General features: G+C 38.4%; 1 protein-coding gene across 1 annotated transcript; it reads right to left on the bottom strand.

Annotated features, from left to right (window-relative positions):
* Positions 1–23557: 23557 nt before the first annotated feature.
* PLPPR4 (phospholipid phosphatase related 4) lies at positions 23558–53890 on the bottom strand (the record flags this gene model as incomplete). Its single annotated transcript, XM_082053636.1, has 7 exons — positions 23558–24895; positions 26965–27138; positions 28429–28486; positions 33242–33437; positions 35125–35254; positions 39602–39787; positions 53813–53890. The coding sequence occupies 7 exons, from the start codon at positions 53888–53890 to the stop codon at positions 23558–23560; spliced, it is 2160 nt and encodes a 719-aa protein (XP_081909762.1).
* Between the last annotated feature and the right edge of the window lie 18199 nt (positions 53891–72089).

Consider the following 72089-nt stretch of genomic DNA (forward strand, 5'->3'; position numbering starts at 1 on the left):
TTCTCATCAGAGTTCTGGCTTTTCAAATGAATTTGATACAAGGTGTGTACTGTGAAGAATTCTGTTTTAACTAGCTCTTAACATTAAGGTTTTTAAAATAGTTTCCTTCTGCATAAGACATTTTAACACCACCAAATGATTTTAAAAAATAATAATTTCAGGCTGTGTCATTGTGGATGGATGAATATCTGTCATTGTGTATGACAGGCACCTACTCTTAGAGAGCTGTCAGGCTTGTGCTTTTAGTGTTATTGTTTCCAAGAAAGACTGCTGTTGTTAGGAGAGTTCTTGTGGTAGAAGGTAGAAAAGAGAATGCGTTTAAGATCTCTATTTTAGCAAAGCTGAGATTTCATGTGACAGGGTACTAAGTAACTGTATGCATAAAGTACCAGTCACAATTTTTAGTGTTAATTTTTGGAAGGGAATATCGAAGTATTGAAAGCCTTGATGTTGCCGTCAACATTGCATCTGGTTTTCTATTGTGTTGTACTTTTTGTAATAATTTGTGAAAAATGCATTCAAAATCTGTGGTAGCTACTGTTGATATCTGCTGTAAAAAGTGTAGGGAAAAGGAGAATTGCTTATCTTTTTGTTTAGAGACTGCATGGTATCCGTGCTTTATTTCCTTGTTCTGGCAACACTGGGAACATTACTAGTATGTAGGATTATTCAAACATATAGTAATCCTTGTCTAGAAATTTATATTTGGATTGCAATGTTTTAAATCAGCTTGCAGCTCAATGTCAGATATCAATGGCTGTCTCCTGGGCACTACAGTTTTCTGTCAACTGGATGAATTCTCACTTGTAGTTGACATACCGTATTTTAATGACAACATGTGAGGAGCACACTCTGGTAAAGGACAGTGGACAACATACAACTGCAGTTGAGAATGCTCAAATCACATCTACACTTCATTTTTCCAAGGCAAAAGTCGATAGGAAGTGGTATCTAAGTGAGGTGGACGGGAGGTGTGCTGTGGGAGTGCTGTTCTGGTCCTGATTTTCCAGCCATGCTGCTTTAACTGAAGCTACTCAGAATTTTACCGCTGATGGGAGAAAATTATATCCATTAATTATTTTCTGGTTTATGCTCGACTACCTCTGTTTATCATTTCACAGCAGCCTGTTTATGCCTGTAAATGGGCCCTAGCCTGTCCTTTGTGGATGAGATCCGTGGAGATACATTATGAAATTTGTGTTAGACTCTGGAAGTGCTTAAAAAGCTCTGTAAATGGAACATCATATCTAAATGAGCCATCTGGTCTGCCAAAGAAGTAACTCACCTTAGTAAGTGTTCTATTTAGAACCACTGAATAAAAATATTAGTATGTGTTATTCTGAAAGTAAAGGGCAAACATGAAAAATCACCCTGAGAAAAACAGAAAAAAGTTTTAAGTGAAAAAAACACACCCACACTCCTACTATATATTGACATTGATGTCTTTGTGGTTTTTTGTAATGTGAATGGAAGTAGGTGACCAACATGAGTTAAGATTTGTTCTTTTTGGAATAGACTTTTACAAAGTTTTGAGTGATTTTAGTGTGACATTCACTGCTGAAAAGCAAGAAAAAATGTAGTATGCTGAAGAGAAAGAGGCAAAATTCTTCACTCTCACATTACGGTGTGGAAATATTCTGCTAGAAAGTGGGAACTTTTAATCATGGATGTCTCCCTGTATTGAATGACAAGCCATCTGCAAACTGTAGTTCTGGAGGTTATGGTACTGAATCTTGTGATCAACATTGCCAGTGGAAACAAGGGGTTAAGATGAAGCTGGCAGCTTTGAAGATGGAGTAGGTGGAGACATAAACAAAACAACAAAACTAAAACAAAAACTAAAACAAACAAGCAAAAAAAAAGAGCAAACCACCAAAAGAGAAATATTTTCAGCAGTTATATGAAAATGTTGTCTTTGTTTTGTTTTTGTGGTGTGTAGAAATGAGAGAGAAAGCCACAGGGAAAGCAAATGTGACTTCAGTCCATTCATTATGAAAATACGTAAAAACATTTTTGTCTTTAGCTAATTAGAGTTAGAAACCATTTTAATAACTAATACCAATTAAAAGATAACAAATGTTGAGTTTTGTAGTTATAACCACAAAAATTAATCCCAGGACAGATGTGATTTTAAAATATAAACACATGATAAAAATATTAAATGTTTCATGAAATTGTTGCTATGTATTAATAATTCAGTTCTGAAACATCTCCTAAAAATGAAAAAGAATAAAGAGTACATAAATAATATTGCTGTGGGACATCTTACCCCACATTAAATCAATATTCTGCACAGACAATAGCTAACGGTGATTATGTCAGCTAGACCAAGGTAGAAGGTACTAGACTTCTATAGCAACATTAAATCTGCATATCTTCGCATGCTCTTCTTATAAGACTTTTTTTTTTCCTTTAATACAAAGTTGTCTACAGGGCTGATGTAAATATTTTTGGCAAATAGTGCTTTAGTGGTCTTAACACTGAGTCTGGGTGAAAGACTGAAGGATTTTGTGTTCACTGTCTTACACTCATTTAATTTTTTTTTCTTATTCTTTTAAGTTTATTTAATTAGGGATATTACAAAATTTAAAGCTCAATCTCTAGTTCATCCTATATTGTGGGTGAGATAAGGCATGTCATGGGCACACTCCCTGTCCTCCTAATGGTGAATTCTAATGGTGAATTCAAATGTAATTCTATACAGTTGCAGGCTGTCGTTATTCTCTGTTTTTCCAGTGTAATTTCATTGACACATTGGCCATGAAGAGTGAAGTTATTAATTGTTGTATTTCATAAGGATGTTTATCACTGGTGACACATGCTATAGATATGTGATTGGGATAGCTGCTGTTTGAGATTTCCAGACACATGAATGTTTTCCTAGTAGAACCAACTGGGTTTCTGGGAATTCAGCTAATTTTGCAGGGAAATACCAAACAGGTTTTAGAAAAATGAACTTGCTCTGTTTCTTTAATTTGTATGAGTTTTGTATTTTAGCAAGCATAGGACTTTACAGTTTCTATTTACTTTTAATCTAGTTCATATTTTGATGAAGCTCTGTCTTTTAAACAGTAACTGGTTGTAATAATTTTTTTTGTAAATCCTTAATTTGTCAGGCACTCAAATGCTTTTAATATTGTTTTGCTGCTCCAAATGAGATACAAAAAAAAGAGGTTTTTAATGATTTGTGTTTCCCAAGTTACCTTTTAGAGGCTTTTTACAGGAAGATCTATAAACAAGGTCTTATCTGGAATTAGAAAAAGGAAGTTAGCATTAATATTTTGGTGCAATTCTAAAGCAGTCTGCATTTTCAACCATTGGGAGCCACGCAGAAATATACTGTCAACTTTGATCATTTTTATTCCCGGTGTCTTTCTTTTGGGTGCTTTCCAATTGCACTTTGGAGTGAAAGTTATCACCACAGTAATATGGTTCATCAGAGGTATCACAAAGTATCTGTGTTTGTTTATTTGCAGCTGACATGGAAGAAAACTATGGCTTTATGCCATACTTGTCTATGGAGAGGTGCAATGAGATATTTAAGGACAGCTGTTTTATGAAGCCTTAACATATTCATAGTGGCAGCTGCAGTTTGCAAGAATATAAAAGCAGCAGTGCTGTGTGTTTTGAAGAAGAAAGTTTTTATCATCTTCCCATCCATGACTAGAATGTAGATTATAATAAATTGCATAGAAAAATGTTGGGAAATTGCATAGTAGATCTTCTTGCAAGGGCTCAAGTCAGTAAAAGGTGGCTCTGGTTTAGGATATCACAGTCATTTAACATGGCTGTGTTAAATCCAGTTTGCATCAGGCCCTGTGTATTACCACAAAGACATTGCTTGAGAACCCTCTGGATATTTGAGCAGCTGAGATTTTTCTTACGTTATTGTATTGATTTTTCTGCTTGGTCTTCCATACCCTGAGATATTTTTTGCCATCAAACCATTCTAGCACTAATTCTTGCAACACTTTTGTTTTTAATTTAAAGTGCCAGTCAGTCCTGATGAGAAGATACACAAGCAAATAGGATTATTCGTCTCGAAGAAATTTATAAATGTCAAGAAAGCAAAATATGGTACATTAGCCATGTGTTGTATATGTCAACTGTAGCCAATGGTGAAGACAGAATCCTGGATTTACAGATACGTTGATTCTTATATGTCTCTTGCAATAGTGAGCTGATAATCACAAACACTGGATGTACATTATTCCCAGCTTACATTTCAGCTAAAGCTTCTATAAAAATTTGTTGATAGAATTGTAGGAAGATGCATTTTAGTTGCTCTTTTTGTATTGTGCTGCTTGGTCTAACTCAAATACTTGGTGATATAATCATTTCAGCCACCAGGTGGATGTGCAGCCATCGGTCTGTTCTGCCATCAGCCAGGCTGCTGCTATGATGCTGCCTAGAAAGAGTTATTTTTCAACCAATGCCTTTCCTCTTTCAAACTGTCCAGTGTGTTTCAGAAATCAGTTCTTTTGGCTCAGGCCATTTTGTGAACGTGCAGTAGATATTCACCATCATCAGGTGAGCTCGTTGAAAAGGGCAGAGCTACTCCACCACAGACTGTACTTTTGCTTTGGTTTCAAGCAGAAATCTGCTTTTATCAGTAAGCTTTCTTTTTCCACTACACTATACTACGGTGTTTTTTTTTTTTTAATTGCAGAGCATAAAAGCTAGGTATCATGGGATATTTTATTACTTTCTGATAAACCACCTTTCCAGTAGCATTTTCCAGGAGTGGAATCTAGATGGCTGCTGCCGTTTGGCTACATTGACATATTCATCAGCTGCACTTGCATTTAGGGTAGTAAAAGTCTGAAAGCCACTTGAATGTCACTTAGATTGAGTTCAGGTTTGATCAGCTTTAGCCATGTTTTGATATTTCAGATGCCTAAGTTAGTAATAAAACACAAGAAGTCCTGCACTTATACCAGTTTATTATTATCTTAGTCATATAGGGTATCTGTTAACTGCATTTCAGCTGTATATTATCACTCATTATGACACAGCTTATGCAGTGCTATATCGTAGTCTCTTGAATAGCCCCTGTATAGCATTGATTAAAGCTCTGAATTTTCATTTCATAAAGGAAAGCACATTTTGATTTCATTTTGTTTTAGAACAAAGAAACTTTAAAATTTTTTTTCTGCATAATGGAAATTCATATTTCAGTTTTACCATTTGATTTCAGGATTTTGAAAAGGTATTTTAAAGTATACCCTCCAGCTATTTTTAGAACATCCTGAAATAATGGACATATATATATATACACTTATACAAGAATAAAAATCTAAAATAGCAAACATATAAATTGAAGTCTAAACAACAATTGGGAATGTGTTTGGTTTTTTTTTTTTTTTGTCAGACCCTTTATTTTTCTAAAAAGTTTTGACAGGAGAAGTTAACTTGTTTCATACTGAAGTGATAAATTTTACTTGGAATCACCCAAATCAGAGTTTAACTGTTTTGAATGCTAATGATATTCCAAGTAAATTTTAAAGGCAAATGTAGTTTACTATGTTGCTGTCCTGTGCTCTATAGCATGGTAGTAGACCACCTACTTAAATAAAATGCTATTTGAGTGCTTCAGATTAACCCTCAAGATTAATTCTGTGTTATGTCTCATAAATGCAATATGAAAGTGTCACTGCTATGTTCATTTACGTGTCAACAAACCATCAAAAACTCAGGTGTGCATTTTCCTTTCTAATATTGCCTTGCCATGGAGATGACATATTACCTTTCCTTGTGACAATGGCAGTCCTTAGGGTCTGCCATCAAGGCTACTATTTCTTTGGGTTCAGCCTCTAACAGGATAGAAGTTACTTAAAAGTACTGTGATGGACCTATGAGGCCCAGCTGTCTGGTCTGGAGACAAGATTTGGGAGCAGGTTGTGGCAAGGAATCTGTGTAACAATGAATTTTGCTGGAAGCAACTTGGCAAATGACATTTAGATTGACTAGCCTTCAAGCTTGCCTCAACATCCAGACGTGGTAAATCCAGTGAAGGGGCACTTAGTGCTTTTTCTACCTCCATATGCCTGAGCTATGTCTTGTGGGGTAAAAAAACTGTATTGCTGCATAAAAAACTGGCTGGATGGCTGAGTCCAAAGTGGCGAATGGAGTTAAATCCAGTTGGCAGCTGGTCACGAGTGGTGTTCCCCAGGGCTCAGTATTGGGGCCAGTTCTGTTTAGTCTCTTTATCAATGACCTGGATGAGGGGATTGAGTGCACCCTTAGTAAGTTTGCAGAAAACAACAAGTTGGGTGGGAGTGTTGATCTGCTGGAGGGTAGGAAGGCCATACAGAGGGATCTGGACAGGCTGGATTGATGGGCCAAGGCCTGTTGTATGAGGTTCAACAAGACCAAGTGCTGGGTCCTGCCTTTGGGTCACAACAATCCCAAGCAGCGCTACAGGCCTGGGGAAGAGTGGCTGGAAAGCTGCCTGGCAGAAAAGGACCTGGGAGGTGTTGATTAACAGCTGTGATAATAATGATGTACTCCATTGTGGGTGCTTCCTTTCATGGGAATTTTTCAGTTCTTTGTGTGTTTGAATTGCACTTGGCTGAAATTCTTTGTGTAAGGTACAATCGAGTAGCCTCTGAAACTGGTGAGTTAGACCTACACTGCAGACAATGAAGAAAAAAAATGTAAAAAAAGAAAAATTACAGGCATGGTGTGTGGAAAACATATAAGAGTGGAAATGAATGCCTTTGACACCCAGTGATGACAGAAGCCTGACTATAGAAACTGATAATGACCCATTGTTTATATTTAGACAGGGAAACAAATGTATACATGTATAAATGACTATTTTACAGGTATTCATAGTCTACCTATATAAAAAGAAATGAAGTTATAAAATTTCATCAGCCTGTTTTCCTCTCTGCGCTTTCAGTTATTGCAGGTGACTGCAAGGCATTTCTTTTGAATGGTAACTTCCACCTGTGTATCAGGTTACCAACACATACAAGGCACATAAAATATACAGGGTCTTGATTGCTTTTATTAATTTCAAGATCTTGTCCCCAACAATGGATATTTATTTAGCACTGTAATACCTATAGTCCTTCAAAATCTTTTAAGAATACTGTAAGCCTACATTCTCTGTTAGCTCATTGTTTTAATTGCAATTCAAGCTTTTATTTTTATTTGATGTTACAGAACACTGGCTTTTCAGTAAATAATACTATTGACTGATTTCAAAGCTTGAGGACCTGGCTTAGATCCAACCTTATTTTCCTCTTTAAGAACTGGTCATAGAAGTAGGGCACATCAGACTGGGCTCCCAGCAGGGAAATGGAAAATGTGTCATGATTTTTTTGGGGGAATGTGAGCAACGCCTCCTGGCTCATTTCGTTCATTTCTGTAGAATCAGGCACAGGAGCAGGTGACCTGCCTCAAAGTTGTAAAATCAATCTTAATTCATTTTCAAGAGCAGACAGGGATCTGCGTTTGAAAGTAGTCATCTGATGTTTAGCTTCCTGACATCACTGCAACCAGCTGTGCTATATGAGAAATCTCAGAGGAGATATAACACTTTGTAGTCAATGTTTAACTTTTTCTGAAAGAGGGAGATATATGAATCATCCCAAACATGTCATTTCAGTCTCTCATAAGTGGGACCACAGCAACAATGTTTTTAATACTCCTTTCCCTCCCCAGCTCTATCCATATAGCCTTAAAATTCTGAACAGGCCCTAGTGCCTATAATGTAAAGACAAAGAGGCATTTTGGTAGCAATAATACAATATTTATAATGTTTAGGAGATAAGTTTTATTAACATGACTATTGAGCATTTTGGTGTTTAAATGCACCAGAAGTGACCAATTCGGAGTTGGGATTTTTGTTGGCTTTGATTCCTGGCATTCAGAGACATGTGTTGGGGATATGCAGAAAAATGGAAGAAAGGAGATATATGTTGCCTACTGTTGTTTCTCTTCCCAAGCAGATGGGTTAGCATGCAAGCCAAAATAAATAGTTATGTCTGTAAATCCAAAATAGGGTCTCTGCAAAAATAAGTGGCTAGAGAAAGGAAGTCCAGAATTTTCTGCCCAGTTCACTGTTTTTTGCCCTCCTTATTGTTTAGTGACCATTTTAAGTGAAAGAAGATATTTGTTTTAAAATTTTCATCAAAAAGGAAAATTTATTTGCAGAAAAGTTTGCAATGAGTTTCTGCTACTTTGAAATTTTGTCGTGTGCCAGTATCTTTCTGCACTGCCAGTTAAAATTGCTCTTCTTCTCTTCTCTGTATAGAAGGTTATAGTGACTTCTTCAGCAGAATTCAGAAGTCTGAATTAGGTAAATTCCCTAAGGCTTTTCAGTGTTAGCTAATGATCTGCTGTGGTTGGTTCTGAAACTTTTTTTTTTTTAACTGTGAGAGTTAAAACCATTTGTTTGAGTAATGGCCTGAAAAAGCATGGCACAAAGTTTCTAAGTGGTGAAGAAATAAACCAGCTCAGAGCGTGGGGTTCAGTGGCAGGAAGCAACTGTGACCAGTACTACATTTTTGACTTTTATACCAAGTACAGCCTACATTATACCTGTGTGAGAGTTGAGCCTCTGAACTGCAGAAGAGAAACTAAATGATTAGAGGTCTGAGAGGATCCTGTAAACATAGCAAGTGTCATAGCTCTTTCTTCTTTTTTTTTTTTTTAATTTTTATTATGCATATAGCGGTATAGTGATCCTTTTTTAGCTGAGCACTGTGGTGCAAAGATTGAATGTGCTATAGCAGTGCTTTGAAGATGCAATGTGCTCTAGACATTGCTATGTGGAATTCGTCATCTTTCATATGTGAAAGTGTGCTGCTATTAGGCAGTGTGTCCTCTGTGAGTCTGGACTGGCTTGGTACGTGTGAAGCTGTCAGTGTCATAGACAGTATAGATTTTCTTCAGTGTTTTTGTTTCTAGGGTTTATCTAGAACAAGTCTAGGGATGCAAAGGAGTTTTACACTGTGATCCTCAAGGGCAGATAGGTATTTAGGTAGGTAGTTTGGTAAGCAGTAAGCTTTCACTCTTTTGAAGCAGGATCTAAACAGATCTTCAGCTGGAGAGTAACAGCACAAATAAGGGAGCCTTTCTGCCATCACTAAGTAGGAATGGATATTGTGGCAGAGGTCTCTGATACCAACACCATAGCGAAGTCGTGGGTGAAGTGAGGAAATAAGCTTGAGATTGGTGCTAAAATTAGCAAATGTGGGATGGAGATGTTAAGTATGGAGTCATTGTACTCCTCTGTAAATAATTTAATCCTGAAGTAATGTCTTCTGTCTGAAAATAGTTAATTGGCTATTTTAGAGCAGCAGACTAACCTATTCTGAAATAGAGAAGTTTGGGTTTTTTTACTTTGTAGTAGGTGACTGTACTCCTTATGAATGTGTGTACTGGTAGGCTAAAGATATATAGAGTATCTAGACCCTTAACAAATTGTATCCTGGATAATTTTCCAGCTTTTGTCTTTCTCAGAAGGAGTTTAGAAACGTAAGATTGAAGAGCTGCTAATTTAAGTGAAAGAACAGATGAAATTTTAATTATGTAGAACTGACATAAGTTATTAGCTCTTATGCTAAGGGGGAAATCAGTGCAGTGCAGGCCAGGCTTGGGGACCTCTTGTAGCCAGTTGGTGCTAAGGAGCTATTGAGAGTCTTGCTCATTCTCCCATGTGGGGACATTCAGACAGTTGAAAAAAAAAAAAAAGCCATGCTAGGAGCCTTTTTTGGTTTTGTTTTATAACCAGAAATACTAATAGAGTAAAGCTTTTGCTATTGAAGGATTGTGATTACAATAATTGTAACAACCTTATATGGAAGTCCAGGACTGACTCCTAAATGGGAGATTGGCTTTGGAATGAAGAATTTGGAACACAGAGACAGACTAGCATTTAAGCTGCTTCTGAAGATACAGATGGGAAATCTACTCCAGCTTTGTAGATGTCAGCGTTCTCCCTCATTTTGAAATAAGCTTTACTACATGAATTAAGTCCTGTTTTCAGTTTGAAACTGTATTTAAGAAATAATTTGGTACCTACTTCTCTCTTCACTGAAGAGAGACATGATTTAACTCCTCTACAGGTCCTCAGGTAGCCTTCTTTGGTAAAATCATGATTGTTACTTTAACAGTAATATATATATATATATATATATATATATGTATATATATATATATAAAACACCTTCTACACATCAGTGTGATTGTGTCAATGTAAACAATATATCATTCTTGATATATTAGGAAGTGTTGAATTGCTTAAGAGGAATTATTTCCCCTCTCTTCTTCCCCACTACCCTGCTAGTAAATTTTAAAAAATTGCTTAAAAGAGTGTAAAAAGTGACCTCATCAGATCTAGTCAAATAAGTTACTCTGATATTTCCTATATTGCTGGAAGAATTGTTAAACCAGACTTGGTAAGAAACTCTTTGCACTAGAAAACAAGATACCACTATAAAAACTAGTACTGAACAAAAAGACAGAACTAACCAGTTATATGCAGTAATGTGGCATCCAAGAACAGGTCAGGAGTATAATTATAGAATCTTGATTACATTAGTGTTGGCATGATTATATAACAATTCCCATGGATTGCAACAATGTTACTTGCATGTACCAATATTTGGTTTGTTGGACTGCTAGCAAAGTGTTTCCTATACAAACGTTGAATCTGGGCTTTTGCCCTTGTCATAAGACAATGATGGGAATTTTAACAAAAGCCACTTCTTTTGTGCGAGATCTGTATTTTTGGCCTAGTACTGTAAGAATACAGTTTTGGGGGTCCTGAGAGCATTAGTGTTCAGCTGTGCCCATCTGTTACTGACAGAACAAAGTGAGGTGGTTGTATTCAATGGGATTTTCCCCATTTTTCGTGCTCTCCATCTACAAAAAGGCAGAGTTATGACCTACGGCCTCAGGACCAGGAAGTATTAGCCAAGCAATTAATAACAGCAGCTGTGAATGACACAAATATAAAGTTGGTAAATCATGTTCTCAAGGACAATAGCTTTTAGTTCTGAGAGCAAATTGAGCCAGTTTGCCTTTTTATTCTTGTTGTTGTCATTATATTTATGTGGAAACACAGACCATTTTACAACTGAATTTCCTTTGCAGGTTCTGCCTCATCCTGAGCACTGGAACTTGGACTTCACTCTCATTCCTCCTTCCCATGAAATAACTTCATTTTCTGCGTTTTGGCTGACCTCATTATTCAACCAGCTGGCCTCTTTCCTCCATCAGCCAGCCATTTGTTCTCCTTTGTCATTCTGGGATGCCCTACGTTACCTCTGACTGTTACCTGTCATCACGTTTCTTCCACAAGGTAAAGTCCAGGATAAGATGTGCCTTGCAGGTTTTCCAGGCAGTCAGTTGCCTTGTCTCCTCTACTTTTTTCTAGTATTCCCCCAATTGAAGGCTATTGCATCTTTCTAGTCTGTAGCCTGAAAGAAGGGAGCTAAATGGGCCAGAGTACTCTTAAAAATGCCCTTGCAAAAGCTCCTGTTGCTGAATTCACAGTACCCAGCACAGTGAAACTTAAGAACCTGTCTTCTATTGACAGTTATGTATTATTTCAGCTCACACTTATTTCTTCACAAACAGGGAACAGAAGCCACTAAAACGGGAAAGGAGGAAATTCTGGAACACAGCTTAGTTGGATCCTGTTCCCTTTTATTTCAGTGGCTTTAGATCAGGCCCTGTTGCTAATTTCTTTTCCATTCAGTTTCCCTGGTAACGTTTTATTTTTAGCATCGTTATTCTTCCGAGATCTGGCATGGAGGGTTCACTTTGAATATGAACTGTTTTATTTTAAATGTTTAATTTCAGGGCAAAAATGGAAAAAAGAAACCAAACCAACCCAACAACAAAATGTTCCACAAAGTATCTTTAAATATCTGAAAAATGTGGTCATATCATATGGTTAAAACCTTCAGTGGAAGATTTTTGGAAGATGGGTTGTTATGCATTCATGTACTTTAAATCTCCTAAAAATCATTATCCTTTTGTGCACTGGTGGTGTGTTATTCTGATTTTTCAGATCTGTTATCATAGCAGACCCAAAACTGTCAGCAGCGCAGTGATTCTAAAAATAATCTGTCTGGTAGAAAAAGAGAAATACTTCTCTCATGCATCTTCAGCACTAGTCACCTTCTCTCCCTGCAAATAGACAGGACAGAAGTAAAGCTGTGGAGATTGCCTCTGTTTCCTTTTCTAGATTCTACTTAATGACATACTTGTCATTACATAGTCATCCGAGTGCCTTGCCTGGAAATTTCTCTAGTTTCTATAAGGAATGAGACTAGCAGAATTTCTTGGTTTGGAGATTCCAGCAATCATTACATAATGGGATTATAGTTGGAGGTTGCTTGTCCTTTAGAAATCAACACAATGACTCTGACTAAAGAACAAGTGTAGCAGCTGGTAAAAATTTTGGTTTTCATATATTAATTTAATGAATTAATTATGATTCATGTTTAACCCTTTCTCTCAACTGGCCAGCCTCCTTGACAAAAAGCAGTGCTTGAGAACTTATGCTGAATTTATTGAGAACGAAAATAACTATGCTAAACATTAATAGAGTGAAAAAGTAAAAAACCAAAAAACAAAAAAACCCCAAATATACAAACAAACAAACAAAACCTACAGTCCTATCTCAATATGATGCTTAGAGTTCAGTAATATGACCTCACTGACAAAGAGAAAACTGTAATTTAACATTTTAAAGCTTTCAGTATTTTTCAAGGTAGTTAGAGTGCTATTTGCCCATTAACAGATCAAGGACTTTCTGATTATGTCTTTCACTCGAGTTGCATACGAAAGATGATCTGTCAGAATTTATCAGCAGATGAATAATTATTTATCCTCTTATGTAGGCTCCTATTTATAGTATTTGTCAAGGAAGTTCTCTACTAGGGAGGGACTATAATATGAGCACTACATGGGCATGAAAGCCTTCCCATACCTCAGGCTTTGTAATTTCCTTTTATCTGAAATAATTGCCATAATAAGACATAAGGCCTAAAAAGCTCTTAGGGTTTTATCAGAAAGTCCTGTGCTATTCAGAAGATGCCTTGGTTACAAGCAGATGCTTCTATTTTTTTGCAATACTGAAATCAAGGCTCTTCTATAAATGAAAAAGAACCCCTCATTTTCTCTGTTGCTAGGGAAATGGTAAGAGAGAAATAATCCTTCCTCTTCCTTGAAGAAATGACCAATTCATGTCATGAAATGTGTCATTCTTAGTATTTTTCAGTTCTGTAACTCCATCTGTCCAAACAATCTTGACTAAGCCTGAGATAACATAGTCTGACAAGACTTAGATGCTAATTGGGCCAATAAGATCTCATCACTATCTCTCGAGAGGTTAAGTAAAATGATTATGGCCATTGGTCCATCCCAGCTGCCATACCCAAGAGTAGTGCTAATGGGAGTTGATGGGTTGCTTTCTGCCAAATTTACTTGTTCTCTTCACACATACAAGTTTTGGTTTTTGTTTTTTTGTTTTTTTTTTTTTTTTTTTTTTTTTTTTCCCTCTTGCAGGGAGCAGGAATGAAAGGCTTTCTAAAAGAAGGAATTGCTGGAGCTTACATAGTACAAAGGCTCACACAAATTGCCTGTCAGTCAATTGGATTTAATGGGCAGGAAAGACAGATTGGTGAGAGGGGATGGTTAGGACATTTGCTAGGTTCCAGCTAGAACATTTCTCATTTTGAGGTTTTGAATTTTAGCAGTAAGAGGAGAGCTGAAATGCTGCTGCTTCGATTTGTTAGTGTGGGTTAATAATTAGCCCCTGCTTGCATTGATGGTTTTATTAGTGCTGATTATTTGATTTGCTTTGGAAAACACTGTCCTGTTTTGAAAGCTACATGTGATGGTACTGCACATTATTTGCACTTCCCATCTGTAGAATCTTTTTGTCCTTTCTTGGTATGGAGACAAGGAATAGAGAACAATAAAAACAGGTACCTTGAAGTAGTATGAGCCTGCCAGAAGTGTGTGTCGGTCAGCTTTTGTTTCTGTAGACAAAGGGGCATAACTTTGCCAGTAACTCATACTGCCAGCACAGTAGGGCCCAATACTGTGTTAATGGGCTGTGCTATAGCAGCTTCTGTTGGGTTATGCAGTACCTCCACTGTAGTAGAGATTGTGCTTCCCAGAACATGTCCAATCTAAGGAAAAAGAAAAGTGATGATATGGTAAAATGAAGAAATGGGTACATGTAACCTGTTGTGTGGAGTTGTAGTGTTTGTGAGAAAAGAAAGAAGGGTAGGAGGACATGGCATCAGTGCTATGGTGAGGAGTGCTAGATAATACAAAATACCTGGATTTCCACTTTTGTAAGAGCATTGATGGAAAATGGAAGAAACCGGAGACATCCGTTTTCCAGACCTTGTTGTCTTCTCCTCTTGTCCTTGTTCTGTTACTTGTCAGCAATTTCCATGCTGGTTAATCACTGACCCCTGCTACTACTACTTCAGGTTTGTCATATCACAGGCTCTTTTTACTAACAATTTTAAAAGGCCAAAGCCTCACACAGACTACTTATGCTGAAACAAGGAGAGCCAGGGCAGCACCGAGCCTGTGTGAATCCACATGTTCTACATAGTCATACTAAGGATAGTGCATCTGGTTTCTTATTGGCAGTTATCAAATAATTCCAGTCATTTCAAATGAATATTTCTTTTTATTTTTTAATCTTTTAGAAATTAATTTAATTCACACATCAATCATATATGTGTCCGTGTGTATGCCATATTTTGACATTATGTCAGTCAGGGTTGCTTACCTGGACAGAGCTGTAAGTGGTAGCAGCAGCTAGAAGATTCCCCATTAGATTTTAAGATATGAGGTTATTTAATCTTGAGTCAAATTTTCAGCATACATTTTCCCCAGATTTATCTGGTTCAAGTCAATTCAGTGGAATTTGGATCCTGAAAACACTGAGTAATTATGTTAGCTAACATAGAGAGTTTGGCAGAGATTTTTAATATCCAGTATGATAGTTAACAGATCTTATTCATTATAACTGGGCTTTCACTGTTCCAAGAGTTACTACATCCTTTTGTATCACCTTCTTAATTTGCACTCATTACTCTAGTATATGCCAAGCACTCTTAATGAGTGAAAACAAGGCCAACCCAAATGGAAGAGTTTTATTTCTTAACACTCAGACAGTTGTGATGAATAGAGTCAGATTTGAACTTAGTGTGCAGTGGAGAGACAATATAGTCAATGGAGATGTGGCATAGTATCTTCGTAGAGACCAACACTGCTGAGCCAAAAGGCAGTCCTTTTCTCAGCAAGGTGAAGTCACCAGAATCAACTAGATGCTCAGCAAAACATAAAAATCAGTATTGCTTCCATATTTGGAAAGTATCTGTCATCTTAAAAAGATATAGATTGAAAGTACTTTCAACACTTCTATGCTTAACGCGATAGATCTGTAATATTCATATCCAGATGCTTCTGCTGCATAGGTTGTTCTAGTTTATTCGTACCAGAGATGTGTAAACTTGGCAAATACCTGAACTTCTAGAATAATAGCTTCTTAATTCAATTGAATTTCCTGTTCTGGAAAGATGAAAGATCTTTTCATTAATGAAGGAAACAATTACTGCAGTTTACCTAAGGTCAATTCATGTTTTTTACCACAAAGCAGCATTACTGTGGAAGCTGCTGCCGCTGAGTACCATTATACTGTGTAGGAGTGCATACACTATGTAGGAGTGCATTTAAATGGAACACCTTATTTTGGTCTCACAGAAGAGAGCAAAACTGAATAATTTTCAAACATATAATTTTTTCCCATTTAAGTGGTATCATCAGAATTCTAGCAGGAACTGGTAGCACTCAGTAAAGATTAATACAGTTATACAAGATTGTAACAACTACCGAGTGTCATTTTTGTGCCCTAAATATAATACTTGTAAGAGATACTACATCTCTCTGTAAGTTATTTTGCTACTGATTTGTTTTATGTAGTCAAGTCCTTTTAAGGAAGTGAGATTCAGTGGGCTTAGAATTCAGTGTATCAGCTCTATATCAATGCTGAACTCTCCATGGACAATTTAACGATGCATGGTGCCATAATTTTAAAGCAGAAATACCTTTGCACTTCACTATAGAATTATGAATAATGAGATACTGACTACATAGAACTAAGATTTCAGCCTTAAACTGTTGTCATTATAACTTTTTCTGAAAGTAAACTTTAAAATCCAGTTTCTGTAATGATTTAGACGGTGGCTTATTTTTATTTGTTCAAAGAGTTTATTGATTTCACATAAAGCCGTTGCACTTAAGGTGAAACAGGCTGATAAGTCTTTACAAGATTGACTGGAACAGAAGATGAGATGTGCAGTGTTGTTTATGGTCCTGGCAGTTGGATTCCTAATGTACAGGAACGTTCTATGAACTGGAATAGAGGAGATGGTCTTCCATTAGAAATACAGAATCTGAACTTCATTCTATGGGAAACAGGTATGAAAACTGCACATGTAAAGAACCCTGTAACTGCTGTAGGGCTATTGTCTGGATAAGAAATGAAGGATCAGGCACTATATATATATTTCTTTTTTCACTTTTGTGATGATGCAAAGCACTCTGGACATCAAATTAAAACTTCTAAATTATTTTTAATCCTTAAATTTTCAGAAGTTTTTAATTTCCAGCTTTCCACTTGTCATTAAGTCCCGTTAGTAAGTATGCCAAGTCTATGCAGCCATGATGTATTGTACATAATAAGTGATGACCATGTATCTGTTCCAGATTTTGAATTCTTGTTGAACAAAGCAAGTTAGATGCAGTTGGTGGTATACTGCTGAGCCGTGGTCTGTCCTTAGTAAGCAATGATGCAGTGTATCTAGCAGCTACATTTGTTTTGATGGCAGCAGATCTCTTGCCATGTTTCTCTACAGGTTTTTCTTCATAACAATGGACCATTTATATAGTCTAATGCTGCTTAGTGGTACACAACTGCTACTGCCCAACTCACCATTCCTGCTAAAGATCCATTCTGTGAGCTTGACCCATCAATATGCTGCTCTCACGACTTCTGAAGTATTTTAGTTGTGTTAATTCCATATCCAGTGTTTGATTAGCTACTCTTCTTCCTTGTTGTAATTTTCCAAATTTTCAGTCTCGAATCTCATTAAGTATTCATACAGCTTTTGTATCACTTCACAGATTAAAAGAGCTCTCCTCATCAGTTCATTTAGTTCCTGACCCTTCCCAAAGAGCTTGGAAAGCTTTATAAACCAGGCACATTTTGTATCTTAACTATGGAGGAAATTAATTGTTTTACAGTGACCCAGCCTTTAATTATTTGATGAATATTTGAAGAAGGATGAAGAAAGCAGTGATTGTACTAATTATCTGCCTACTCTGCTTGATAAACTTAATGTACAAATTTCTAAATTATGATTTTGCACTTTAAGTGCAGTTTAATCTTCCCTTTTGGGAAGCACCTTAAACTTTCTCCTGACTTATTGTTAGAACTTTCTCGTGACTCATTTTCTTTTTTGGGGTAAGTTATAAGACTTTTTTTTTTGCTAACTTGTATCTGAATTCTTCTGCTTGCATCATAAAAAAGGTCAGTGAAAGGAGGACTCTTACAAATCTCATCAAAAATAAAAGCATTTGAAGAAACCTCTTCCAATGTTCTTCCTTGGTTTAGCAGATTAGACAAGTCTGCAATGTGTTAGGCATACAGAGCTCACAAAACTTTTGTTTCGTATTACCAAACAGAATGTGATAGATGAAGTCTTAGCTGTGCTGTTCATTTAAACCACATGCTTCTCTTCCATTCTCTGGTAGGAAACCAAGGCATTACTTTGGCATCAGACCCATAGTAGATCTCAGGAAGCTGAAGCCTAGAAGTGGCCAAAGCCTACAACTCTTCCCCTGCCAGATGGGCACACTCTCAGTATTGGGAGATACAGGTTGCTGGAACCACTTCTGTGAAAACTCTCCTCTCTCATAAGAGTGAGGGCAATTGTCTCAGACTGTATAGAAAGACAAGAAATACTATAGCAGACTACAACTGACACCATGCAGAAGTTTCACCTAACGTTTCCTTTGGGTCTGGGAACAGATGATGCTCTGATAAAAAAAAAAAAAAAGTACACTTGGCACTCCGCTAAGTATCCACATCTCTTCTGGTCTAAAGCAAACAAGTACCAGGGTGACCGGCCCTTAGGGAGAATTACATAGCTCAGGGAATGAGTATCATGTGAATATGTCTCTGAAAGAACACCAGAAGAGCACATATTGAAGACTTCAATTAACAGGCTGTACTAATTAAAAAAAAAAAAAAAAAAAAGCTAGTTTTAGGGAAAATTCAAAGGCAGCTATTGTTTGCAAAGCACTGATTATATTCTCATATACTTTACAGATGAAAATGAGCAAAGCTATTGCTCCCTATTGTGTGATGTTATTCTCTTAGCAGAGGTTGCTGCCCTAGTTTTCTGGCCCCAGTACAGTATAGGAACAGACATTGTAATCAACAAGCTCAGTTTGAAGCAGGAACAGAATGAAATTCTGTTGATTACATTGCACACAGATATGCTCCAGTCTCCTCTGACTGATTTGGTGGGAGAGCAGAGCTTTCCCTTATGCATCATTTAGTAGCTGCAGAGACTTGACAGATCCACAAATCCCTGTGATTCTCATCTCTCTCTCTGAGCATCACTGGAAAAGTAACACAGTTGGAAAAAGCTGAGTGACAGCTGGCCTTTGGAGGAAGGGAGATGGGGGCGGGGGGAAGGGGAGAACAAAAAAGGAAAGAAAAAAAGAAAAAAAAAGTGTGTGTTGCATGGGGATGTTTTTTTTTTTCCTTTGTGTTTGTTTTTTATATGTGTGCGGTTTTTTGTTTTCTTTGTTTGTTGGTTTTAATTTTTTTTCTCAAGCATAGGAGGTTCTTTCTAGGTCTGAGCAGACTTGCTTGAGTTAATGGAGGACTTACCGCCTTAGCTCTTTATTTCAGCAGGGCTATGCTGGTAAAGCCGTGGAATGGGCAAGTTTTCTATTACCCTTTATGTCAAACCACTGGAGGAACAGATTTCTTCTATGGGAGGTATAACCAAAAGATGTCTTAATGTATATTTGGAGTGCCTGAAGAGATTACTGCAGGCAAAGCAGAAAAATTTTAGAGACAGTTTCTACAGCCTTGCCACAATTTGTTCCTTGATTTAAATTATCTGTTTAGCTTTCTCTTTCTAAAGCCTGTCTTGAACACATTAACTCTGTGATAAGTGTGTTTGTGTATGCAGATGTATGCAGCTGAAGTTCCCTTACTTTCATTTTCAATGTGCAATGTGGAAACACTTGTTAGTTTTTTCCAGTGCTTGATACACTTTGTGCTATAAGATTTGTGAAGAAATTTTATTCACAATTTTATGAACTGAGGTTGTAATGCCTTTAAAGTATTCCTGCCAAATCAGCTGTGCACTGCTCTGTCATATAAAAGGTCTTCATAAATCTATACCAAACTGATTATGGTACATTCTTGTCTTATGTGGCTTCTTATATCGAGACCTCTGAAGCTCTTTTAAAATCCAGCACAAAATAGATTTAAGTTTTGGTTTAATCATTCATACCTTTGAAAACTCCTTTGCATAATTAGATAGATTCATCCATCTGGATCACAGATCTCTTAATTTAGTGACAGTTGCCGTAACCAGAATGGTCTAAGACAAGGTTTGCCGGTAGAGGTAATTTCTCATCTTAGATAAGTTTTATAACCTCTACATCACCTGATGACTCCTGCATCCTGACTTCTTCCCCTGGGGAGAGCCCTTCCTCGCAGGTTTGCTCCTGACAACTGCTCTGTTCTCATTCACAAATCCAAGGTGGGCCTTGCCGTGCCTGGCAGCTCTACCCGACGCTGGAAAGGTGGTTTAGAGGCATTAGGGGCTTAGCAATGCAGCTGGTCCTGCAGAATGATCTATTAGGCGGGTCCCCACATGGCCTAAAGTTCCCAATTCGCTTGTCTTTTTTTTTTTTGTACCATGTTTTTTAGATAGAGACACTGTTTGGACACTGTTGCTCATACCTTACAGCTACACAAGGTTTTGAGGTTTCCCACTGATGGCTGCTTTTATGTGTTATCAGATACCTAACACTGAAAAATAATTGGCGTGGGAGGGCTGAGACTTTGCTTCACCACAGAGAGGAATGAACATCAATGAGGAATTTCATCTTTATTTTCATGATGTTAGCACAATAAACTCACACAATAGCATTGATCTGTACTTATTTAACAAAATACATTTATAGCAATTTACAAATTCTTTTCCATTTGAAAACATTGCATAACATTTTATTAAACACAATACTTTATATAGAGAATTCTCATTTAAAAACATATTTTATTTTTGAGTATTTTCTCAGTAAAGCACAGCCTAACAAAGAAATTCGTGCCTGTTAGCAAGTAAGAAAATCAGAACACTAAGAAGATGTCACCTGTCAATTTATTTGATTAATTTTAAATTAAGGTATCAGTGGAATGTAAACAAAGAGTAATTTTACAAAAGGCTCCTTATCAAATATACATGCAGAGGTCTGAGTTCCAATGTATATATTACATTTCTGCTCTCTTAACGTAATATAATTTGATAAGCCATTATTAAAAACAGTAGCCTTTGGCACTTGGAGTAAAAAAGAATATATCAATATTTATGTAAAGAACATAATTTCAATGATTACACAAGAGCTTTAAAATCTTTTGTTAAGAAATAGGAAACCTTAGGAAAAATATCACACTGCACTTGAAAGAGTGCAGCAAGTTTTAGAGTAATAAAAGCAACACATATGCCAATATACATCTGACTAAAACCAAGGAATAAAGAACAAACACTCCCACCAGGAATCCTGCTGTTTCCAAAACAGCTAAATTGCCAGAGGGAACATTTTCTAATCTTTGCTTTATTGCCATTATTCTCCATTTCAATTTTCCATTATTTCCAGGTTCATCTACTTATGTTCTTTTCCCCTGCACTTACAAACTAACAAATGATTGCATCTTATTTCCCTGCATTGATAAGCCAACAGTGATTGTGTCTTACTCATTCCTTTAAAGCTAATCCTACCTGCTTTATCTTGTACTTAGACTAAACTAAATCCAAAGGGTTTTGTTTATGACAATCCAAGTGTTTGTAATTCCTTGGAACCTTGTACAAAATTTGATATTAAATAGCAAGGACTGAAGATTTATTCTTTTAAAAAGAAAAAATAAATCCTGACTTGTAAATATTATAGTCTGAGAACATATTTCTAAAAAATTACTCTTTTCCCCCCACCCCCCAGCATCTATGATTATTTTTCCCAGCTAATGTGCCTTGAAGTGTGTCTTCAACAGGCTGTGCCTTTCACATACACAGTATGATGCAACACTACTGGTTGGCTTCTTACGTGCAACCTGCAGAATACTTCCCCCAATCATCAAATGCACAATGCGGTCTTTTTCCGTTACTAGCTGGGAAGCGTGGTCATTTCCTTAAGGACCAACACTCTTCCACAGCGCTGGGTGATGGGCAGGTGAGGGAAGCATTGCTTGACAGGGTTGGCTGACAGCACTCAACTGAGCCTGGAGCACCTGTCTAACTGGGAAGGTATATAAAGCTTTCCATTGACTCTGAATCCTTTCTATATTAACTAGCAAACACCATCCTCATACTTCTGAAATTACTTAGGATTGGGTTTAGGTTTGGTATTTATTTTGGTTTTGAGGTTTTTTTTTGGTCTGTGTGTGTTGTGCTATATATCTTCTTGGGTTGGGATGATTCTTCCTTTGTACCTCATTCTTGGCTTTTCCTCAGAGCTCTGTGGTGTAGGTTTTGTAGACAGGTTCTGACTATGTAGGATGTATTAGGTTCTCTGATACACTAAATCAGAAGATAACTTAGAGCGAAACACTCCTCAAAAGAAGCCAGAGAACAGACCTGATCTGCTACTACTTAGTCAGGGAGGGGACTGCTAAACCATTCCCTCCTGCTCCTAGCCAGGGAGCTGGTGGGTGTGTGATAGTAGCTTTTTTTCAGGTGGAAATAATCTAGGAGAGTATGAGAAGCAGCATGAGGCTAGCACTGTCACTGTCTTGCTTCATGGTTTAAAAGTTATTTAAGTAAGAGCCAGATGTAATGAGGCATTTCTGCTGGCATGCCCAGGACGTGTTATACTCATTCCTTTCAGAGCTTATCTTTTCAACGGTTTTTGGCAATGGAGATTTTTAGCAGGCAAGTTCTTTCATTATATTTGAAACTCAATTTACTAAAATAATCTGTGTTCTCTCAGGTGCAGAGACCCTCCATATTCTGAAGTGGCAGTGGTGGGAAAAAATATAATGCTTACGAAGGCTCTAGAGGGTGTCTCATGGGATGTGAATGGTAGTAGTGGCACAATGCAACACTCATTCAGTGCTTCTGCAATATCAAGGCATTCCATTTTTAAAGCGAAGCATAAAGCCCCAAAAAGATGGTGACTGGGGTGAAAGTTGTGATTGTTCTTGTTGCATGCTAAGCAAGTGAGGTGAATGACTGCTTCTAATTGTGAGCTATGATATTAATGACTGTCTCCTTTGAAGCGTCTCAGGACAGTGGCCATTTATTTACTCATGGCTCACCTTCCACATTTGCACATCTTGCAGTTATTGGTGTCCCACATTATATGGTTAAAAACTAACAGAGAAATATAAGGACAGAATAAGAGGTTTAAAAATGTAAAATCTGAATTACTTCTAGTACTTTAAAAGACCCCTTAAAAACATAATTTAAAACAGTTCTACAAGTTAGCCCACTAAGAAGCAGCCTCTTCATTAGTAGCACCTGTTCTTAAACAAAAGTTGAGCAGTAGCAGCAAAACTATTCAAAATAGTTATTCCATTCTAATGGAATGTCACCCACACATTTTTGTTGCAGTAGACATCTTAAAGAACTACACAAAACCTTTGCAATCTTTGAATGTGACAGATCCACTATAACAAAGCTGTAAATATTTCCTACACTAAATGAATGCAGCCAGCGTCATCATAGTATTAGCAATATTACTTTTAAAGTAACTGCACATCAATATGTCATGTTTTGCAGTCTAATAAGTATGCAATTTTTCAAAATATGTAAAGTTATCATCAGCACCATCCTGTATTAAAGATTTGGTGCAAATTCTGCAAAGGTGAATATATATCACTGATACAGCCTTTGCTGTGAAAAATTCAGTCGATTCTGGACACAAATATAAATAAAATAAAAAGTTGGCACATTCAGGAAATAAAGTGTCTTTGTTCAAGACCATTGTTTTGATTGACATCATCACCCTCAGATAAATGTTTTGAGTCTGAAGAAACAAGTTGCATTTCACATTAGTTAGGTTCTGGCGTTGTGCTTTTCCCCCCACCACATGCTTTCCACAGGCTCATGCACATTGCACATCAGCAGTGTTCAACAACAGCTGGGCTGCTGGTCAATAATTTGGCACATCAAAGATAAATATCAGCTCAAAAGAAAGGAGCAGAACCTGTGTCAAGACCTGTTTACTTTGTGGTGGTACGGACCAGCTGATATGTCTCCTGTCATTCCTTGTATGCTCGTGTGGGGGATGTGCCCTTATAGAAGATGTTTCTGGTGTTCTCTGGACTGCTCCCTCTCTCAGGGATTAAAATGATGTTACCTTTTCTTCGAAGTGTTGAGTCCCGGCTGGAAGAAATGGACAGAGTCTCTGAGCCAATCTCACTTCCCTCCACTGGTGTGACTCTTATTGTAGTGATTCCATGATGGTGATGCTCACTGTTATCTATGTTGCTCCTTTTCCTGTCACCTGACCCATAAGTGTCTTTTAAGGAGTCACAGCTTTCGGAGTCTCTGTTGAGATCATTTAGCTCATATGTCTGACGTAGGGTGACTTTTTCAGGACCTTTCCATTTCCATGACCCACTTCCTTCACCTTCTGATGGCATCTGAATTACAGGTCTGTTATTTTCTGGATGGGCCTCAACTCTGACAATGCTGCTTGGCTCATGATCTGTCAAGGTTTTATATCTGATGGCTCCTGTGCAGGTGACTGTGCTTCCCTCTGAACCTTTTGGACTGCCCTGAAGCACTCCTTGCTGCTTAGACATAGCTATTACTTGCATGATTCTTGGCTGGCTGTTGCTTCTACATGCAACACTCTTCTCAGCAGCTTTCAGCCATTTAGCTCTAGCTGAACTACTTTTAGGTGATGTGTTCACGTTCTCTTGAGTCTCTTCAGGAATATGCACCAGCTGGGATGAGCCAGGACGTGACTGAATAGAGACCCTTGGCCCACCAGAAAGGCCTGAGTTGTTACAGCCTGGTACACTGCCAGGTTGAATTTTCAGGTATTGGCCTGTTGGGCCATGATGATCTCCGTTTACACCCACTCTGGAGGGTTCTGAGCTTGACCTCATTTCAATAGCCCTTGGTGGTGACTGGCCAGATTCAGTCTCTATTACTTGCAGTGACAACTTTCGACTTTCATTCTTGTTCTTCCACTGAGAAAGCAGCTGTTTGGAACGGGCAGAATCCATTGATGCGTGTATTGTTGCATTTCGTCTTGCTGGATCTTCTAAGGATGGTGTGTTGACTCTTGGCAAAGTGTTGCTGAAAGTAACCATATTTTCCTTTCCCATTGGGCTTCGTGGCGTTATTATTTCTACATCAGCATTTGCCCTCTTGATATTAGTCAGAGACCCTGAATCTCTGTGATTTCTATTCAGGATACTGTCTGCACGATGAGAGACAATGCCATCGCTGCTGCTACCATTTTTACCTGGCAGGATTCTGTTGGCATCTTGACTGAGATCTGTCAAAGACCTTAGAGGTTCTCTGTGAAAATTTGGGTGAAACACGTTCTCGTCACTTGGTAAGAAGTTTCCCACAGCATACAGGCCCTGATATTTGAACAGAAGCATCAACAATCAGTTATGAAAACAAGCGACATAAAATGTCTGTATTTTAATTATATTATTCTGCTTTTAAATACATATTGAGAGATACAATTAGTCCAGTTTAACTGACATGGGTATGCTCACTTTCCTCACCAGCATATCCTTATTCCAAATTCTGTCCTAAATCTGGTGCATTTAGGTATGTATGAAATAGTCTCAGTAGGATAACTAGGGCATGTAGTTCATGGCAATAAATAGTTGAGGAAAATATTTAGCTTCCTTCAGGTTTGTTTTGGGTTTTTGTTGTTGTTTTTTGTTTGTTTGTTTGTTTTTGGTTTTGTTTTTTTCCATTTTATAAAGCAACAGATACAGCTGAAGAGCATTGCGTTACGAAAATAACAAAATTCATGCTTGCAGTCTTCTGGGCAGAGCTATGTTACAGCTACACTACTGTCTGCTCTGATTTACTGCATCTTGTTACAGCTTCAGTTGTTCTCTGCTCTGTGATTCTGCCTTTTCTACTGCATAATAACTGTGTAATACAACATCTACATGGTAGAACAATTTATCAACTTTAAATCAATTGCTTTCCAAGCTTCACAGAACTATAACAAGATTCAGTTACACAACACTTTCTTGTTCAGCAGACTCTCTGTAAAATGCTGTCATTTTAAAAAGACTCCACTGACTGATAATATTCCTTGGAAGGGTCAAATGCCTGACTCAGTCACTTGGGTTACTTGTTCTTTACTCTCCTTTCAGAGTTATCTGTAGTTTTACATTATTTCCCCTGCCCTTCCTCTTATTGGTGTGTAGTTTTCAGGGCAGATTTACCAATTACTGGGTATTCAGGACAATGTACTCTCTGATGTAGGTTGTCATGCAACCGTATATGGAGAAGACCTAACAAAGAGCATACTTATTTGTGGCTTTCAAACATGGGAACACCAGCTCCATTTATGAGAGCCTGCAACAGCTTAATCATTTGAAATAATATTCTTAACAGAGTGCCTTTCAGCTCACAGTGCAATCACAGAAACTGACTTCAGTAGGTCATGGGGTTTCTATTATCCACCCTGGTTGCTGTTCCTTCTGCCACTGTGAAAGCTATTTTTTCCCCGGTCACCTTTGCAGACCACCTGCATGTACCTTAGATTATCTTACCACAGAAAATAGGGGATAGGATATGTACTTATTTTAGTAAGAGACTAAAATTCATCATTGATTTCTTGGGGGTCAAAACACATCCCACTGCTGTTAAGATTCGTCTGTTCACCTGATCTCACTAGAGCAAAAATGTTATCAGTAGAAGTTCCCAATGGCTCACAGGCACCTGGGCTGACACTGTGCTGGACAGCTGGGGCAGCAACAGTCCGGGTGGAGACATACGGAGACCCGCAAGCAAAAGGAAACACTTGATGATCCTTCCTACTGACAGATACAAAAAGGCCTACCCTACATACTCCCTTACAGGACCCTTCCAAGGTGCTTCATCTATTTCAACCCAGTACAGAGGAAAAGCATAGCAATAACCTGGCTTGAGCATCCTATTTCCCTTGCAAAATTTCCCCAGGAGCTCCAGAGAATCACAAGGGTGCAATATTGTCTTTGATTTCTTGCTGGTTCAGCAATTTACTCAGTTGAGTTGCTGCTTATTAATTCAGCCATCTTTCTTTTTTTTTTTTTTTTAATCATAAAGCTAATGTTGGCAATATAAACTCAGGCTGGCAAGAAACACCAATTAATCCAATATTTTTCTTGCATGATGTTTTTTAGTGTGGGGTAGAAAGATTAGTATCTTTAAGTATTTAATGAAGCACATAATGTTAGAGCTGTTTTTGTATACAGTGCCAGATGATTGTATACCGCTATGAGCACTGTTATGGAACTTTAAATTCAAACACATATTTGCTTTTTCTTGTTTATTTTTAAAGCAATTACCCCTAACATTATCAACATATTTTGACTATATTTTTAATTATGGCATGTGACCATGATGAAAGGTTTTCATAAAAAATACCCGTATTCTTATTACAGCCTCTAAAACTTAACTACATGAATATTATATTTACCAAATAGAGAGCAATTCCTCCTCCTATGAGAAAGCCACAGTAAACGTCAACTGGATGATTCTTATACTGGGTGATACGAGTCAGACCACATATAATTCCACAGATGATAAAAGCAAAGACCAAGAGTGGTTTCAGAAGTTTTGAGGAGTCTGTTAACGTAGAATTGAAGTACATCTTGAAAAAAGAAAGAAATGAAGAAACTTAGATTTACCTAAGAGGATACAAATTTATCTTGCTCAATGTTTCTTTCACATACAGATCACTGTTACACAGTAATATTGCAAATAATCAGTTTAATTTTATTTCACAGCTCTGTTAAAATTTGCTCACTTACTGTAGGAAGATCTGAAATCACAAGGAATGGATTTCCAAAAACACAGGCAGTGTTGCTTATTGACATCAATAAGGATAAGGATGTTATGCCTAAATACTGTTCACAGTCAGAGCCTAAATATTCTGTAAATGTGACTAAGGAGCCACTGCTTGTGAAGTACAGAAGTCAGATGTCACGCCAGATGAAAGCAATAACCTGTTCTAACAACAACTACCACCAGATGCTTTAGAGAGCCATTGCTCAGCTGGGGGACACGATGTCAAGGAGGTCACAAAAATTAAGTGGAGGTGGTTCATCAGCATTATTCCAAATTTTGGCCTTTCCCTGGGCAGAATAAACACTGGCAAGCTCCCAGTACATGCAGAATTCCATTATCTAACCTGATTAACTGGTTGTTATTGCTGTTTTTTTCCTTTTTATAGCATGAGTGATGGAGTAACTGGTTTGTTTTTTTTTTTTGTTATTGTGTTTTTTGTTACTTTTAAGTTCAAGTAAATGGTCACTTGCACAAACGTTGTAGCCCATACTGAAGAAATGTCATTGGTCAGATGTGGAAAATCAGCTGTGATTGCTGCAGCATATCCTTCAATTCCCTGCTAGTTACTGATGTTTGTTATTCCCTTGCTTTGCAGTGGCACTTTGGAGGCCTCTGGGAGTGAGTGTGCCAGTTCATCCATGCTGCAATTGTATGGAGGTCAAATGAAACTACACCACATAGATGTTTGTTTCTTAATGCCTCAAGTTTAAAGGCAGTGAGTCAAGTGATGACAGCAATCAAGAAAAGGCAGAACACATAAAGGTTAATTTGAATGGTAAGTTAAAATATCACCCTGTAAGACAGATAAGCACTGCATTTTATATGTGAATAATATGAAACATCAAATATACTTTAACATTACACTTTTTGTTGCTTTTAACAAAGGAAGTGAAGCAGTTCAATCTTTTTTTGAATACTTAATAGAGCTGGTTTTATTTTAGCTGTTAGTAGTTTTATTTCACTTTCCAACTGGCAGAATAAAAACTTACATCCATCCAGGATATCCAGGCAACACATCACTTTGCAATATACAGCAAATGACTTTCTAACTTTTTTCTTGTATAAATAAAGATGAACAGAATTGGTTACTCACCGAGATGTACACTGCTGCAAAAGCTGCCAGGGTGGCATGTTGAGAAGGGAATGACTTTCTGCCAAGGAAGGACACTCAAATTATGCTTCTAAGTTTAAATACACGATGCTAGTGTTCACATGAAAAAAACACTGGGTGGTACAGTCACTTTCAGCTTACATTTCCTAAGCAATATTTGATCCATCAGTAACATTTAATTTCTATATTTCTTTTCTATAATCTGAAGAAAGGGCCAATGTTAATGAAATGCCTTTGTTTTGAAGTAAATATTTAGCATATGTACTAAGAGAACAGTGGAAACAAGCTAAAGACTGAATCCTTGACTCAGAGAAATATCTATACATTTATTTCTATAAATAAATTTCCCTAATAAATTTTCACTAAGTACCTAATTACACAACTTATTTAATGCATAAACCTTGATCTTATGATTATTCTTACCGACTTCACTGGGACTCTTTCCAAAGTAAGGACTCACACACTTTGATGATCAGGCCCTAACGTCAGCAACTGAATTAATCATCTTTGTGCCCCTGCTTTGTTGCTCTAATAATTGGGGGAGGACAGGGTGACAGTCTTCTAAGAGAGGGGCAAACCGTATCTTTATTTGCTATGTTTTCAGGTTTGTTTTTTAAATTTCAGCACTTTATCACATGATAGGAATGAACGGAGCACAAGAACATGGAGAGGGCATTTTAAGAGTTATTTGGCCTCTTCTTGAAATGCAGAAGAAGAGGGTAAATTAAAATACAACCAAATTGTATTAGACAGTAGGCAAAATCAGGTATATTCTTGAAACTGTTGAGAGCCTTCTGCTCCCACTGAAAGCCTGGGGACTCGAATGATGTGGACTGGGTCTTGAGTCAGAAACCACATATACGAAAATCAAAAGTGACAGCTTAGCTTCTATTTCTCTGACCAAGAAAAGGAGGTTTTGTCTAAGCAGCAGCTACACAGAACCATCAGATGAGGCCCTTTAACATTTTAATATTATCTTTCTTATAGACCCATTTCAATCCTCTAAAAACAAAAACGATGGGAACATGAGGGGGTTTTACGCAGTAAAGAGAAAAACTTAGCTGAGGGTGGATTCGGTAATACCTGTTCTATGGTGGACATCTAGTTCATAGCTTGCAGAAGCCCTAAAAAACTTCTATAACCTTTGAGCTTCATAAGTGAGTAAGAAGCAGTGAATATGTGTAGTAGTTTGTATCTGTATGTTTATATCCTTTAAATAGCATGGACACGTAATGTGGTGGCTGTCTTTGTGAAGAAGGGTATGATCGTCTTACAGCCACAGCAGCCACTTTGACCTGAGAAAGCTCAGCTTGGCATAAAGACTCAAAAAATCCTTCAGCTTCACAGATGGGTCTTGCCCCCCTAACTGGCTCCATGCACAGCCATTTTCCTAGCAGCACCTGACTTAGGTATTTTAAAATAGCAAAGACTGAAATGTAGTTCTTTGCCTTTAAACAAAGACATTTTCCTGCAAAGCAGCAGAGTCTACTTTCTAAATTTCCTTCCTCTACATTTTGCCTTGTCTGTTCTAAATAATTCATTGGCAATTAAATATGTGCATGTAGTGCAGTGTGAATGCCACACTACTGACCTGAATTTGAGGCCACAGCTCCAGCAGGTTCATGACTCTGGCCAAGATGAATTCAGTATGATTCCTTTTCTGTTTCATAGACCTATTCTTTTTTTCTCTCCCCCCCACCCCCTTCCCCTTCCAATCAAACCTTTCACAAATAGTATCCCTGTGGAACAGGTTCAGGGTTGAGGACAGGAGGATAAAGACATGAAAAAAAAAATGTACATGTTTATAATGGCTAATCAACTCCTTTACCTTGTGCAGGTTTTAGTGGAAGCAAAAATCTACTCACAGTCTCTGTGGAGCTAATGTATAGATTTGATTCTACGAACTTTAGTACCACACAAATCTTAAGCTTAATTTGATGGCATTTTTATAGTATATAAGGTGTGTTACTATGCTACAGTCAATTTTCTCTTTATTCCATTTTCTATTCATATGCTTTCAAGGCAAGCACAGCATGTTACAGACTAAATGCACTCCGTGTACTCTCTAATGGTGACACTGCTTTTGTTCCTCTATTTGTTATCTTTTCATCTAAAATGAAAATAATTCAAGCTAAAAATATGTAGCCTTTTTGTATGACTCTGTATTGAAAAGGTGAACAAAGGTCTCAAAGAAAACATGTCCTGAACTCAGATGACAGTTTATCACTCTAAATGCTCATGCATGAGGATGTGTAGAGGGGGAGCAACGATGAGAAAAAGTCATACTGAGTCAGAGCATCAGAAATGATAGAGGATAGAGAACTCACTGGAGATCTGAATAGAAATGACTGAAAAGGGCCTTTGAAGATAAATAGAGAAAAAGATGAACAAAGAAAACCACTGGATACTTGGGGGATGTTGCAGAAAAGCACTTCCTACAATCAGCTGGACAATTACGTGGTGTTCTCTGTACTTTTCATAGGGGAGTCTAGAGGCAAATTTCTGGAGCTAAAGTTTCTGGGAAGTACAAATAAAAAATGAAAGCCATTAGCAATCTCATAAGAACCAGTCCCTTACAAGCTGAAATTACTAAAGTCAAATTAACCTCCTGGGCTGGAGAAGGTATACCGTAACTTCTATAATAGATGACTGAAGAAAGTATTGAGCCAATAGCAAGTGCTGATTGCTTTGGTAAAGTTGAGACAGGCATAAGGAAAAATGCAATAAAATGGATTTAAGAAGAAACTGAGGGTAGTGCCAGAATATTATAGATCACCAAACGTATCCTCTATGATGGCAATAAATTTGAGATATCAATATATGGTCATCTTCCTACAGAAACATACAAAACCTGATTGATTAGTCTTAATATATTACAACTAATTTCACTGGGTTTTGGAAGTGATGATATTTAAACTTAGGAATGATCAGCATTTTGGGATGGCTACAGGCAGTACATTCAGAGCAGCAGGCATGTTACTTGAGATGATAATGAGATGAATGAGATTCAATAATGATGGTTTTGTTTTTTCTGTCTGGCTCGTGAGTAAAGCTACACCCATTTCCCTGGGACACCACAGAGGTGCAGTATGCTGCTAGGAAGCATCAGGCTTCAATGGCAGTATCCCAGTAACAGCAAATGGTCATGGGAAAAAAGACAGTGAGGTTAAGGCTGATATAGTAATTCTGGTTATGCCTTTCAGCAAAAATATTTTCATCAAATTATTTGGGCCAAATAGAGCTACAGTTATTCATTTCAGCACCAGATCATGCCCACATATAATTGAAAAGATATGGCAAATTGATCTATGCTAACTGAGACATATTTAAGACCAGATAAATCAAATAACTGAGGTACTTTAAACATCAGTGAAATTGGTTTGTCCCAGTGAAAGGAAACAGACTGAGATTTGCTGGAAGATACTTACAAAGTAAATGATTGCATGATTTCCATGTATGTTGACTATTGAAATAAATGGAAAAGCAAACAAACTGGGGGAGAGGTACATTAATATATAGACAGAACATTTTAGTAACACTGATGTGAAAAAATGTAATGCCACGAGGCATAAAGTTAAAACAGAAGCTAGCATCTGCAGCTGCACACAGAACAAGAAAGGAGTGCAAAGCTTTAGTGAAGTGGATGTGACAGAAGTAACACAGCTTTATGTCTGCTAATCAGGTACACAGAGAAATTATGCAGCTCAGTCAAAGACAGAAATTGTAGTTATTTCAAGTATTCTGTAGTTTTGCTGTAACTTTTTTTGGAGAGCAGGAGATTTTAAAAAGCACACAAATTTTGAATGACTGCAAAACATTCAAATGTTCAATGATTAACAGGCAAGAAAGGTTAACCTGGTGTGGAAGAGATACAGAAGACGACTACTGTATTCAGTGAAGAGATTCATGATTTCTTAGTAGTGTAGTGCATATATTTAGGACACTTCATCCTAATGAAGTTCTTGAACTAACAAGTAGCAGATGTATCCCAACACTACAACTTATACCTTCAGATTCCTTGTTTAAATCTATGACCTGCCATCAGTAATTGAATTATCAGTATTTTATCACATTGAGCTTTTAAAAAAATAGGATGTATAGTCTGGATTATAGCTCAAGTTGACTGATATGCTATTATCAACAATATTAATTTCTTTTCTGGCTATCTGAATCTAAAGACTAAATGATTAAGGTAGATAAAGCATCAGTTAGAAATACCATGAAAGAAATGGCATGTGTTTGGGAACACACAGATTTGCACTGTTGTGGTCTTTACTCTAATAAAGGGATTTTTTTCAATGTTGTCAATATAAGAAAACTTAATCCACTAGAGAAATAGGAAACAAATAAACCCCTCCAACAAATCCCAAAACCAAGCCTCACAAAGAAAGACCAGAATGCCGTAACAGTGATATACTCTATAGAGAGGGCTCAGATAAAGTACTTGAGTGTCTTCTTCCTCTGCCTGTTATGGAGGACTTACCCAGATCCCCCTGGGAAAAGCAGTAGAAGCTATACATATTAATAATTATATAGGAAATTGTATCATTTGAAAGAGGGAAAATAACTAGCTACTAATGACTCTGCTTCAGAATCTGACAGTCCACAGCCCACTGTTGGCCTAATGTCTTTATACAGAAAACTGAACATCACTAAAAAGATGCTTTTGCTCACACCTTTGTTATAAAATATTGACAAAACTCATTCAGACTTTAAGTAGAAAAAAAAATCTGAAACTGGGACAGAAAATTAAAAAATGAATACTTAAATGTACACAATGAAGGATGGAACCAACCTTCCAGCATTGATGATATTGAGATCAGCTCCTGAGCAAATATCTTCCACAACATATGAATTCTCTGAGCAGGATACATTTAAGGATGTATAGTTAGGCTTGCAAACAGTCAGGAAATATGGTGCCTGATATCCTGTTGATAGCTGTATAATATCAGTAACAAGAGCAGTGGAACAAAGACCAAACACATGAACACCTAGGAAAGAAATCATTAGAGCTTGTTAACTTTATTATATGCATAAATCAGATTAATTCACTGTGAAAAAATGGAATTCTGGTGGCTTATGTCATTGGACTTGGAAGAATTTAACTGAAGAATAAGATGCATTTTTTTATGAAAGCTTATTGCAAATTTGAATTCTTTAATGTAAGAAATTATTTATGCTTGTTTTCCTCCTGTTGATACATTTCATTTTGATGGCATGATGACCTCCATCATCTTTTCATAAAAGTGAACTACACTGGAGCTCTTTCAGTTTGGGAAGCAGTTTTCTGAACTGACTAAAGGAGAGCCATCTATTGGAACTGAGCACATGTACTCAACCAGTCCTTGGACTTGCCCACTGGGATACAGGCTTTTGAAAACATGGACGGCTGTCCGTTAGATCCCTGCTCTGAGGACCTGTTCTCTTTTTTCCACCAGGGACTCATCAGCTGGCAATAACTCTGGCTGTCTTTACACCTCTGATATTTCTTGAGTACCAAGTCCTTGCCACAAGTCCAAATATTTAAGTCTTTCTGGTAAGTGATCAATGTTTCTATCTGGTTAATAACGTCAAATTCACAAGGCAGTTGAAGTAAATGCAATTGTTTTACTGAGCATTTTCAACTGGTTTTCCCCTAAAGATTTACCTCTAATTCTCCACTCATATTCATATGCATTTATTTTTAATATTAAAATTGAAGAATGCTAAAGTCATTAAAATAGGAAAGAAACTGCAAGTTCAGAGCATGAATCAAGAATGGAATTCATGCATCTTTGAGCTTGTGTTTTTTGGTGATGGAATGGGATGTCATACAGAAGTGGAAACCACGGGGTGTCTTTACAGTCCTCCTTGCTGATGTTGTAACCTGCCATCCCCTTGGCTTTACTCCTCACTGCTGCCCTTAAGAGTCACAGACTGTATAATCTCTCCTGTCATTGCCTCCCTGCTTGCCGCACTAAGAAACCTAGTGAATAGTCCTCCCATCAGGTTTTCAGTCCACTGTCCTGCAGGTTGTCTTTGCCTAGGCTGTCCTTTCTAATGACAGATTTCTGGAACAGAGAAAGCCTTTCCTCTAGCCACTCTTTGGCAGAGGAAATTAACTGTAAGAAAAGGAACAAAGTCCTGCTGCCTTTTCAAGTTCCATTTTCATAAATGAAAATTAAAACAAAGTAAAACAATTCAACATGTTCCTCTCTATCATTAGGTTGCCAGATTCCAGCCCTTTTTCAAGAGGTAGATAAACACATCCCAGAAAAATAATGTCAAATCTCCTGACAGTTTCTGACAAGTTTTTACTGTCATGCTGAATACTATGTCAGGTGGGTTGAATCCTCATGATACACTGAAGACAGGCAGGGGAAACTATGCACTGAAACCACTGCAAGGAAGCCAGCTCAAGGTGGGCAGAGAAGGAAAAGCAAATTATTCCTTTAGAAACACTGACAATAGTACAGGAGAGGAGAAGGAAAATGGATAGTGTAGATGCTGCATTACTGAGTATGGGACTGCTCTGTCGCTCTGTTTGACAGTTCCTTCCAGCATTTTCTGGCAGAAAAAGATCTATGCCAGGGGCAGCCCTGCCCTGTTCTGAAAGGCTGTTTCAGAGAAGGAAACCTGCATGGTGAGAACTGAATGTATATGGAAAGCTTTTCTTTGTGACTCATGTTGAAAACCCACCAACAAATCTGACAGCTCTTCTAAGAAATGAATTGAAGTTGCATCCTCCTGCATTAATATTGGCCTCTGTTCCAATCCCATTTCTTCTTTTGGACAGGCAACAGTAGAGAATTCCTTCTCCTATCATTATCTGCAATGACAAAGGAGCCATTAAATTAAAGGCAGCAGTTACTCAGAAGACACTGATTGAATTTAAAGGGCATAGTTATAATGCCAAAACCAATGTCATCCACTGACGTGTACTCGCCTTTAAAAGATTTGTATCAATACGTAAATATTCAGTAATGCCCACTTAGCCTGAATGAGGGCAGGCAAGAAGACGGCACTGAAATTAAGTGAAACTGGCATAAAGTTGGAAGGAGACCTTTTTTCGTGTGTGTATACAGTGCTCAGTGGAATCCGCGTCTTGATCCACAGCTGAAATGTGATGCTTCTTCAACAAAAAAATAGTAATTAGAAAAATCTCACTTCTCAAATAATCTAGAGCCAACACAATATCTTTGTGCTCCTGAGGTAGTTTTAGCACTCTGTCTTGGCCTCAAGCCTAGCAATCCCTAGCAGCTTCTAATTATATGGCAGCCTGCTCTTCAGTAATTGTTTAATTTGGCTTGGGTTTTAACCAGATTAACAGCAGCAGGAAAAGTTCTTTCTGTCCTTGTGGTCCCTCTGACCACACCAAGCAAAATGGATTATGACTGAAGCCCTAGACAAGAGTTTAGAATACAAACAAAGAGGTTAGATTGTTTTCCCTGTTAAAGAGTACAACAACTTGGAAATCTGTACAGGGCTTGTACAGAGTTCAGAATAAGGATTGGGCTGAAATATTGAAATTACTGAGGCAGTTCTCAGCACTAAGAGGAGATTCAACTTGTCTATCCACAGATGCATTGAAAACTAATATGTGCAATGCACAAAGCTTACAATACATTGAGGGCTCAAGCATCTGAATTATGCTGAATCTGCTCTAATTACTAGTGAAATTTGTGCATGCTCAGACCCTTCACCCTGGGAGAAGGGAGAAACAATGGACAAGCTTAGTCTAACTCTTTTTAGCTAAAGATTTAATAATTTGGTTTCCTTTCTTTGCCAGAAAAAAATGAAGTACTGAAGTCTCATTACATGGAAAAGCTAGTGGTAAGGGTTATTTAAGGAATTTTAATTAGATGAGAACTGTGGTCACTATTATCTGTCTTCATTTGATTAATTTAGAGCTAAAACTTTTCCCAGAGAAATCTGAAGTATTTCAAACATAAAATACAGAGAAACTCTAATAGTTTTTCAGTAAGCTCTAAGGAATGTCTGGCACAGGGAGAACCACCAGAGACATGGATTAGCTTGTATGATACAAGAAAAAATAGGGAAACAGCAAGGCTTATGTCAAGGAAAATTCAGAAGCTTGTATTTCCAAGGAAATAAGCTCCAGCAGTAGAGGAGGCAGAAGGACTGAAACTGCCAGCAGTGGATTTCTCTCCTTGCAAATTGACTTCCCACATCAATGTGGTCTAATTTCCTGGTGACCTCTGTTAGAAAGCACATTGGTGTTAACTTTAGGTTTTTGGTCAGTGGCTGGTAAGAGTTTGAACCTACACTGATATAATTAAATAACTGGTCCTAACATTTTTGATTGAGCAACTAGAGAGAAAATATGTCAGAGGATCAGATTCAGAGTTCTTTGAAGTAAATGGAAATGGTGTTGCAATTCAGGTACATCTATATCCCAGACAAAAAATATCCATGTTGGCAATTTTGTACAAGTCCAGTTGTTCCACACTGAAGTTTCCTGTCCTTTATGAATACATGTAGAAAATTTCATCTATGCCATAAGACATCTGTCAATAATACAGGTAGTAATTTTCTGTAGCACTTCAGGGATGTGGAAGAGACCTTGTTAAAAGCAGTTGCTGGTCACTAATATTGAGCAAAAAAACCCCTACCCAAATGAAAAAAACAACCCATAAAACCCCAAATCCACACAGGTCCTCCTGCAATAATGGCTTGGCAAAATAAATTACAAAATGCTAAATATGTTGTAAAAAAAAAAATCCTATAAGGTGAATAGATATAGTATGTTCTCCAGTCTTGGGAAAAAATGAGTATATCAACAAAAATAATTTAGGAAAACATTAAGTCTTATTCTAATATTTATACAAGACTTTAAGCAGGGATAGAGACTGCAATTAGCTTGTCTTCTGCCCCCTGCTTTTTCATTTTTTTTTTCTTATTTACACTCTTTGGTAATATTTAAAATGTGGCTTAATTGCACATGTATTTTATTGAGTCTTGATGAACTTCTGCCTCATACTGCAGTAAGTACCTGAACTGCAGACAGAGGTTACCATATGCCGTGTTACTGGAGATCCTCAGTTCCTCACATAGCTCATGCTTGCTTTTCTATATTTTACAGGCTCTATAAAGTGTGTAATTCTTTGAAGTGTTAATGAAAACTAAATTATATAATTTAAACTCTTCAATGGCATAATTGTAATCTTTTTGTATTGAGTTTCATTGGCCTGTTTTTCCAAAGAAAATGCAAAGGTTTGGACAAAAATCCCTAGTTTTTTACTGCACAAGTGGTATTGAATAATAAAGAGCTGATGCTCTACACCATCTTCAGTGCCTTTTATTAAAGAAGGTTGTGTATTTGGATCCCATTCTCCAACTATTGGAAGCACCACATTTGTGCTCATGCTTATACAAATGAACTACACCTTCAAAGGCTTGAAGCTTTAAAGCAGTTGTACTTTGAAGCTTCAGCGTTTACTTTCTTTACCAATCTTATGTTTTATAGGCATGCTTAAGTGTGGGTCTGAGTTTCTCACATGGGGTGGTTTTGGTTAATTGTCTGTACTGCTGGTGGGAGACTGATTCAAGCAGGAATAATGTTTTATACTGCAAAATTTCATGCGATGCTGAAATAATTTAGCTGTAACCAAAGCCCTCAGTAAACGCTCTGTAATGAAATGGAGACCTTTCATCTCCAATAAAGGTGTTTGATATTACCTAGGCTTTACATAAACTCTCTGAAGTAAAAATCAGCTTTTACCCCTCTACTGTGGCCCAAGTGACCCTATATAGATTCCTTCTATGGTTGTTTCAGGAAAGACCACTTCGTTGTTCTCAGAAACTGTCTGAATTTAAGAAACCCAGCCACTGCAATACCAACAAGTTTTGGATTTATCACAGTATTTGGTGTTCACTGCAAGCGTCTGCAACAGGAATGCTGAGACTCTTAGCTCCTAGTTCCTAAACTAGTACAATTTTTAGCTTCATGGTTGTGTAAAATCCTTCAAAAATGGTTTCTAAAGCAACCAAAATCAAACATGGTAAGAACAGTTCAGTTTAAAAAAAGACAAATAAAAACCAAACATCCTGGAAAGCAAAGAGAGAACAGCACTTCATGATTTTTATATGAGCATCACATTTTATAGAATTTGTAATTGCAAATTGGCTAGTATTATAAAAGGAATGAACTGGCTGAATTTAAGGGAATTCAGTGGAGCAGGCAGCAGAGATACATTTGCAGCTGGCCTTGGAGAAGTATCGAACTGAGATGTGCCATCATTGCTGTCAGGGGAGAGAAGAGACCCTTTCAGAAGGTTGATTCAGCTTTTCAGGTGTATGGAATCACCCACTCAAGGTGAATTTCTCTTTATTTGCCAAACAGCAGTGGTGTGAGAATAAGGCTCCTATCTCAGCTGCCTAAAATCACACACACTGAATTCCCTCTAGTATTTATATAAAGGTAAAGTCTTTAGATTTCATAGAATCTCAGAATCATTTTGGTTGGAAAAGACCTTTAAGATCATTGAGTCCAACCATTAAACCTAACACTGTCAGGTTCACTGCTAAACCATGTCCCTAGGAACCTCATCTGCATGTCTTTTAAACACCTCTAGGGATAGTGACTCAACAACTTCCCTGGGCAGCCTGTTCCAGTGTTTTACAACCATTTTAGTGAAGAAATTTTTCCTAATATCCAATCTGAACCTCCCCTGGTACAACTTGAGGCCATTTCATCTTGTCCTATCACTTGCTACTTGGGAGGAGACACGAATACCCTCCATGCTACAAACTCCTTTCAGGTAGTTGTAGACAGCAATAAGGTCTCCCCTCAGCCTCCTTTGCTCCAGGCTGAACAGCCCCAGTTCCCTCAGCTGTTCCTGACCAGACTTGCGCTCCAGACCCCTCACCAGCTTCACCGTCCTCCTCTAAACTCTCTCTAGCACTTCAATGTCTTTCTTGTAATGAAGGGCACAAAACTGAACACAGGATAGTGGGAACAGATGAAGTGCTACAGGGAATGTTTTACAGGTGTGTCTCCTTCGGTTATGGAAGAATAGAAGATGAATTTAAAACCCTAGGGTAATTCGTCTGGATGACACTGCAGCCTAAGTGAAAAGAAAGGAGCTATTTTCTTTATGACAACTGAAACTCTGTTAAAAATCTTTAATAAGTGACAGTGGCACCTCAAACTTACCGTAATTGATGGTCCAGCAAAAACCAGACTAAGCAACATCAAGAAGGGAACAGACTCTTGTGTAGGTTCAATGTATGGCATACTCAGACTCTTGTCATAGCAATTAAATCCAGAGTGAACTGGCTTGAAGACATCAGTAAGTTCAAGAAAATAGAGGCTAACAACAGAAGATGCCAATATGGGCAACTAGAAGAGAAGAAAGCAACAAATTACTATTTGGAAATGGATACCATTGCTTTTGCAAAGCTCGTTAAAACACCGAATCCAACCTTCAGCTCACATAATTTAGCCTTTTCATCTATGAATCATTAAAAGACAAACTTTGATTATTTTCTTTTTAAAGGAAGTACCAGGACTGCAGTCTCCCACATGGGGCCTCAGCATTCTGCTGTTTGTCATCACTCTTTTTGGTCCTTTAGCAACTCTCTGTCATGTATATGACAGTGTTTACATCAAAGGCAGCTTGCATTACATTTCAAAGTAAGAGTTAATGAAAAACAGTATCCAGTGCTTCCCTAGAATCTAAATATGTGATAATACAGTGTTCTGCCTTCATACATTCATTTTGCAATTCTACCAAAAAAGCAATTAACTTTGGCAAGACCCAGTCTGTGTAGAGCCATGACGACTATGGTTACAATTCTTTTATCCTCTAGCTATTTAGTGATTTTACCCTTTGCAATTACTTCCAGTAATTTATTAAGAGTGAAGGTGGCCCCTCTGGGGATAAATTCACCCCAGCTTGCCACCAGCTCCTGAAAGTACAGATTCAACTAGGAAACCTCAGTGGACAGAAGTTGTTTAAGAGAAGAAATAGCAAAAAGGGATTCTGAAGCCATTGGTTTAGAAGCGAACAGAGAGGGCAGCCCTGACCCCAGGGGCATTCAGAGGTGACCAGAATCATGTGATTATTCTCCTTACCCTCTTAGTAAATGCTCAGAAATGTTTTTTGTTTGTTATTTCCCAGAGTCCTCACTGAACAAGGCAACATTAGAACAACTGCATGCTCCTCCACTGAGATGCAAGGACTCCTTCCGTGTCACTACTGCAATAAAGGTACCTACAGATAATGTGATGTAAACCACCTATCTGCTTCCTTTGCTTTTTTTTTTTCAAGATGTCTGTCACATTAACTTTTGTTCACTGTTAGCTGCAGCTGAAAAGTAAAAGCTCGCAACTACTAAATAGATTCACTTAGATAAAATAATAAAAATCTTCTGATAAGGCTGTATCACATCTCTTCAGAAAAAAATACCCTCACCTTTTACATGAAGCAACTCACGTTATGAAAAATATATAATTTCAGGCATACTTAGATTCTATTGTTCTTGTAGTGTTCAGTACACATTCACAAAAATAATTGATTGATTAAAATCAATATCATTCATCCCATTCTACAATGGAATAAAAAAAGCAGAGGTAAAACTGGATAAATAGGCATACTGGAAAAAATGATGAATAAAACCTGCTATATATGGCAGAGGGACAATGGTTTCCTGTATTAACCCATCATCTTCAGGTTTTTAAATGTTGGGCTTTTAAAATCCAGACCTTTTGATGCATAAAATCTAATTGTGGGTGTTTAAAGGAGAGTTCTAGCTGAGTTTCACTGAAACATTTTTTAAGGTGACTTAGTTTTTGTTTGCAAAGAACAGCTTATCTTTGATGGGAAGGGTGTATTTGAAGAGCGTGAGTTGTATCTTCAAAGTGTTCTCAGCAAAATCTGCAGGAGGTGTAGAATGGGATAACTTTGGCTGTCTGGGTATCTGTGTTCAAATTGATCACATTGTAATGTCACCTAGTACAGAGGCTGTGATTGTGCAGAAAGGGAAGGAATAGGTACTGGCATCCCTAAGTGCTATGAGCACTACAAAAATAACACAAGGCATCTAGTAAGTTTACTTCAGTAAGTGTGTATGTATATAACCCGAAGATACATGTACATTTGCACTCACGTACTATATTACACATACATATTATGTATAGCATATAACATACACAGTATGTAATACATATCATGTGAATACATAATATATAACCATAATATAATCTGTCATATAATATGTATGGAATAATTATATACCATCTAACTGCATCCAGTTCTTTAGGCGGCTGCATGATCTAATGCTACTTCTCACTTCTGTCCAGATGCAGTCCCCCATTGACTAGAATGCAAGCAGCACGATTAGCCAACATGGGCTAGACTGTTTCTAGTCACTCTAGGGATGTGCAGGGATGAAAGAAGCCTTTGGTCTTCATACTTTGGGAATAATTAAGATTGTTGTGGGACTGGGTGCCCTCCTCTCCACACCTGCCTGCACAGGGACTGCGGAGCTGTTGGGGGTAAGAGGGCTCCTGACCAGAAGGCTGGCAAAGTGCACGCTGCCCTGGTGTGTGGGGAGCTTGCACCAAGACTCTGCTGCTCTTCCTGGGACACTGAAATTCTGCACAGCATTTGAACTCTCACATATTGCAACTTCACTTCTGCACAGCATTTAACTCTTGAAATATCTGCAATGTCTTTTATTATTAACTATTTGAAAATCACACCTAATGACTTAGCCAGGGTCCAGATCCCACAGGGCGAAACATAACAGGACACAAACGTATTCCAATGAGCTAAATGGACAAAATAGGCAAAGTGCCTATTGCGCTTCTTTTCAGAAATTATGCCCGTTTATGTAGATGTCCCCAGAGGTTCATTTCCTAGGATGGAAACACAGAGTAGGCAGATCTTGCACTCTGAGTTTCATCTTCATTATGTATTTTTCCATTTCTCTCATGTCAAGAAAAGGAAAGCCTCTCCTTGAACAACAGGCTCTGCATTACCAGCAAGTCTGCCTCTCCATTGATTGTGGTATTCTTAGGCAGGCAACTGCTTTAAATGGCAGTACTGAACTATCAAATATAGGTAATATACAAGGTGATATTTTATTATGAGACAATAAATAACATAGGTGGATAACTTTTATTTTTTTAAACTACTGTATGCAAGCTGTAATTTTATTGTTAATTACGAAGTCAAGGAATGGTAAGAATTGCAAAGTCTTATGACTTTGCTACAGGACTCCCATATTATTTCTGTCTGTAATTAGCCATTCTACTAAAAGAAAAGAAATAATTCTAAAGGATTATGAATCTCCAATGTAACTGCTTACAATACTAATGAATAGGTTTATAGTCAGTTTGCTATATACAGTATGTTGGATCCCACAGGACATTTTTCTTCCTATCTTTTTAAAAATACAAATATAAAATCTGTCTTTAAAAAAAAAAAAAAAGCAAACACTTCTAAAATCTTCTAAATAGTGTATCTGGCTATTTAATATATGAATATTTATGGAGTGTTCTGCTTAAGGCAGCAGTCATTCTGTAATTATAGACTTCAGCTCCCAACACCTTGAAAATGTCAAATATAATTAGGTAGTAGAATGTGTATTGTTTTAATTACAAAATGGAATAGGAATTTTCCTCTTCCTAATTAGAATAATAAAACCCCCAACCTCAGTTCCCATATCTTGACTAGTAAGTCTTCATACTCTTACTTCCTTGGTTGGGTAGTGGAGAAAGATCCCTGATAAGTTTGTAATTTAGACCTGTAAATGTAGAGTTTGACCCAAGTAACCAACTCTAGCTTAGAATCTTTAAAGTCAGGACAATAATCAGCATAGCTGCTGAAAAGGCTTGATTTGGGGTTTATTTATAAAAAAACAAATGAACAAACAAACACTGTTATTTACTTAAACTGTAAGTTCCAAACATTTTTAAAGCCATAGAACTTAGCTATTAATAATAATTAATGTTATTAATATTTTAAAAGATTTTTCTGTATTGAGCTAGGTGTTGTCCAAGCATGAGAAAAAATGATCTCTCTTCCCAAGAGCTCAACAAGGATGTAAAGAGCTAGAGATCTTGTAAGGAGGAAAATAATTGTTGAAAACCTCCAGTTTGTTAAGTAGCATGGGACAAACCAAAATAGCATTCGGTAGTACAATAACTTCTCTGAACTGATGGGATATGTAATAAATCTTCCTTCTGGTCAAGATCCACAAGACATATGTCACATACTGGAAAGAACTCAAAAGAATAGATGGCTGTGAGAGGAGTTCCGAGGTGGGAGATAACGGTTCTTCAGACTGCCCATCACTCTTCTGTAGGATATGCTGTGATTGCTCCTGGGGCTGTTTTGGGGTGCTCCTGGTTTACTTGTGAGGCTTAAGATTACCCAGGACCCACAGTGCCAGCACAATTTGTCACTGGTCATATGATACAGCCTATGCATGGAAGCCGTGCTGGTCCTGGCCCAAAGTCCAGTCTTTCACCCACCAGTATCCACAAGTCCTTCTCCACAGGGCTTCTCTCAGTCTCTTCATCCCCTAGCCTGTATTGATACCAGGGGTTCCCCCAACCCAGGTGCTTTGTCTCTACTTGTCTAGCTGTGCCTGGAGCTTTGTTTTCATTTGGTTTAACTGTAACAGCAGTTTTTCTAATGACCTTAGATACCAGGCTATGCCTAATTTGTTTTACTTTCATCTACCTCTGTATGATAAAAGTCTGCATGATTTTTAGATCCATATGTAGTAGCAACAAGTAGTTACTCCGTATTAAATGGGCTACTTATGACTCTAGTGTAGTGCATCCCAAATAATTTGCAAGGAGCAGTATGATGTTGATGGTGATTCTTCCTCACTCTAGGAACCACTTTGGTGCTAATACACTTTTACACTTGCTCTTTCTCTTTTAGTCTGTCTTTTCACATTACCTCCCAATTTACTATACTCAGCATGGTTTACATATGTTGGATGCTTGTTCTTTGTACTGTTTGTTACCCCTAAAATCAGTTTTGCCAGCTGCAGTTCTGCATGTCTTTATGCAACCATTGGGCGAGTTGTTTATAGCCGTGATGTCTTCAGTACCAGCATATGCTTCATCTCTTATCCTGCACCTGTAACTCCTCCACATCACTCCCTCTGTAATGCAGGAATACAGGTCTGGTATGACAGCAGAGGTCTTGCAAATGGGGCAGTGGAAGGCCGAGCCTTAGCAGGAGAATCTTATTGGAGTGTCTGGATCCCTAAACAGCACAAGGTTGTCCTCTGGACGGCTCAGTATCTGGGGCACTGACTTGTCTATGGCCTTCCACCAGGCACACACCCTCTTGTTCCATATGAAACACTGAACTGCTTGGTCTTGAGTTAAAATGTAGGACCCTTAACTTTACTATTCCACAGGGTCCCTGCAGAGCCCTAGGTTTATAATTCAGGGTGCTCCCTCCCCTTGGAGAATTTCCACATAATCAAAGCTTCACTAAAACCACTTTCTATCTGCAAGCATTACAGACAAGTCAGTAGCAATCAGATATTGATGGTTTCCTAAATGACACCATGCAGATAGATAGTGAGGCTCAAGAAAAGCAACAAATTAGCACCCCCTCCTGCCCCAGTTTCTCTCTTACCTTGGAAGAATATGCAATTGGATACAAACATAATTCAAAACTCTCTGGGAATCAGTAGCTTCCATAAATTCCCTTTCTCTAAAACTGTAGTTATACATCTAATCCTTATATTTGCCAGCACTTAACTAAGCAAGGACTCCATATTTATCTTCAGGAGAATATTATAACATCTTAAAATCCAGGGGCTTTGTGAGATTGCAACCATGGAGTGTCACATACCCAAATATCTGAATCCGTTTTGCAGGTTGCAGTTATGTGACCTCACTTTGCTTTGCTAAAATGCACTACAGGCAATATCTCTTATTGTGAACTCATATCCAGATGCTGTGGTGGTGGTGCATTGGGCTGTATTGGTGGCTACCAGCAGACACTTTTTAAATATGGGTTACAAAACTGATTAGCCTTGGCTATATTTCAGTCAGGCTAAGTGGGGTGAAAAATGAAATGCCTCTCTTATAATTGTAGCTGAATACTGAAGTCACTGCTCAGTGTGCTGGCCAGAATGACTTGAGTGATTTTCCTTGAGACTGGATGCAAATACAAGGGCTGTGGAACTGATTAGCTTTACCTGCCTGTATAGAAGATAGGCAGAAAGGAGAGAAGGAATATGTATGTAGCTTTCAGAGGAAGTCAAGGCACAATCAGCTAGATGCAGAATAAAGGTAGTATGACTAGCTCATCTGTCAAAAAGGGTTAAGAGATGCCTGATGTGCTATTTGGATCTTTCGTATTTTTAGACTTGGATGGCCAAGAAATTCTTAGGTCCTTAGGTCATTCTGCAACTCTTTCACAGCAAACAAGGAATTCCTGAGCACGGGAGCTGCCTCTTGGTGTTTCTCTTGTTTTCTGGGAATCAGGGCATCTTTCTAAGCAACCAAGTAAATAAACAGGACTGCCTCAAAGAGTTAGCTAATGAATGCCGTTGGTTTCTTCTCATGGAAAAAATAACAGCCAAATGCTTGGGAGAAGAATGGTCTATTTATTAACTATGTGCAAGGCTGTGGCATTGTGGAAGATTCTATTAAAATGTATCATAAATGTCAGTCCTTGTGCCAAAGAATTCATGGTCTAAATGACAAGGCACAACAGATGGATGAGACAAAAAACAGGGCTGCGGTGGGTTGGAGGAGACAAGGTGTTCCTATTCTTAGCCACCTACGAACAGAGATTGCAGCTTTCAACTGCCCTGGCTGTTGTCCTGTTACACTCTGCTGTGAGATTCACAAAAAAACAGGAGAGAATGGAAGGAGGACAGGCCTCTTTTATCCTGACAGGAATCAATACTGAGGCCATGACTATGACTGAATACCTTCCAGAAACAGGTCAGGAAGACGAAATGGTCAGCCCAAATTCTGCCATTTTCTCTTGTTTTTAAGAACCTGTGGGCTCCTCACCGTGGCTCTTGCTTAGCTACACCAGTGCTGTATCTTCAGCCTCAGCCAGGCTGCTGTGCAGGGCTGGGATTAAGATCAAGCACAAGCTCAAGTGCATTGCAAACTGGGCTGCATGAGGACTTCTGGGAGATGGTGCTAAGCACAGCATGGCTGTAGAGCAGGGGACTTGCTTGACCTAAAAGTCAGGCTTGTAGATTTTTTTTTTGTAATGTTCTAAACTTAATTCTTAAATGCCTCAGGCTTTTAAGAGAAGGCATTCAGGCTTTTCAGAAGCCTAAAATTTGTATCTGTATAAAGGCTTTTTGCTTTTATCTCTGGACTTCAGTTTCTGCTGCTTCTTGTTCCTTTCTTGGATGCTGGTTTTATGTGGCCCAAAACTGTAAGGAACTTGTCTTTTCTGTAAACGATTTTTATCTCACCATTGTCTAAGTTCTGTGGAAATTAATTGCAGAGATATGGGATGATGGTCAGTCTTCTCCTAGATTTAACACTGTTGGATTTAATTTCAACTCACAGTTTAATTTCAAATCCCAGGTGTCACTGAAATCTATTATCATTAACATTTTGGAAAATTAAGTTATCCGTATTTCCAGTATTGATTTTAGAGTTTAATCAAATTGTTCTGTGACTGCCAGTTAAGAGTTTAGCTTTAGAAATACAACAGATATCTTAATGCAATTCCTCAAACCTCTTGATCCTTTGCCAAATCTTAAAAGAAAACCTCTCAATATGTGTAAGACCAAAAATAGAACAGATAAATCAGTGATAAAGTTCCTATTTCAGAAATCTCAAAGTCAAACTGAATGCATGGTAATCCTAAAAGTGCTTTATTTTTTTTTTTTTTTGAGAAATGTATGTGAAGCAAGCATTTTGACATGGAAAAACTAACAGAATAAAAATTGTTTTAAAAAAATTCTCAACCAGGAATAATCTAAAACTACTTTTAAAATATTTCAATTTAATTAAGTATATATGCTTAAGTAGAGAGCAAATCCTTACACATAAATTTTACAACACAATAAACACCATTAATACATTTCTTTCCAGTGTGACTTCAAAAGTAATTGATGAGTCTCTATATTAATTATTATTACAGTTAATTATGATTATTAATTAAATCAATAATTAGCTATAATCAATGAATAACTACAAACAGTAAGATTTAGCATATTGCATCTACTCTGGATTATGAAGCTTATGCTCCTGCTGCAAGGTTATGGCAAATCAAGAACAGCAACACTTCAAAAGAGGGTGGTTGGTTTTTGACCAGAGTGTCACCAAACTTCAGATAGAAATTTCCTCAAAAACCCCATCTCTATGGGCCAAAACTGCCAATCCCTACACAATACTACAATTTATTCTACTCTCTAAAACACATGGGTTTCCATACATACATTCAAAAAACTGTGTGGGTGCCAACCCTTCTCCAGGGCCTCACTCCCATGCTGTTTTGCCACTTCTGAACTCCTTTCCTACAAACTGAACTTTTAAGTGACAAGATCATCAGTCAAGATAGAATGTTTGTAACAGCTCAGCTCCTGTGTATCTAAGGTTCCACAATAGGCTGTCATTTATTAGTTTTGACCGCAGAGTAACAGATCTTTAAAAATGAGAGAAGAAAATCAGAGAGCCATAATTTTTTTTCTACTTTTGGAAAAGGTAATCATTTTGAAAAATTAATCTCCTTTACTTTATAATGCATTCAAGCTTCCTTTTGCTACTGGGGTATTAGGTCAGGAGGATGGTCCAGGGTTGGAAAGGGCCTTGTTTCACTATGGACTACTCAAACTCTACACCTGCCAACTAAGTAGCCAAACTCAGAGGGAGATCTAACATGTGGCATTTGCATTTTTTCTCCCACGACAGTCTTGGCACAGGCTTGACACCTCCCTTTTTGTTCCCCTTTTCTGCTCATCTTTTGCTAAAAGCTGGTAGTATGCAGGCTGTATGTCTCTTCTATAGGCACAGAACTGATGTAGAGGATGCAAGGTTGATCACTCGGCCAAATAATTACACAGCTGCTTTGAATGCGTAGCAGCCTCCTCAACCCTCAGATAGCCCCTTAATATTTTGGGGATGCTGGTCTCTAGTGCACTGTTATAAATGAATCTGACATCTGCCCTCTGTGAGTCAGTCACATGCCAAAGTCAGCTCAATGAGCAGACTGTTAAGTGTGTTTCTCCTTCTTCCTCTCCCCTCACACATGATTGACTCTTTTGAGAGAAAAATCTATGTATTTAGAAAGTATTATGCTGCTTCCACAGGATGGGGACAATTTGATGTTCTACAGTTGGGGTTTTTTGTTGTTTCCCCCATTCCACAGCCTAATTTAAGCATAACAGAAAACCTGTCTAGAGAGAAATGTGACAACAGTGTGCCTCCAAGACACAGCAGTGTAGTTTAACTCTTACAGTAGATCCAAACATCCTGGTCTTAGGAAGAAAGATATAGCCTTACAGCCTATTCTCCCACTACTTTTATTCTAATCACTTCTCTCCCTTGGCTTTTTGTGCCTTTTGCAGTCACTCCTATCCATGACTTGCAGGTGACAAAGTGCATAATTTAAATGTGGGGGTCATGCATGGCTGAAAGGCTAAAAAAAAATTCCAGATCTGACTGAGAAGTGTCACCAAGGTATCAATTGGTGTGTACAAACATTTGATGTTTCAAACCTAGCTCTGTTAGTGTATGTTAGAAACAAAATGAAATAAAGCATCTGGTGCTGAGACACGGTGAACATTCTCTATATGCACTTATTTCAATGGAAACTGATGATCTCCTGTGTTTTGCAGCCTGGAGTACTACAATGACAACACAACTTTGATTTCTGCTAGTGAGAATTCCAGTTCCTTTGGGGAAGAAGAAATATAAGTGCTGAAATAAGTACTGAAGTACTGAAATAAGTGTTTCCAAACAACGCTGGTGTGATCACCTCCTGGCTGTGCTCTTGAAAATGTAGAAAAAGCAGCTATCTGTATGCATGCATCATACACAAGAGCCTAAAAGATGATGTAAGGAAAAAAATTAACCGTAACAAGGGACATTCTCTGAAATGTGTCTGATTTTAGACCCTGGAAGTTAAGCAACCACCAGATGAAGGTGGTGCCGCAGGGACTCAATTCAGCTGGAGAATGTATGCATTGAGTCACTCAAATTGACAACACCTTGGCTTTTTGCATTTCCACATCTGGGGCATGGCATGAAGCAACAGTGGCACAAAAGTCAAAGGAAAAATTCATAGCAACTTCTGTGAAACCAGGATTTAAACCAGAAGTTTCTGAAGTGGGATACCATGAGTGAAGACAGTCTTTACTTCACCAAGAAGAAATGTATTTGTCTGTCCTGCCTCTGAAGTGTGACCATTCTGCCAGGAACAGAAACTACATAACCCTGCAAGTTTTCCAGATTCATGGTAAAGGACGTGTTTCTTCTGAAAGTGAATATACACATGATATACTCTGAATATGCTGAAAAGAAAGGCAGTTAACAAAAAGCAAAACTTATTCCAGGAATACTCGTTTTCAATACTTCCCAGAGGAGTGTAGACTTTGTATCATGAAGATGAATTCCCACTGGACCAGTGGGACTATGAATTTTCATGGCAAGTTTTGTCTTTCTCAGCTATGCAAATGAAGTTCAGATAACCCACAGTCTACAGAACCCTAAAATGCCACAAGCATAATTAGGAATAAAACATGCCAAACTGCCCCGCAGTGCTGATGACCACATGCTTCAGGTAAGCCTGATGCACAAGGCAATCTAAAACTATTCAGCTCTTAGGAGTGTGTTAAAATAACCTCTAAAACATTCTTATGATACATAGGATAAATCATCAAGTTATTTTACGAAACATGAAATGTGAAAATATGTAACTGAGAATGTGTTGAGTCACTTCATAATGCTCATTTTTGCCTCTATTGTTTTTAGAGAATGACCTATCCACATTTTTCAGAAGCTACATCTCTTCATTTTCTTCTATTTTCTTTTCACTTCTATGTCTAACAAAGGTCTAGCCCGATTCTCCTTTTGCTTTTCCTGTGTAAATGAAGAATAGTTCTAGTGGTAACAGTGATCTTAAGAGGGGCATATTAGTTTTATGTTTTAACTCTATTGTTGGTAAAATCTGCTAGTTTGAATTATTCTTAAATTAGACTGAAACCAAAATAATGACCAGAGTATTTCTTTTGAAGTTAACATTAGTTGGCCTGCATACATTCTACGTAATCATATTTTATCAAATCCTGAAAGTTGCTGCCACCAAACACATTTGTTTACAGGAGCTAGTCTCATTTATAAAACATTCTTGAGAAGCTTCATAGCAGAAAACCCTCAGTGTCAGAACTGTATTTGTTTGCTGCTATTTCTGAAGACGAGGTCCTTCTGAAGCAGATAATCTATCTTTACTTGTTCTTCTGCCTGAATTATATTAGTTATTGCAGATTATTTTCATTTTTAACTGTATATTTTATTTCTATAATATAAATTCATCCCTTTCCTACCACTTTAGGAATTTGACTTTGCCCTTGGCCCAACATCCTTTTCTCCAAGCCTTTCCTTTTGTCTAGCATTTAAGAGAAAAAAATGGCACTTTTTTTTGAACACTAATTTTCATGTTTGAAGGTGCAAACTTAATGCGTTATTTTTTTTTGTTGCAATTCAGGATGGGGAAGGACTATCTGCCATAAATGGGACAGAGAAAGCAGAAGTGATGAGTGGCAGAAGAAAAAAATATTAAAGAATTGGCAGCATTCAGAGAGAGGTTGAAAGCCTGTTTCCCATCATTAATTCAACCACTATTCATGAAACTAAAAGCTTTAAAAATCAGAGAGCCTTAATGAAATTGGGTAAGTTTTATTTTTAAGTAGTTATCTGTTGTTGAATCCCATTAGGAACTTAGCCTCCTGTTTACAAATGAAAACCATATTGTACAGTAAGGCCAGTCAGCCACACTGGGTAACTCCCCTATCCCTTACAGTTACAAACTTCTTATAGCAATTAAATTATCTTCAATTAATTCCCTTTTCATGAGGTACAACTCAATCTTTGGTTCTCCTTGAGCCCATCACAACAGATGAATCTAAGCCATCACATCCTTTTCCTGATTCTGTTGAAGTACTAGCATTTGCTTGTGTTATAAAGCTCTAGAAAAGCATTCTCATTAGTCTCATTAGAACTAGTGCCCACGTGGGTGAATGCAGGCTGGCTGGACACAAGTAACACAAGGTGTTTCTTCCTAAATATCACATGAATTGTTGGCACCCTTTCAAGTGATTTGAGTAGTCAACTGAAATGTGGGAAATGGTTTCAAATCCTCTTGCTGTGTATTGGGAGAAGGCTGATAACTCACCAAAGGGCGTCCTAATCAATGTTTAGGCTCAGGTGTATTGCAGTCAGTTTTTTTACTCTTGATGTTCCTTTTACTTGTTTTGCATACCTACACGTTCATCAGTTGAAGAGGGGCTGTAAGTCTGCAGTTCAATAATTAGAGCTTGCTCCTGGTGTAGGAGGGCTCGCACAGCCTCTAGATTCTGCTCCTGTGACTGAATAACGTAGAAATCCTAAAAGTTCATTAGGAGACCATCCTCTTAAGTGAGGACTCTGACTCCCTCTCAGAGCAGCTGGGTGTTAGATCTAGCTGTACAGGACTTGCTGAAGGTCTTAAGAGTCCACACCAGTCCAGACCAGACTCTGTACACAGAGCTCAGCCCAAGTTCTTCACTGCTCACAGAATCCTGTCTTATTCCTTGTAAGAGCTACAGGGAGCTTCTGGGGGAACTGTAAGTATGCAATTAATATTATATAAGGCAACTCTTTTGAGCAGCAGGCACACATTTTGTACTCATCTCATCTTACTTCATGCCAAAGCACAGCCCACCAAACAGCACAGTGCAGCTATGTCTTGCAGGATCTCCACATCGTTTCCTGAAGTAGAATTACACCTAAGCTAAAGTCCAGCAATCTCCTTCCTGTTGGGATTCCCAAAGCAATAAAGATAGCACAGAGGGTGAGAAAGCTCTTTTTTGGGGGCATCTCCACACTTGACCTTTCACTCCTATGCAAAGCTAATGTAAGATATACGGCCCAGTAAGTACCTTCCATCAAAAGGCTTTTCTTGAGCAGGCCTAATGACATTGATAGGCTGCATCTGATGCTTCCATATACCCAGCCTCTGCAAAGCTTTCCAGCTGGTGCAGCTTACTTTGGGTCAGGCTCCTGACCATGTCTAGGTGCTTAGGGAGCATAGGGGACAGAGACACTCCACTGTACCTAAATCCCTTTTCAACCTGACCCCTTCTGCCTCCCAGAGAACCTGCAAAGCCCTTCAAGTGCATCTGAAAGAACATTTTTGCTTTATATTTCAACCAGTGTTTATATTTTAATATTTTATACATTAAGTATTGTATGTATTTTTATGTTTTTATCTAGTGTACCAGTTATAGTTAACTTACACCATTTTTTACCACTAAGTTCTTCATGTTATTTTAACAGTCTCTGAGGTAAGTTACATGGTGCCTCAAAGTGCCTCTATCACCTCCCTGTGAGCGGGGTCACCTGAAACACTTTGCTCAATCCATAAAACATTTTTACCTCTCTCTTACTGCTGTGCCATGAAGCAAATTCACATAACACTGACTTCTTTAAGCTTAAACTGTGTATACTGATGATCTTACAGAAGTATGTAAGTGACTGTACTTTCCAGGGTGTGCCAAATGCCTCCAAGTGACACACCAGGCAGCGAGTGCCTCTGCAACTTCACCTGCTACCAGCTGAGCAGCCATAGCAGGTTTTGCTCTTTAAGATGTGCCGAGAACCTCATTCCATTTTTCAAAACAGACATTTTTAGCTCTGCTAGAAGCAGCATGTAATCCAGGGGTCAGTAAAAACACACCACTGATTATTATTTTGAGAACATTTCTATTTTCCTAAGCATTCCCTTACAAATGTGATTTTTATTCTACCAAAGACATGTGAGTGGTGATCGCCTAGAAGCCAGCTCTTCTTGAAACATGTCTTCCTCCTGAGAGATTCCTGTACATGTAGCAGCGTTTAGTTGAGCGACCCTTCCATTTTCTGAGTTATTCTTAGAAAGAATTCCCACTCGAAAAGACTGCAAAAAAGAGGTTAATTCATGCCTGCACCTTAGGGGGGGGCTTCGATGCTGATTTCAGTAGGGTGAAGCATCACAGAGGGCTTTTGCATCAGGCAGTGCGGTACCAGTGCCGAGGCGAGCTCCCCCTCCGCGGGGAAGGCGAGAGGCTCCCGGCCGCGCCGCTCCCCGCGCCCGCCGCCAGCCCCCCGCGCCTGCCCCGCCACCCCCGCGGCTGCTCCCCAGGGGCCCGCTCGGCGGGGGCGGCCACTCACCTCCACGAAGTAAAAGCAGGGCAGGAGGGTGACGCTGTCCTTGGTCACTGTGCCCTTCTGCCGCTCCTTCGCGGACATGCTGGCGGGGGCTGCGGGCGGCGGCCGCTCGCAGCCGCCCGCCGCGGGTCTCCTCCGCCCGCCGCCGCACCGAGCCCCGCGCCGCCCGCTAGCGCGTCCCTGCGCCGTGCGCGGGGCTGACGTCAGGAGGCTGCTGGGCGGCGGGGGCAGGGGCCCGGCCCGGCGGGGTGCGGGCGGCGGGGGGCTCGGCCGCCTTAACTCTTTCACGACAGCGCTCCGCGGAGCGTCGGAGCCGCCGGGATGCAGGCGAAGCCCCGCGGCGGTGCGCTCAGGCCGAGGGAAGCTTTGGCTGCAGCAAACGATCTGCAAATGAACGCGTACAGGCCTGGGATACCTGAACAGGATCCCTGCAGGCAGGAGGATGTACAGGATGGTCTACGGGGAATTTGAGGTTAATCGTGTTTCTGGAAAATCTTTCTCTGAAACAGAGCAATGGAATGGTCCTGGGAATACCGTTGAGTATTCCATACCGTACAGGCTAATGTTCTCTTGCAGGTGTGCTCTTTTTGAGCTCAGATTGCTAGTTGACAGCTCACCCAGCCTCAGCGCTGGTCAGGGGGGTGGTGTGACTGAGACTGGGCAAAACTGAGCTCTTCAACCTCATGTGCAATACTGAGGTGTGTGATTTATCTAATCTGTGAAGTATCTGGTGCAGTTCCTGCTGCAATCTTAAAGGTAACAGAATTAAGCTGAACAATTGTTTCCATGGTGAAATGTGTTATTTTTAGATCCTATTTGTGGATCAAAGTTTGTAGCCTTTTCTTAGGCATGGTCCTGTTGATATCAATGAGAGGTACCCGTGATAAGGCCTGCAGGGGTTCTCTGTACAGGACAGCATTTTCATTCTTTTGTAGCACATTAATAATGTCTGCAAAGGTTATCTTGTGCCTGTAAGCTTAGTCTTGCATTGTGGTGTTTAGCTTTAATGTTCGCAGAGAGAAGTGTGACTCAAGCAGTAATTGTTTATTTCCCATCCCACCTTTTCTGCAGGAACATGGGAAATAACCTGCTGTTCTTGTTCAGATGGTTGCTAGTATTTTGGCTGCTGTAGCCATTGTGCTATGGCAATGGAAGTGAAAATTCTCACTAGCTTCTTTTCTAGCACAGAGGATGTGCCAATCCGTGTTCTGCACTGAGCAGACAAGCAAAGAAGCATTATAAGAGGGTAAAAGCAAAAGCATACTCCATGCCTGCAGGCAGGTATGGAAGGCAAACCTGTAGTCTGACTCCAAATCATTGAAAAAGACTTTTTCAGAGCTGCAACGGATTGCAAGTGTTGCCATACCAACACGTAGTCTTGTCCTAACACTGTTAGGAAAGATTTCCAGGTTTTCTGCTGATACAGAGATACAGAGAACTCACTGGTACCCCTATGAAAGGGAGGTCAGGGGGCTCCAGGCAGCAGGAGTGACCAGGAGGGTTTCTGGGAGTACAGGAGCTGTGAGCAGAGGAGGTTTGTACCCAACTATCAGCACCCAATTCCAGGAAGTTATTTTGGACAGTGTGGGGATGTCTGGTAGTGTTTTCAACCCATCAGTGATATAGCCTTTAAGTAAAAGAAATCCCTTTTTTTAGCCTTGCTGGTGGGTTATTCTAAATAAAACAGCAAGAGTTGAGGACCTGTAGCAAGACTTTGCTACTGCCAAATATGTAACTATTATTGGAGAGAGTAGTTGGTGAGCAATGGCCACTTAGAGTTGCATTTATTGTATCAGCCCCACTTGTTCTGAAATAATGAATCTGTCTTGAAAATCATTAGTGCTCACCATTAAAAATTACTCAAGAATGCTTCGTCTGCCTCTGTTTCATATGCATTTGCTTCATTCTGGAAGAGCAGGGGGGTTAGGGTGTTTCTCTGGTAAAATGAATTGAAAAACTCACATCATGATGTAACTTCAGAAACTGACAAACCACCTACTATTAATTACGTTTTATTGTGGTACTGCCTAAAGGCCATTTAAGTGTGCAGCTCTGATAGATACAGTAAAACACAGGGTAGTAACTAGGACCTATTCCACAAATTTTCACTATGAACAAATGTCTGGTGTGAAGGATGCAATGCAAGTCACTCAGTGTGACTCCTGGAGGGGCAGGAAGAGTTGTGTTAATTCTCTGGTTTTGTTTCTCACTATTATGTGAAGGTACTGGTAGAGGGAGTTAGGGGAGGGGTTATATATAATTTAGGAATGAGTCTTTTGGCAAGCCTTGACAAGAACTTCTGCCCTTTATTTAGTCAAATAGAGGAGAAAAAGGATCAGCAATGCCTGAGTCCCAGGTCTGCCTCCCACTAGTCTGAGGGTGATACTGGTGGGCAAGTATGGACATGGCTGGCGTGCATTTCCCACCCTTCTCTCTGGGCTTTCACTTGTTCTTGGTGGAGACTCAGCAACCATTTTCTCAAGAGTAAGTAACCAAGGCACAGCTAAGGTGCCACTTGATCATTTCACCCTTGCTGTGCTGCCAGCAATGCGTTCCCAGCCTCTCCTTTGCCTGCCCAAGGCTCAGCGGGCAGCACCTGATGGACTCTGTGCACAGGTTCTGCATCACTCTTCGTCTGGCAGTACCAGAGAGGCCTGCAGTCATTTGGACCTTATGTCCTAACTAACATAACAGAGTAAGAATTTTACTTCTCTGATTCTCAAGACTGTATGTTATCTTTCAAGCACATGAATATTGATGGAAAAAGGGAAAAATCCCTTGCTGGGTGTAATGATATGGCTTTTGGACTGAAGGGTTCATCTATATATTAACACCTGGAAATACACAAGTGCCCCCAGTGTGTTGCATTCACCTCTTTTTTCAGTTAGTTATTAGAAATTATGGGATTGATTCCCATTTACATGGAAGCTCATTGGATTGCTCTAGAAGTATAAGTACCCTTCAAATCAGTATAACATACATTTATATCCTTATTAAATTCCCTTAACATTGATAGAACAATGTGAAATGGCTTTTCTGTAAATGAATATCTCATCTATATGGTCTCCTAAAGGAAAACGTGTTGGTGGTAAAAAATGCAGAAAACGCATCCTGTCCATTTCAATCAAGACAGTCACACAAGAAAGCGTGGTGATGCATGACTTATGAATGCCTATTATCTGTGTGCAGGATAGTCATAAATACAGGATCTGCACTAACGCTGACAGCTTTTTGCCCACTTTCCAGCAATCTCTGTAACAGAAGACTGTCATGGAAACATGTTAGCATGAAGCATAAAATGGTTTGTTTATGCTTTGCTTCAGCAAAACCAATTGAGTTAATGGAAAAATGTAAAGAAGAACTAGAAGATAAAATTCATAGATCTGGAGTAAAGGCCTCTCCTGACTCATCTGGAATGAGATTCTAAGAAGAGAGATTTATTCTTTCTTCAGCAAAAGAAAACTCGGCCATCAGTGGGTGCCCCTGGTTATTCCAAGCTGATTTTTAAGAGGTCAGCTTGACACAAAATGTTGCCTCCCCCCAAGATGTATTGGTGGAGATTGTTTAGGTGAAGAAAGCACTATTCTTTCCACGTGTCAGGCAGACAGCAGCTGCCACAGTTATTAGAAACACAATTTGAAATAAATTTCCAGTATAGTCTAGTGTATTGGCAAAGCTGCACTGTATGAAACATGACTGCAGGTCATTATCTTGTTATCCAGGTGCTTTCTTCCTTCTGCGGCAAAGTCTGCCTATATTCTCAGGCTTTGGCAAGGGCAATGGCTGTGGTTTCACTGCTTCCATGGGAACAGAAAGTACACTGGATAAACAGGGACCAGTGCTGCATCACTGAAACCCCTTGCAAAAACAAGATGAAACAATTTGGGAAAGAACTGGAATTGGCTGAGAGCTTGTGGGTCTGTGGCTGTGCAGAGCCACTGATCAGACAATGGCATGGGGGGGTTGTAGGAAGCAGAAGTTTGGCCAGAGGCTGCAGCTGCAGTTACTGTTGCTTAGTAGCCTAAGGAAACCTGCTTTCCCCTGCTCACCACACAACTTCCATGAACAAAGGTGTTTTCTTGGACTGTGTGCAGTCCCAGGGTTAACTCAGAGAGATGGATTTTTTAGTTCTGTTTAGTCCATTTAAAAGACTGATTGGTCAAAAGACAGATAAAGTTTTACAAATATTTAATGAACAGGCTTTCTCATCTTTGATCCAACTACTTTAATATAGTCTATTAGTTGGAGAAAGAAAAATGGTGGCTCCCTGGACAAAGTCCACATCAGACAACAAAGTAACATCTCTAGCATCCTAACAAGGTACTCTATATATAAATATAAATCTCGTAAACATGATGAAAGGGAAAAATAAATGATAGGATGTAGCAAAACTGGATAGCTGAATTATGTCAAGGGCATCCCCTTAATAATTGACATTTGCATTAGCTTTTTGCAAGTGCAAGGTTGTTGTTTCCTTACTTTTTCATATTAGGGCAAAATTTTCCTCTTTAAGCCATCTGTAGCTCCTCTGTGAGCAACACATAGCACTCTTGGATAGATGGCATGTGACAGCCCTGGGAGATTCGTAGTGGAACACGTTCAAAACACACAAAAGAGATCCACAGTGCAGATGGGAGAATTAAATTCTGCTTTGAAGTTGTAATTGCATCAAGCAATTGTTTCTCCACTATGTCTCATAATCTCCTGTTTCCGTAAAGCTCTGTCTTCTAATGTCCTGTCTTAGGCTACTAGATATAGGTCACAGCTTTAAAGTAGCAGATGACTCTGAATGATTCCTGGCTTTCCTCCTGCCTTTTACACTGCAATGTTTGGACTAGAAAATGAATTTTGCATGTTTTGAATGAGTCATGCTAAGATCATTCTTCTGAATCCGTGTCTTTAAATACTACCTATAAACATGTCTACCTAGTATTTTTCAGACATCTGTTCCTGTGCTTTCTGGCCTTGGGTGAGTGTTGGCTTGCAAGTGACGTGGTTGCAGAAGCATCATGCTGGACTGAGCTCTGTACACACTGCTTTGCCTTAAGTCTGATTTAGCACCGAGCTGAGTGATTATGTGATTTTAGTGAAGCTGTCTTGTGGCTGGCTAATGTGGAACCTGGAAAAATGAGTTTATGTGTGGTATGCATTATGCCAAATATGCTTTTATTTTGATGCTAATAATGGAATAATCTTGGTTACCTGCATACGTCTGGATTTAAGATCATAGTTACAGGCCTGAAAATGTCAGAATGTGAAAATCCCAGATTGTTTCTGGAATACCAATGGCTCTTTAAAACAGCTTTCTGTAGATATCAATAAGGCACAAAACTTTATTCTTATGTGGTGACCTGTCACAGATATTCTGCTTGAATCTGGGCAAGTTACTTATCACCAGCTAATTAAACATCAGCCATTTGGTGCATGAGCTGAGACAGAGGCTGAGTGAGAAACCACAATCATGGAATTAACAGTCATACCCATTTGTCTAAATGGAAATGCAGAAGTCCCAGCAGGAATCCTGTCTGCCCTGCAGGCTGAATGAAATACCATGTCAGAAAAAGGCTGACATGTATCTGACATTTTGAGTACTGCTACAATAGCCTGTTGATATTAATCCATCCTTTTCTAACTGTTGCACATATTTGCATCTGAACTTAGTTTTGCCATTTCCAAGATTCTGATGGCATATTTTTCCAACTTAGATCACCTCTTTCTAATTTTTTTTCTTTTTAAAGTGATATGCATAAATAAACACATTATTCAATACATTTTAATGAAAAATGCGTGCTTCAAAATCTGTGAACAAGAAAAACTGTGTGCATGGCTTTGAGAAGGAAATTTAGGAACTGAATGGTAAAAACACAAGATGGTCACTTTTTCATAGGAGGTGGCAGGAAAAATGTCTAAAATACTAAAATATGTATTTTCAGAGTGTTCCTAGATGTTCCAAGTTCAGAACAGACAAAAATATTTTACTTTTGCAATATTGAAATGCAACATTAGCTTTCCAACAAGAACATCAATTATTTTGGAAGTCTATAATCATAGTGCTGTTGGTTGTTAAATTAAGCAGCCTCAGGACTGATGAAAACTCCTGTCTCCCACCATTAAATACTCATTTTCACTGCTAGCTATTAAAACTGAGGCATAAGAACCTACCTTCTGTGTACATATGCACATAAATATGTTTTTATGTACTTATGAGGTCTTAAGGCTTAGATACAATGTGGCAATTGAATGAAAGCATGTCAGCTAAAAATGACTGCAATTCTACAATAGCACTTAATATGTATCAACATTAACTATTTATACTGTATAGCACCAGAGAACTCTATCACTGAATTAACAAAAAAGGGAGAACCATGAAATGCATATTTTATTAGTTGTATAACATTTTCCTTGAAAAAATTCTACATCATCAGGCAACAGAAAAACTCATTATCAATAAATGTTATGCAGAAATAGCACAGCACAAGAATCATTCTATCGTCTTATTAGGTTAAAAATGAAAACACTGATCTGTGAATAAGTTGAGTAGATACAGCTTGATTGTAAAAACTGGTTGAATATTCATGAAGAGAATGTTCTTTATAAAATTAACACTTGGGCAAAAATATAAGAAGCTATACAATCATTTTGTGTCTTGGTTCTGTAACATGAGACTGAAGAGCTGTCAGGGCTTTCAGCCCCTTTGTGATCATGCTTAGAAAGCTGTTCAAGTCAACCATTGCTAAATTAGATGTGAAAAAGTTCGTTAACAGTGGGAATGTAGATGCAGTCAACAGGTTTTCACCATAGAAAGGGAACAGTAACTAAGTAATGATTCCTTGATATAGCTAAAGATATAACTGTACAGTTTTGCATTATCATTAGTGAAAATAACTGAGGATTTAGCACTTGATGTTAAAGAATTACCCCTAGTAATAGTGTCTGATTAGTAGAATTATGCCAAATAGGCATGCTTCTTGGACATACCCTGATGCTCTCGATAGTTTCTAGCACAGAACGTAGAATGCTAGTGGCAGAAATGGATATTTAGCTGTCCAAATAGTTAAAACTATAGTACTCAGTCTTCTTCCAAGGACATGAGAAGTCGCGGATTGCAATCCTTCTCTTGTCACATGATGGAATCTACCGTACGTGTATTTTACCATCTATCTGCACATGTTCAGTAGCTGCAGTGCTTCCCAGGAGTGTGGATTTATGACACACAGGGAGATCAGAAATACTGCTCATGCACAGTAGGTGTAAGCTTATGGACCACAATTGTGCACATAGGTAACTGGATGCACTCCAGTTTATATACATTCCCAATGAATAAAGGCCTATGCAGCCAGGTAAATATACCAAATAATTTGGTTTTATGTGACAAGTTCATTGTTGCTAGAAACTTCTGGACTTCTGTCTGAAAATATATTGCTGAAGTTTGGAGTGCAAATTCTGAACAGGGTAGTTACACTCATGCTTTTGTTGTTCCAAACACTGTGAGCCTGTATTTTCTGCCACCTTGTTTTCTCTAATACAGCTACTCCTGCCTTTGACACGGAAAGGAAGGTGTTTTTCAAGACGTAATTATTATTGCCTATCTTATAATTGATTGCTGATATTTGGGTTTCTGAAATAACTGAGCTTTTTTTTTCCTGTATAAAGTTGCCCTTGTAGAATTATGCTTCTGCAGAGAAGCACATGAGCTCATAATACACACACACACACACACACACACACACACACACACACACACACACAGAGTTTGTTCTTACATAAAATGTCTCTTCAGTGAAAATATTATACAGTTTACAATAATACAGGGTTGAAATTCTCTGCAATAGAATGATTGCTTTCACCCTACTGAAGTCAACTGGAAGTGAAATGCTTTAGTGCTAAGTACACTGGGCTTGCTTTTGATCTAGGTGAGCAGAGAACTCTGGTATTTCATGTTCGGTATTGGGGTTATGATTATTCATCTAAAATATTGATTTAGCTTATCACAGTAAATGAGCACCTCATAATTTTATATACTTATCCTCAAGTTATCCTTATCTTGTAACTGAGGAAATGAAAAATGAAAGAATGAGACCTTGTCAAGACCTCAGCTTTGCCAAAATAGCTCTTTGGATAGATGTACCTGGCATCAGGTACAGCTCAGTATGGATTCAGTGATATTGACAGAAAAAGTCTCTTTGGCTTTTCACTTGGAGAACAGGAATACATTATCCTAGTTATGAGACTTACTTTGTTGCAGTATAAAATACAACTAGCTTTAAGGCTTCTGAAGTAAAAATGTCACACTTTACTCAATGCAGTTACACAATCAAATCTTGTAAGCTGTGCCATGGCAATTTTTTTTGAATGAAAGATGAGAGCTGAACTAGTACCTTCTGAGTCTTGCCAGTGCCTTAAACCACCAGACCAAGTTTCCATTTCTTCCAGTGCCAAAAACCAAGGGCAAAGAATAATAAACCACAGACTGAATGAATTAGCTTAATAACTGAAGGAAAAATAACATATGTAATGGCAACAGCAATAATGAGAAAATATCCATCATGTAAGGGGGTGATTTGTCTTGGTGCAATTCTTAATTTCCCCTGACTGGATTATCTTAAACACATTCAAGCCATTATGACTTTTCACTGAGTTTTAAGGATTGTAACTATTAGGCGTAACTTGCAGAAAAAATTGAGATGTTTGTTTGTAACTTGAGTGACGTGAGCCATATTCCGGTTACAGGCGTGCCTGTACAATGTGTGCTTGAGAGTTAAATGGATGGCATTTTCTATGATTGTACACATTCAATAACTCTTTTTGAAATTCAATTAATGATGATTAATGCGTGTAAGTAAATGGATTGCTTTAATAAATAGATATTTCTACACACGCTTGGGAGCATATGCATATTAGGATATATAATTTCCAAGTTGTCAACTCCGCATCTAAATTCAGTCTGTCTTCTGGTACATACCTACAAAAATCTGCAGATTTTTCAGATGGCATTTGGGAGTAGGCAGTTATTGCTGATGGTCCCAGATTCAGTCCCTGGATAAGTGTCCTGCAACAGCTTGTTATTTTTGCAGAACGTGTGGAAAATGTGACATGATTTTGCAATAGGGCAAGCAGAAGTGGAAGCTGCGTATGTGCTTGAGCTGTGTGCAGCTCTCTGCATAGGGTGGCAGTAAGTTCTTGTTCTGTGTAGCTGCTTTAGTGAACAAAACAAGACATGGGGAAGAGCAGGGAATTAGACATATCTGATGGCTTAATGAATGCATTTAGCTTCATGTTCTTCCATTTAGCACCTGGCTTTCCCTGGGTGGTTGTTCCTGCATTTGACACAAACTAGAAAGAACAAGGCTACATTTAAAATCTGGGGAAATTAGGGCTCAAAGTGTTACCTAAGATAAACTGAAGTAACTTAAGTGTCCCTCAGCTTTGCTGCCTGCAACTATGCCCTGTGGAAGCATTCAGGAGTGCCCAATACTTGAAGTTCTCTGATAACCAGAGCTTCTGCAGGCTTCTCCTTGTGGATGGGCTGGTGGAGAGTTCTCCTGCTGGCCTTATGTCTCTGCAGCATGCCTCTCAGCCTACTGACACGTCTCCAGAGGGAAACCTGACATCTTTATGGCTTCTGTATAATCAGAGAGCTGTAAGAAATGCCCAAATGAGGGACAAAAGATTTGTAAAAATGTTATTTCATCCAAACATTTTTAAACCTGTGAAAAGCAAGGCATTCCTTCTTTGAAATATTACTTTAGAATGCCCACAACATTTTACATAGTAGAATCTCAAATTAATATGCTACCAGAAATTATTTAAAATCTTTTGTCCCACTGTGGGCATATAGATGTCACCCTGCCCAATCTTCAGCAGTACCCTTGAATTGCACTGAAATAGAACCATTCATATCTTTAATCTAACTCAAATTAAAAAGGAAATGGCGGATTTTGAAAGAAGCAAAAGCCTTACGAATATTTTCTTAACCCCAAATTAATCCAAATATACAATTGTTTTCTTCATCTCTCCCAAGAGTCCATTTGTGTTGATTGAGGGATTTATTTGTTTGGGATTTAAAAGGCTTTGATAACAGAACATCAATATAAGCACTCATTTGGTAGAATGTAATTTTCATGTTTTTTTCATTATTATTGGTTGCGTTCCTGCCCCGGCAGAATGCTTTCTGGATACAAATTCTAATGATAAACAGGGAACTGTGACCAATGACAAATTAGATGTCTAAAAAGAGGGAAAATATATGAAGGAGGTGATATTTTTGTTACTGCTTAATACTTGATTTTACTGTTTTTTGAATAGGCTCATCTATCTCTCTAATGGAAATAATTTATTTCTACTATTTTTTTTTTTGCATCTGATATGCCACTTCAGCAACAGAAAAGTTTACCATTTTTATCTAAAATTCTACATTTGATGGATAATAATTAAATAAGAGTATGAGAATATTTCCCTTCATTTGCACTGGAATTAAGTTCAGATAGTCTGACCTGCTGGTAGATCCTAATGGTTATGAATTTCACTATAGTAGAAGAAGCAGGGACAGTCATCAGCAAAACTTTCTTATTTACATGCATGCCACTTGATGAGTATGCAGATGAACCATATCATCATCTTGGATACCAGATTGGAATTGTTTATGACTCTTAGATATGATCAGCTAGTTTATTTATGGTGCAAAAGCAAAATTAAAACCACTGACTGCACCTACCATCTTAATTAAACAGGTTAAAATGCTACATTTTTAATCACTGTGATGTCAAGATTATGACCACTGTTTAGAGGACAGAAGGTACTAACACCTTTCCAGGAGTTAAAGTGTAATCGATAATCTGTTAATGGATTGGTGGTTGAACCAGTGAATATTGATTTGTCTTGGGATACAGATGTAAGGCTTGGAGATTTGAGGAAGGATGTGATTCTCCAAAAGCAGGTATCGCTGCCCATAATATGGACTACACGTTTCTGTATGTTCTTGCTACACATCTCTTCTTCATGTCGCTTCCATAGCATTTCCCCATTTTCCTTGCTATTTCACCCTCCCAGTTCTATTGCTCCATCTTCTACACACATTTTCTTTCCTTTCTTCTATCTTCATGTCTTGTTCGCTCCTTCTGACATAGTTTCTTACTTTTCCCCCATCTTCCCTTCCTTATCTTTTTCTCTCATCCAGTTCTTTCAGTCTCACATTTTAATCTTCTTGTGCTCTTTTGTTTATCTTTGCCATGTCTGTTTCCACACTCCCTGTCCCTGTCCCAACAGTGCTCCACTTCTTTGCTTTTCCCTGCCATGCTGTCTCCTGGGTATTGCCAGCCATCCAGCCTTGCTTAGGGCAACAGTTAATTTAGACAGTAAGCAGAAACCAGGTGACTAAGCCATGAAGAGAAGAGCAATATGACACCGTTTTCTTTACTTGTGTCTGTGCCCTGTGCCTACCGTACCCCTCTAACTGTTCCCCATACTGAGGTCATTGCTGCCAGCGTGACAACATCCCATTGTTGCAGGCTGAAGTGACGCTGAGGAGCTGTCCAAGGTATGGCTGCCGGTCCCTTCTGCCCCGTCCTGTCCTGTCTCATCTGTCCTGTCCCATTTTGTCCTTCCATCTCTTTCCCCTTCAGTAGTTTAGCACTGAGCTTTTCAGGAAAGTGGCTGCTGATGTAACCAGGAAGCCTCTCTTTCTCTCATCCTAGTAACTCCACTGCAGTCAGTGGGGAGGTATCTGTTGCTCTGTGACCAGCTAATGGAATCCAGGATAGCAATCTTAAGGTGCTGGAGTCCATAGGATGTTGCAGTGCAGGCAGCTCAGACACCGCTTTAGCTGAAGAAGATAAGGAACAGAGGGAAAAACAGTATCTCATGTTGCACTTTGGCGAGAAGAATGTGAGGTTTCTATTAATACATGGAGATGGAATTACAGACAGATCACCAGTGTCCTGCTTCCCTAATCACTTGCCTAGCTAGAGTTCTCAGATATGCACATATGCTGGATTTTTTCTATATCCAGTTCATACCGTCCTGTTTGATTATTTTCAAATGTTTGGGAAAATGCATTTAAAATGTGCTTCTGTGTGTTGCTATCAATCTTATGAACTGACACCTAAGGACACTTTTCCAGTCTATTGACCTAACCTTTCTTTTAGAATATATGTAATGGATATCTGGTATATCAAAGATGTGGTGAGAGACATTGACAGGTACAAAGGATCAACCTTTACCTCTCCTTGCTCCAAACAATACTTTGTTTTCATGGGCATTCTCAATTAAGTAATCATATTTCTTGCCTAGAGTATTTTCATCATCTGTTTTAGGAAGTAACATCTCTACAGAGAGGAGTGGAGAAGGTTTCTCTATTTATTAGTGTGCTTAATTTGTGCATCTGAGAACTCTTTGTGTGTAGTTAATTTGTTTCTCAGGTTTTCCCACTTTTTTGTGTCACTCTTTCCAAAAGTAATTGAAGAGGGACTATTCCTAAAACCCAGAAATAGGGGATTATAAAATCACTCTCCAAAAAGCAGAAGGGTGGCATTGGCTCAGTGCATAAAACTTTTGTTGTTTCTGTCATTAACTTTGTTACTTTTTTTTTTTGCATCTCTCATAAGCTCTCTGTGCTGATGTTTACGCTTTCGTAAAATGGGGACAATGCCCTTTTCAGTCTCAGGAGACGATATGAGGGTTATGTGAACCATAATTAAATTCAGTTCTATGAGATCATTAGAAGGGAGTTTCTTCTTGTTACTGTAACTCTAATCTTAAAAGATACTCAGCTGGGTACAATTTCTAACAATGTTGATGGAAGTTAGAATTTTTGAGGAACTCCTAAAGATTTTTGAGACATAGAAAGAATACTTTTGATCTTTGGCTCCCTACACATTTTGATTACAGGCTGAGTCCTCTTCCCAGAGGAGCTATTGGGATGCTCTACTGTCCCTGTAATGTTTAGAATCAGATGTGGTAAAAAGAGGTTCACCCCCCTACTCCATCTAACCTCTCAATTATGTTGTAACAATGGCAATACAAAATAGCAATACAGCAGTTGTTGGCTACTTCTGTGTCTCCATAAGAATATCCATTTTATATATAAAGTTCTTCTAGGAGACAGTGAACCTGAGTTTCTACCTTCAAATGGGTATTTTCCATGGCTATTCTCTTTTTTAATGCAATGACACTTTTCTAATGGCACAAAGGGATGACTTTTCATGTAGAAATTTCACAGAAAGCACGAATATGGGTTATTATTACTACTGTTCTATGACTTCTATATCACAGGTTTTCCTTTTAAATATATCACATAAGGTTACTATATAGACGTAATAATTTATCATCTTTTACTATACTTGAATTCTTAAGTACTTTTTTTCTCATTTTTTTCTGGGTCTCCAAGGAGCGTTATACACTGTAAAATGGGAAATAAAAGAAATGAGTCTTGGAAAAGCATCACTGATATTTTTTTTTCAAATGCAGTAGCTATTTTTCTGATTTGTTCCTATTATGGAAATGTGGTGAAACAGTAGTATTAGCGGTGTAGTGATCAAACATCATGGAAATCAGTTCTCAGTAAGACCAGCTTTTGTATTTTGGAAAACTGTATTGAATATGGGAGAAATGGAAACTGATTCTTATACAGTTTTGTAACAAAAATCAAAATCACTCATGATTTATAAAAAAGTATGTCTAAAAACATACCTCTGGAATGTGCACAAGTGCAAAAAAGAAGCACATGTATTTGAAGAGAAGTTTGCCAGGTTAAGTGTAATATTCCTCTGTGGGTTTTTACTTCAGGAGTTGTGTGGGCTCTAGGGGTAGAAGGAAGAAGAATCACCACATGGCTCTGGAGACGGAAGTTGCATAGATTTTCAGGTCAGCCCTGCTACTGCAAGATCTATAGTGAACAGGTTACTTCATAAAAAAAGAAAAAGGGAGAGAAGGCATTTTCCTGATTTATTTGCTGCTAGCTAATCTATCCCTAGAACGAAGATACAGAGCAGAAAGGTGTGGATTACACCTGATATAATGTGGCAGGCATTAATTTTGCATTGAATGCAAAAATTAAAAGCAAGTATTCATAGCTGTTCCTTACCCCTGCCCTCTCCCACCTCCTTCAAATAACCTGCTCAACCTCCTGGGAGTGAAATGCTACTGTAAGTGCCGGTTTTATCTGGAATGGATTTTACAGCAATCAGCATAGCAGGACAACATCATACCCTTCAATAGTTTCCCCGCAAAAACTGTTGAAAACCAGCAGCAATCACGTCACCCCACTTCCAGCCCGGAGTGCTCAGCCTTGGGTGAGAGAATCATGCTGAGTCCTTTCCTCCAATGAATCCTCACCTGCAATTAAAATCCTGTGGGTTGTATTAGTTACTTATACCTGATAACATCAATGCCTTCAAATGATATGGAGCAGACCCCTGCACTGTGCTGTTTGGCTTCTGCTGCTTTGTGGACAGGTTATTGATTAGAGCTGGGCCCTCCCAACTCGCTCTGTGTGAGTGCCCAGGAGGTGGCTGTGGAAGCTGGTGACTGCCCAGCTGTGCCCTCTGCATGGTCTGGCTTGTCTTGGCTCCCAGCTGCTCCGGCTCAGCGGGGCTACAACATGGCTAAATATTAATAGCTCTGGGAAGGCAAAAATCAAGCTTATGTACCTGTGTGTTCTGGCCTTGCTCCTTTGACCAGTTGCATTAAGTTGTCTTTGCTGAGATGGCAGAGGTTTCACTGAGATGCCTGAGAGAAACAGTCACATCTTCAGTCAGTGACCCCACGCCTAGAATTTTCGTGTGCTTATGCTATATTTAGGGCCTGGGGACACTAATGGTATTTAGAAAAGCAGCCACAATCCCTTTGAAAATGTGTTGCTTGGTAAATGATTATGCTGATCAAGGAAAAAAAAAAAAAGTGTGTTTGATTCCTTCATGTTTTCTTAGGAGTTAAAAAGAAGTAAAGGAAATAGTTTTGTGACTATGGTCAAGAGAAGTTACCCAATATTTCAATGGAGGTGATCAACCATGTAAAAACTGACTATTTTAACATAAGTCGTTTTCAGATTAGTATTGCACTTAGGAGGGAAAAATCTGGGCCCAGTTGAAGTTCATGACTTTAGTCAAACTGTAATTGAAAGTATTTCATGAGGACCTGCACTCCTTTGTCTGTCTAAAGAAATTACTTTCTGCGATGAGTCTATGTTGTTTGGTTTTTGTTTGTTTGGTGTTTTTTGTTTGTTTTTAAGATGAAAAAAGGATACAAGGGAGGAAAAAAGTTAAATCATACATCCATAAAAGTCACATTTATTTGTTATATGCACAGAGCAGTTTGGTCTAGAGTTTCCTGAGATTTTTTTAAGGTATCTTTTAAATGTTCTTTCTGAAATTTTGATTCATATTTAAAAGCATCAAATTTTGCTGTAATAATACTGATATTTCCTGCCTGACTGGTATGGCTTACATAATTTCAGTACCATATAATGTCGGATCATTACTACAAAACATATCTTTCTGAGCAGAAAGAAACAAAACCCTTAAGAGTGGCATAGCCAGGAGAAAATGATTCTGTCTGTCTGCATGAATGAAGGAAAATGTCATTGTATATCAGACATTATGCACCATAATGTATGTGTTTTTTCCTCTCATTTTCTCTCAGTTACATCTGCTTATGAGGGGAAACTAAAAAAATAATGGACAACTGGAAATTGCTAGAATATGTTGCTATAGAATGCTTTGAATATTATTAAATGAATTAGTTATGCCATCAGAGGGAGAACAGCTGTGTTCTGGACCAGGAAATAGCCTGATTCTACCTTCATTTTTATTTTAAGCCAGTGAAACGTGCATATGACTGAAGTCAATGGATCTAATGAATCTTTCAAAATATCTTCCTGGTTGGAACTTCTCAGAACATAACCACCTTGTGTGCAAAAACCATTAGAACCAACTATTGCTTCCTGGTGTTTCAGAGTAGCTCCTTCCATTTTCAGTGGGATTTGGGAACATACTTCAGTGCTTTGTTTTTATGTCTGTCCAAACTATATATTACAGAAATAAAAGGTTATAAATTCAGCAAATTTGTAGAGCTCTGCTGAGTGAAGGAGCTGGCTTAGTGTAGTTGTAATACAGAAAGTCCATTTGGAACACTTTGCAAGAACAAAATGCGCATTCCATTACAATGTGTATTTTAGACATTTATTTACTGCGTATTTTAGGGAAAACTGGGACTGCTGGTCTGAAGATGCAGCACTAAAGGGAGTATGTACTTTGTAATATATATAGTTGTCTTCATCTTCCTCTGTCAGGGTTTTCCCCCTCCTACTTGGAAAGGCAAGTCTATCTTAGCACCTATAATGCAAAAATCGTTATTCTCAGGGATATGTGCTGTGGTGAAAATACATGAGGAGGCATGGAGAATAACTGCATTTTGTCATTATATAAAACTCTATTAATACAGCAAAGAAAAATTGCCATTACAGAGTGTTCTATGGTCAATTGATGATTTTTTTCTGCTATCGGCCCAGTAATGCAGTGATCTGTGTTTAATGAAAAGAGCTGTATAAGGAAAAAAGGACTCATAGTGAAGTTATATTAAATGTCTTTCACAGAAAAAGAGGGGTAATTTTGCTGCCTCCTCAGAAAGCTGGGTAGTGAACTAGCTGCATTGTTCTCGAATGCCTTGCGGGGACTGTGACCTGTCTGTTCTATCTTTCTTTGTATGACAATGCTCTCCCGTAGGGCTTCACGTTGCATGGAGGCCACAGACATATGGGCCATATATGTGGGCACAGATCAATTCTGCCCAAGTTTAGGTGCTCAGTCCTCAGGTTTTCCTTACAGTTGATGGAGAGAGTGAGTGGGTTTTGTCAGAGAGAGACATCTGCAGAAGGTGATTAGAATTTTAGGAGGACCAGATATACTCCCTGAGGTTCTGCTGACTTTTGGTGTAGTTGAAAGCTTCTAGCTAAGGTACTTCAGTTAAATAACTAAATTTGGACTAATCCAGGCCTTGATATGTATTTCAACCCCCAGGCTGTGGCAGGGAAAATCCATTTCTTAGAGTGTCAGGATGAATTTGAAAAGAGTGCATCTTACATATGTAGCATTATACTAAGACCCACTGTGAGTTGCAATCTTTAGAATGTATCTTCAATTAATGTCATGCCAAATTATGTTTGTGGTGGAAACACACATGTATGAAATTTCATAGGAAATATGAAATCACAACCTCAATATTTCACAGAGTGAAGCCCTCCTTGTCAGGACAGCTTGTGTTTTTGTACAAGGGTCTATCTGCACTCCAATTGCAAAAGCATACCAAGCAGGACTGATTTTATGGCTCAGCTGGCAGTCTTAGCTCCATCATGGTAACTAATAAATTCGGTTCAATGCAGAGACTTCTTCCTTTCTCCAAAATGGAGAATTTTGTTCCCCATAGACTTCACTGGGATTAAAGACCTCCTGATAAACGTGTAGGGGTTAAGCTTCCTGCCCTTTCTTGGTAAGAGTTATTTTACCTGCACTCTAACATTAAACTCTTAGGTACTAAATCCTGCATTCTATGATGCAGGGTTCCAGTACAGAGCAACGTTTGCTCTGAAATACCTAATAAACTGTTACATTTCTTTCTCAGTAATAGGATAATGGACCCCTTGAAAATTACTAACTTGGTCCTCATTATTTTCTATTATTTAAAAAGGAGAAGAAAAAATTGACTCCCATTATCACAGAAACAAAACAAACCAAAGAGGGAAATCTGCATGATATTACACTGTGTGTTTTTAGCACCTCATGTCCTTAGCTCAAAAATTAACTCTAAAATGCACATTTTCTGTTTCAAATTGCTGGTAGTATAATTAAAATAGATTTTTTTTACTGCGATTACATAGTCTTTCTTTTTACAGTGCTAAGGTACTTCATCATATAACAGTCTATATCCTGAATGTACTACCTTGTAAAAAGCTGTTAGGACTATATTCACTCAAAATCTCATTTGTGCACTATATACCCTTTTCATGGCCTACTCCAGATCTCCCTTTTTGCTTAAGAAAAAACAGTCAGAAAAGGATAGGTGTGCACATTTTAAGAATGGTGTGTTTCAAATCTTCCTGTTTTAATTTAAATAGATTTCCTGAAATAAATTGTACTTTCAGGCAAAAGAATGAGGAGTCCTTGTTTATACTAGGTTGCAAATATGCAAGACTTGCAGCATTCCCTTAACTTCACTCCCACCCCAAGGCTGCATTTTCCCCTTTCTGAATTTTCTTCTTTCTGATCTTTCCAATTCAGCAGAGAAATAA

Source organism: Streptopelia decaocto (assembly GCF_964273445.1).
Source record: "Streptopelia decaocto genome assembly, chromosome: 5".
Lineage (NCBI taxonomy): Eukaryota > Metazoa > Chordata > Aves > Columbiformes > Columbidae > Streptopelia > Streptopelia decaocto.